The following is a 60,948-nucleotide window of genomic DNA, read 5'->3' on the forward strand; positions in this document are numbered from 1 at the left end:
TGAACTTCCAGGTTTTGGTAGGTGGCTTGAGAGCGAGGGGTGTAATGCATCCTCAGTTTGAGCAGCTATGGAAATTGTGTGCAGAGACTGACAGGTTGTGGCAACAGAGCTGGCTTTCCTTTTGTTTTGAAGAGCGAGTGTTTCCTAATGGAAGCAAGGTGGCAGGGAAATTACCATCGCAGCAGATGGACTCTTTCGTTGTCTTCAGGAGGTTCCAATTTCAAGAGTGAGGTTTGCCAACCAGTCTTAAAAAAAAAGAAAACAACCAAAAAAGAAAAAACAGAGGAGAGAAATTGCAGTTCCAGTCCGTGGCTTGGAACGGATGCTGTGTTTTGCTTCAGTGACGGTAGCGGCAATTTTTGAAGTATTATGTGGGCTGCTTGAGGTGCGATGCAGTCCCGTTCACTTCTCGATGACAGATGTACTTGGCACGTGGCTTAAGTGTTGCTATCAACTGCTTCCCTGCATGTCCATCATAAATAATACCAAGTGATTATCATCATTTTAATCAGAGAATTCCGCCTGCTGTGTTTCAAGAAAATACACTGTGCTTTGCTGTGTTACCCTGGAAGGTAATGGAGGGAAGCACTCACTGTGCAACTGTCTGTTTAATCGCAGAACATGATGTATTTCCGCACCTCTTCACTACTACCTACCTATAGCGTACTGTATTTAGGATACAGGTAATTCAGCTCTGAGGTCTCTTCACGTGAAGGTAGCTACTTAATTCTCCTGCAGAAATCCACACCAGCAAGGGAATCGTGTAGGGATGAAGCGCTGCTCAAGGATGCCTTGTGCAAACGTGAGGGTGTGGGGCCTGCAAGACGCGTGGTTGCAGGCCTAGGAGCCAGGCTGTCAGCAGGTATCGGCGCAGGCTCACGGTGCTGACTCGCGTGAGGCGAAACCGAAAGAGCCTGTGGTGTAAACGTCAGGGCAGCTGTATTCAGAGTCCATTTGATTCACATGGTTCAACACGTCACCGACACCATGTGCTCTTGCCAGGGGGAGCTTGCGGGTTGCTGCGGTGGTTTGGGACCCCGCTGACGTGCTGCTTGTCCTGAGCATTTGCTGTTGTTGGGTTTTCTGCAGCTCGGTGTCTTTCTCTGATCCCTGGCTCTAAAGATGGACACAGGTGCCTAGATGGGTCATGGCTGTGGTGTAGTGATGCTCGGTGCAGTAGCATTGCCCACTGGCAGGTGCAGCAGGCCTGCTGCAGACTGAAGGCAGCACAGTGGTAACCAGTGGATCTCAAGGCCTCCTCGGGGTGTCAGAATGCAGGTACCGCCTGCTTCGGAGCACGGGGTGTGGTGTTTATGGTGGCAGCGCTGAAAGGCCTCAGCGAGTCCCCTGCACAGCATTGTATTGCCTTCAAACTGTCCTTAGGTCACTGACAGCTTCGCTTGGGCCAGGCTCTGGCAACAGCAGAATCGGAGTGCTCGTAAAAAGCCCTTAGGAAGGGGAAGCGGGATGTTGCTCAGCTGTGTCCACACACACACATCGCAGCAGGATCCATCCAGCCTTTCTCAGCCCTTAGTCTAGAAGCAGCCAGGAACGTGCAGTGGAACACAGAGCCGTGAGCTCTGAGGGCCGCTCTGCTCACAGCGCCCGCTGCGCGCGCGGGCTTCCCATACACGGGTGGGGGGGAAGTGCATGCATGTTCTGCAGGTCCCCGTGTCTCCTGGGGGCAGAATGCCCCCGGCACGCCTTGGCCATCGGGTGGCTGGAAGGACAGTGGCTGGATTGTCTCTGGGGCTGGGGCCTTACTTTAGGCTTTCCAACCAGGGGCCGCACAGGCGCACTTCTGAAGCGGCTCGCTGGGTGAGAGTTGTGCCCATGATACGTTCCACGCGTGAGAGCCGTGAAAGCACTGCGGTATCCAAGGGTCGGCCTGAGGGAGGTAGTTTCACATCAGCGTACTCTGCTCATCTGCAGCTGGTTTAAAAAGCCTACACAGAAACTAGGTGTGTGCTGTTCCACCTTGGCAAAGTCATTTTGTAATTGCCAGCACAGATTTAAAAGCACCTTTGGTAATGAGATCAAAATGTATTCTTAAATAAAAATTTCTGGGCTTCTTGACAATTCCAAGTGCTTTGCAAGTCGAGTATTATTGTTTTTTACTGCTTTTGATTAACAGAACCACAAGTACAGTTAGTTTACTAATCTTCAAATAAACAGAAAATAGCAGGTGTCATTTTTAGATGCCAGGCATTGCTTCAGGCGAGCCCCTTGGCAGCGTTGGCCCATCACACTTGGCAGTGCTTCTGGGAGGATGTGGTGGCATGTCTGGAATGGGCAGCTGCCTTCCGCATCAAACCACCATCCCATAAATCTCAGCCATTGGAAATCCTTTGCCATTGCAGTAGAAGGGAAATAAACAGCATAAAGCCTGTTTACAAGTAGGAACTGGTTGGGTTTTGTCACTTTCATCAAATCAACTGTCCAACTGCAAATGCTTTTTGCTATTATTTTCTGCTTTTCTATTTGATGGAGACAAATCTCCTCGCTTTATGTTGCTGGAAGCTGGGAAAATCAAGCATGGCTTACAGATTTCCTACCTTCCTTTTCAGGCACCTTGCCTCTCTCCTCTTTCTCCTGAGAGGCTGAAAACTTGATGGACATCAGTAGCAAAATGCCCCACTGATTTCAGTCGGATGGGCAGTGTTCCACACCATCCCACGCTGCTACACAATGCTGAAAAACCCACCAAAAAAATTTTAATTAATGGTAATTTAACAATAATTTTCCCTAACTGTGGCTGAACATCAAAAGCAGCTTCTGGGTGGGATCCTCCAGCAAAGTGAGTAGAGCAGCAAAGCTGGAGTCGCTTCTCACGCTTCAGCATTCTGCAGGAAAGCCCAGGAAACACCAATGTTGGGACTGCAGCGGGCTTTTGAAACATGGTAAATGATTTCCTTCTCCTGACAGTTCATCACTGAGAATACTTTCATAGCTTATGAGGATTTGGCCTGTTCCCAGCGTGTGGCTTGATACAGCAACTAGTGGACCTTGAATTCACGTGCTATTTTTAAAAAAAACAACCAAGCCCCCCTTCAGCACTGCATATTAGACCTACACTCATACTAAGCCTCGACTTGCAAAGTCAGACTTACTGCATTTCTGAATTTATTTCCGAAAGGGAAGGAAAAAAGTCCCCACAGAATTAAATTTTCTTTCTCCGTAATTACTGAAGAAACTTCCAGATGGGCCCCTTCCAACTCAGGATATCCTATGATTCTAAATATACATTAATAGCAGCTTTTCCAGCTACCTTGGCCATAGAGCCTGGCCTAAGCCAGCAGGTATGTGTGGGCAAAGCCATTAGATGTCGTTTGAGTTGTGACAGCTGAAGATGTGATGCTGGCTGTAGCAGCATTGGATGCTCGCCCTTGTTGTCTCTGGCCATCTCCTTGACATGTGGTGGTGGTGGAGGTGGTGGTTGTTGTCTCAAGGCTCTGTGCACGTGGGTCTGTAGCTGATGCGAAGACATTTTTATCCTCGCGTTGTTGTTACTGGGCATTGATCTCCTCGAGAATCATGGGATTGGGAAGGGTGCCAGAGGCGTTCAGAGTTAAACGTGTCGCTAGGTGGAGGGCTGGGGGGAATAATTCAGGGTGCAGACAGGCCTTACAGGAAAGGCCAGCAGCTCCGCGGGTCGCGTTCCCTGTTCTCCGCTCGCGTGCCTGCGGTGAGGGCTGGTTGGCAAAGCTGCTAAAATGACTGTTCCCTGGAGAAACGGTGGACAGATGGATTCCCACGCCCGCCCGTAGGTGAGCGTGGCAGAGCAGTGCCACCCCCGTTTGTTTGTTCGCTTCCTTTCATTCCTCATCCGCGGACGGCTCTTAACGCCGTCGCATCCATTGCGCGCCGTAGGGCGGCTGATGGGGGCTCGGTACGTGAGGTCAGCCTGGGACGACTGTACCATGTCCCGCACGGTGTTGCAGACCGTCTTCGCTGTAGTGATGGTATTTCCTAGTGACACTTTGTCTTGGTGTTGGTGACCACCTGTGCAGCGGCCCAGGTTCCTAGCTTGGCTTTTTTCCGTCCCCCCCAGCCCATGCAAGCCAGCAGCAAGAGCCAGCAAAAATACTTCAAAGATTCCGTCGTTCCTGTCGGCGTGGGGTGTTCTTCCTCCTTCATCAGCCTGCCACAAGTTCAGCCAGCATTTTTCCAGGTGACACAAGGCTGAAAGAAGGCATTTTCCATGGCAGCTTATGGAAAGTTAGGGCGAGGTGCATCTCTGCATCCTTCTCAGTTTGGTGCTTCCTGGGGGGATGGGGGTGCATTCCAGGGGACTGTAAGAGTATAGAGGCCTCTGATGGTTTGTGAGGAAGATTGTGACTCTTAATAGGATGTCTGAAGAGCTTGTGTGTGTTCCTGGACAAACAGCAAGCAGAGGCAGAAAACCAAGCAGCCCGTCAGGGTGTTAACACATTCTGGGTGGTGGCAGGATGAGCTCTTGGGCAGTTTGCTTGGCACAGAGTCACGGGGCCAAAAGGGGCTCCGAGACCTTAGCTAGAGAGTTTCTCTGCCCTGAGGCAGGTTAAGCTGCGCTCAGCACATACCTGATGGTGGGTGTTGAACCTGCCTGCGAAGAGTGGAGCCTCAACCATTCCCCCAGGCTGCTTTTGGCAGTGCTGGACTATCTTTACTTTTTGAGGGTGGTCTATTCCCCCAGTGCCTAAGTACAAAGTTGTAGGGTATAGGAGAAAATGACAGTGAACTCAAAAGATGTTGGATAGAGAAGCTTTTAGCTGCTTTAATAAATGCAACCTTAGAAATAAAGATCAGATAAGATCTGGGACAAGATTTTCAAGGAGCCAACTCAACTTTACTGCTAGCCACAGGACTCTTCCCTGCCTTTGAAAATCTCTTCCTTCAAATGGTGTGTCAGGTTGACAGTCAATAGCCATACCAGAGAGGTTTCAAAGAGACCTTTCTCCTCATGCTGTGTTTTCTATCTAGCAGTTGCCTTTAATTTTTTTTTTTACAGAGTTCTGACAGTAAAAATATTAACAAACAAAACCAAACAGAAAACCAAGCCAAAAAACCCTAAAACAACCCAGCTTGCCAGCTTTTTCCTCAGTACCCTTTTCAGGCACTACAATTCCATCACTAAAGCCATATTGCAAGGAGGAAACCAAAGGAGAACACCATCCACTTCATAAGGCAGTGCCAGCCATGCCACGAGGCTGGTGAGACAGCGGGCCTGGAGCCTGTCCCCGTCCTCCAGCCATCCTCTCTCAGCTGCCTCTGGGCTTGGAGACGGGCATGTTCCTGGCAGTCCTCTGGTGGGATGCTGCTGGTGAAGCATCACCTGTGCTTGCAGCAAGGTCCCTGTCTGGTGTCCGATTCAGACTCTCACTGGGACTTGGGGGAAAAGCTGCCTGCAATGGCGTTGGCAGTGCAGGGACCGGGACATCCCTGGGTCTCCGCTTTGGGACGGGGACTTGTGACTGTACCTGCGATACTCTCTCTAGCTCCAGAAGTGGGACTGGTGGAATAATTTTGGAACACCTAGGAGACTAATGGAGTAAGTCCAGCAACTTAGTAAGAGCAGCACGCTCCCTTGCTGGCAGAGCACTGATTCACCTGGGGTGATGGCACAGTTTGCCGAGGAGTCTTGGCAGGACAGGCCGTGCTTTTCTCCATGCAGAAAACCCATTACTGAGAACAGGCATCCAGTGGGGAAGCAAAGGGGGAGCACATCCCTCAAGCAAGGGGTGGAATTGCCTTCGTTTTCTCTCTTTGCTGGGCTGTCAGGATGCTCCCTGCCTGCACTCCCGGTTGCAGTGCCTGGTGCCAGGTCAGGGTTTCATAGTGCTCAGGAGAAGTAGTCTTGCAAGAAATGGGTTGGCAAATCTGTTCCACGTTAACGCTCCAGGCACCAGACAGAGGTGACCCTGGCCACCCTGGCATGCTGCTGGGACCTAGCCCCGCACCCCACCAGCCCTGCTTTTCTTATACATGTTCCCACCCAGCTCAGAGGTGGGGAGAGGCAAGGGCGAAGTCCCCTGGTTCCAGCAGCATTACCACCTTCTGCAGCGTGTGGCACCCCCTTATCGGTGCCATGCTGCCATGGCACTGCCGAGGACTGCACAGGGGGACAGGGTGCCCCTGGGCACTGGCTGTGCTCGTCCGTGGCTTTGCAACCCCAACAAGAAGCAGCAGCAAGCGGCAGCAGAGGGGGCCCTGCAGCTGCTGTCAGGGGCGTGCAGGGCCCACCAGCTGCCGTTGTGGCCCCAAGGTCCCCTTTAAGCTGCTCCATGTAGCGGAGGCCCCAGGAAAGTTGGCCTTCTATAGCTGGCCCCTTTAGGGACATGGCTATGGCAAGGAACCTAGATGGGTGAGGGACCCAAGTCTCTTTATTTCCAGTAAGAGCCTTTGCCAAAACCCAGTGCACCTGCATTCCAACCAAAGGCTGACCTTGGAAGGGCCGTGTCAGCACAGGCAGCCTCTGGCAGTAGCTGCCAGTCTCAGGAGTCTTGAGAGAAAAAGCATTTAATGGCTGGAAAGGATACGGGTGCAACAGCACCGTTCAGAAGGTGCAATTTCCTCAACAACCTTTCGAGTGGCTAAAAACTGGCACTGTAAAATGGGAAGCAAAGTGTGTGGAAGGGATGAGCAAGGATGGCCTAGCAGTGGGAGATTTTGGGCTCCTGGTTTCACATGCAAGCTACGAAACATGGGGGATGCCTATCAAGTTGCACTTCGGTTGCAAATTAGCCAGTGTGTCCAGCAGGACCTGGCTTTCACAATCGATAACCATCTCCAGCAATGCCTGGAAAAGGGCAAGTGTTTTCTTCCGTGTTTCACAATTTCTCCCAGGCTCTGATAGACTCCTAATCCTTTCTGCTCCCCCCTGGTTTCCTTCTCCTGTTCAGCCCTGCAACCCTACCCCAGGGATAAGCAAATATAAGTTGCAATGGAGTCAAAAGTGACAAAATAAATAGGCTGCACTTTGCAGTGGATCAATCTGAGCCTGACTTCCAAAGTGCACCCTTTTCCTCAGTAGTCAAAAAGTCGCAAGAGCAGCTTGTGAAGGTGAATCTTGAGTTGGTCTTGTATCCAGGGCAAGCGCTTCTCTCTTAAAATTTGCCTTTCTTTTCTTCCTCCCCAGCCTAACAGGGTGCTTCTCGTGTTTTCCCTGCTGTTGAATATCAGCCTGTGCTTGGAGTCCCGTAGAGCTGAACAGGACTTGCTGACAGAATAGAAAAGTATCTCTGATTCTCTCACCCTTGCAGGCACAAAATTTTAACCAAGGTACAAAAAAAAAAAGGAGGGGTGGGGTGGGCAGCATTTCCCTTCTGTAGTGCTTTGCACATCCACCTCTGTAAACACCAAGGGTAAAGCAAGGTCCAGGTGCATAAATAAGGTGAAGTAAAACCCTGTGGCAATGCAAGGACTGAAGTGACTGAGATTTAACGAGCACCTGTGCACAGAGGCTTTCCCAATACAGGTGGAAGAATTTCCACCGTGCACCATACAGGTCAGCTTCTAGGTTTTGAGTGTCCCACCCTTCTTAGGGTACTTCACCTGTGCCCTCAGTGGGGGTACCTGGATGAGACAGAGAAGGATCTCCATTGCTTGGGCAGCTAAGATTGCTCCTGAGGTCCCTATGAATTACCAATGAGGAATTTTCTGGCTTTGCTGTTCTGTAAGGACGGATGTGGCGGGTAAGGCTGAACTCAGCAAGGACACACGTACCAGGTAGTGCTAGTGACAGGTGTGATTTTAAATGCAGCCCATCCGTCAGTCTCTGATACTGCAAATACATCCTGCTCTGTCAGGGCGTCTGCCTTTAAAAATGCCTGGTTTTAAGCTCCCCCCCAGCAAAATGCCAGGCCTGTTATGGCCAACAGTTTGTTCATTGCCACAAGGTTCTTGATTCGCTTCTCCTGCTGGACTCAAGAGACAGCTTCTGTTGGGGGTGCTGCATGCGTTGGTCAGATGCTGCTGCTCATACTGGAGGTCGCTTCTGCCCAGTGGCCAGTGCCAGGATGGGGGGCCTGGAGGAGCAGAGAGGCCTCTCGTGCTGGTGGGACCGTGCTGGGTCACACGGGCCAGATCCTGGCTTGGGGTGTCACAAGGAAACATTGCGGGCTGGGGTGGGGGGGTGAGTGGGATACCTGAGCACATTTGAAAACAGAGCCAAAGCCAGAAACATCCCTCCCACCCTCCCAGCTGTCTCTCATCGCTGGGTTTGCTGCTGCTGCTGTGTTTTGGGTCTTTCCTGGGTCCGAGACACTCACTTTGTGCAAACCCAGCTTCTCGCCACCAGAGAAGTGCCCGGAGTAGAGCGACTGTGTTATGAGTCTGGTCGCTGACTGGGCAAGAGGCTTCTAGAAACCGTTACAGCGAGGAACATGCTCAGTGACATCAGCGTCACGAACAAAAGTGATGTAGCACTTCAGGATCACCCAAAGCCTGGGGAAGGTTGGGTGGAGAGCAAAATTACGTCGTTTACGACAGAGGCCTTGTCCCTCAGTCCCTGTATTTAATAGAAAATCCTGTGGGAAGAGGTGCTGCCCCTCTGAGTGTGCATGCTCCTGCTTTTGCCTCTGCAAGTGGACCAAGCAGGGTGCAGGCTGGGAACAGGTGGCACAAAAGGCACCCTTGGTCTTGCCACGTCCTATCAGGGTTCCCAAGCAAGTATCTTTCCTTCCCCCATCTCCTGCTCAGTGGTTTGGGCTTGGCTCTTGGGCAGCAGCAGTGGGCAGCACTCTGTTGCCTGCTTGCCTGCTGTGGGGTCCATGAGGCTGAAATAGCCCAGCTGGAGATCTGGCCCAAAACGTGTTAAAAGCATTTCTTCAAGTAGTTGGTTTTCATTTTAAGAAGTCCTATTTAGTAGCCTTCGGGATGCTGGCTGTGGGAGAGGGAAGGGTTATGGCCTCAAAATAAAATTGGATGGATGGATGGATGGATGGATGGATGGATGGATGGATGGATGGATGGATGGATGGAGCGCAAAGGACTGCAGAGAGTTTGCTGTGGGGTGAGAGGCATCACATCTCCCTTAAAGAGAAGAGCCCTTGTGACATGGTTTGAACAATGGTGGGGGTGGGGGGCGGCAGGGGAAGCACTTTGACTGAGAGATGTTCTCTTAGATGCAACAACAAAACTCTGCATGCACATACAGACTAGATCTTCATAACGCAGCCAGGCTTTGACAGTGTACTGCAGCGTTATTGCTATTTATAATCAACAATTACTAACACTATACTCCGGTAAACTTAGTGGTAGCAATTCCAGCACCATAAATAGCAATCTAGGTGACTAAAGGCATTGCTGTCAGTGCGGGTGGCCGCTCTAGCAGGAGGGAAAAAACTCTGGAGGGACAATATCCGAAGTTGATCGGTGAGCTTGGGTCTGCTAGTCTTTTATATACTGTTTTTAATATACTTCCTGAAATGAAGCTTTGGAAAGGTACACTGCCTCTTTAAAATTAGTCTAGGAACTACAGGTAGTTCACGTTATTTTTAAAATAATAAATCTATATATATCTATATTAAAATATATATGTATACATAAGTTGGCTAGCCTACCTTGTGGAAAGGCTGCAGCTAAACTAAGTCTGAGCTAATATTGTATTACCATGGTCTTCTGGTTTGTAGATAGCCCTTCCTTATTAGATGAGGTTCTGTTCTTGCTCCACAGAAGGTGCCTGTGTATATAACTCCTTTGTATTGCTTTCTGCAGAGTCCCTTATATATTTCTTACTACTAATGCTGTGTAGAAAAGGAAATCCAGAGATTTTACTACTGATAATTAACCATATAATGGCCATTAGCGAAATAAAGATTTAGTTGTTTGGGAAACAGATTATTTATATTGTGTATGGTTTATTGCCTGATAACTTGTTTGGTGACTGGATATTCTTTTCCTTCTCCTGGTCCTTTTCTGCTTTTTCCAGCTATGGTGTTTACTCCTCACTTTGATTATCTAGCAGGCAATAAAGTATATTGTATGTTTTGAAGCCAAGTGGTGTGCTTCTTAATTGTCCGTTAAGGGGGAGCCAGCGGCGGTGGCGGCCGGGCGGTGGAGTTGTGGCTGCTCCCTGGCAGGACAGCAGCTCTCCAGCCGTGCTTGACACCTCTCCCACCACAGCTTTTGGACCAGACAGGGCCTGGGTGAGCACCCTAGACAAAAACTTGGTGGCTCCTACTGAAAAGGAAGGAGATGCAGCCATATCCCTGCTTCCTTGCCATTCCTAATGACAGGAGGAGGCAGCGGGGACACAGAAGAGTTACTGCCCAACTTCTAATTGCACACAACAACCCAGCACAGACAGCAGTTGGCAGTGGCAGGTACCACACTGTCCCTGGCAGCTTCCAGCTCTCTCAGCAGCCCAGTGCCCCAGTGGTGAAGGGTTTTTACCCTGAGGTGAGGAGCTGGGGCTCAGGTCCACAGCCTAGCCCAGGAGGGCAGAGGCACTCTGTGCTTTCCCACATAGGAGGCAATGCATCATCCATTCTCAGCAGCTACATGCACGGGGGGGTGCATGCCAAAACACTGCTCCCAGGAAGGTGCTCACCCACGTGTGAAACTGCCCAGACTTACCTGGTCTGCTCTCATTTGGGGTTTTTATGCTTTGTTTTAATGGGGACTCAAGTTCTGCATGGCAATTCCCCTCCCTCCTGACATCTGTGGTATTTTTTTCCCCACATTTCAAAAATCTCACTCCCAGAAGTGACGAGTTGGAGTGTGCCAGGCACACATCCTTGGCAGGATGTCTCCGCCTCTTTCTCAGCCCTTGCTGCTCACAGGTCACCTGTCACCTCCCGAAGGGATGCAGCATCACCCCATGCTTTGCCCTCCTCTCAGCAGAAGACAGCAGCCTTAGCACCTCACAAGGCGGGCTGCAGTTAGGTCACTCACCTGACAAAGCCGGTCCGTCTCCCAGAGTGGGACATGGGCGTGTGGTCCTGCTGCCATGCGGCAGCTTGGGTGACAGGTTGTAAGAGGGCAAAGCCACTTCCTGCAGAATCTGGTAAGAAACGAACAACTTTGGCATCCGGAGAGGTGAAGCTGCCAACAATTCGGCTTTCGTCAGTCACTGTGGTTTTCTGGTGTTTGTTTTTCCCTGAAGGAAAGGTTGACATGGTGTTGCTGTCTATGTGGCAAAGGCTCCCAAAAAGCAGTAAAACCCCACCTCATCTGTAAGTCAAATGGATTATTTTTTTTTTGCTTCAGCACTGAGAGTCACCTACTCTGCTGTTTCTGTGGGGGTGACCATGCTTATGGCATGCACATACGCCAGGAGGGACAGCTGACAAGGCCTAGTCTGTATGCCGGAGTGCTGCCGTGGTCCCTGTGCCACAAGGTAGGGGTTTTTTGGAGGGGGACAGACAGAGGCTACTGTACACACACACACCCCCAGCTCCAGAGCCAGGCCAAGCAGCTACCAAGTGTCCTTGGTGGGGATCCAAGGGTGTGGAGGGACATCTCTTAATTTTATAATAAAATAATAAATAAATAATAAAAACAATAATCTCCTGCTTGTTTTTGCACTGTCCCTTCCTCCTTTAGAAGAGGGAACGCAACACGGCCCCTTGAACAGCACCTTCAGTTTGGTTATGTACCAGCTGCGCTCCTCCTGCTGGGGAAAAAAAAACCCCAACCAAACCTTTTTTTTGGTGTTAATAACAGTATAGAGAGAGTGGTGTTCTAATTGTTTTGATGTCAACAGAGAAGACAAATGAGAGACTCGCATCTGGGAAATGCCCAGCTTGATCTTGCTGCGCTTGCTGCAGTGTGGGGAAAAAAACAGAGATAAAAGCTGGTTGTCCCTTCTAGGCAGTCGTCCTTCTCCCTCAGACCTAAAACGTGGCCTTTATGTCCTCAGGCACGTGTGCCAAGATCGGCCTTACTTGTGCATCCCACCGAGAGAAACGAGCTGGTGACAGCGGCAAAGCTGGCGGCCCTGCGTGGGTACAACAGCCCACAACATCTATATTCAGCAACGAGCTGGTGCTGGAATAAAAATCTCAATTACGAAGCACATTTTATATGCGTGTGTTTATATATATTTTTTTTCTTCCTTTTTAAAATTGCTTATTATGGCATATTTATAGCCGAGAGGATTTATTATTTTTTTTCCTTTCCATAGCACAAATTGGATCCAGCACAGCCTCTTATTGCCACTGCACGAATTAGATGTAAGAAAAGAAGGGTTGCTGCAGGTACTCGAGGAGGTTGACGCCTTCCTCTCCAGATGAATTCACCTGGCAGTGACACAGGGGCATTTGGGCAAATAAAATGAACCTCGTGTTAGTGCTGGGCCTTGTGTCCTCAGAGGAAACCCGGGTGGCAGATGCTTCCAGGTTTGTGGAGGGAAGGCCTGGGTGCACGCCAGGCTCCTCCAGACGCTGAGGGTTTGTCAGTCTCTGGGGGTTCAGCCACGGACTGCTGCATTGCTGTGATTTAAGTAAGTGTTTCACCTTTTGGTGAACACCTTGAACCGCCTCGCCAAAATGGAGGCCTCACAGCCCTGTCAACTAAGGAGCGTTCTCAAGCCGATGTGACGTCCGATGAAAGTCTGTGCAGACACGCTTGTTCCAGGTTAAATCAGAGTGGGTCAGAGTATGACCAGTCCCTCGGCTGTACCAACCCACTGGGTTTGGGTAGTAGCGTTGGTTATGGGTTAGCAGTTTCAGGACATGCACCTGGCAGGATTATTGGGTGGCATCTTTAATTAAACCGACTGGTTTAGGGCAAAAAACACTCACTGTTTCAGCCTGCAAGCCCTGGGGCTCAACTGTGTGAGCATCGTGGCAGCTCGTGGTTTTCCACCCCTCTGTACAGGGGGGCGGGGTTGGATAAGACCCTTGAGCCAGCTCCCTGCACCCAGGGCTTGTTCCAACCCGTGGCCATGCTGGCTGGGACACCTTCAAGCAACAAAGAGATCACTGGCAGTAGTTGGTGGTGAAACACCTGCACCATCAGCACCAGTAGCTCATTTTCTGGCACTTTCATGTTTGTGGAAACAGCTGCTGCTGGGATGGAAACACCAGCACCCAAGCTCCCAAGGCAAGTCCTTTAAGCTCCATTCCTCTTAGGAACTGTCCATTCCTCCCAGTTCCTGCCTCCATATGCTGCCCTGACTCCAGAAGGATTTTTGAAGGGATAGAATTGGGGAAGGGGAAGCTAAATGCAGGTTTTCTCAGTGCCAGCCATCTAAATTTACAGTCTCTAATCAAGCCAGCGCTGCAGGGCAGCAAAGCCACAACTTCCGTCATGATGTGGGTGCTCCAGTTTCGGGCTGCCAGTGCTGGCCGCACCAAGTCTGGAAGGAGGGGGTTTCTCTGAGAGTCTCCAGATCTTGGAAGGGAGGTGCCAGGTGCCATGCTGTGCCTTTGTTGCTTTTAGTTATGAAGTGGGATTTAACTGTGCCAACCTCCCAGGGCCTGTAAGGGAAACATAAGGCAAATATGGGGTGCAGAGCACAAGGGAAAACAAAATGACACGTGGGCCTCTGATGATATCCTTTATTTTCCATGCTGCAGAAGAAGCATGAAGTAGTTCAGTGTAAGCTGAGTTTCTTGGACTTGAAGCTGTGTGAAAATCTTCTGTTTCTGAACCATTTGTGGTAAGAAACATTTAATTCCTTCTCTCCAAAGTAGTGGTAAAGTGGTGGTCCAGAAGTGTTGCCACTAAAGACCCCAGTGGTTGGTTTTACAGAAGCAAGTGGGGCGGGCAGGCTCCTCCAGCACTGGCACGCAGCTGTAGGGCTGCACGGCCCAGGGAAGTGGCAAAAAGCTCAGATAGAGGAGTGTCACCAGGGCTGGAGGAAAAGGGAAGTGTGGGAGTCCCTCGGAAGTAGGGTATCCCAGAGTAAGACTTCTGAAAGGGCTGTAGGCTAGGAGGCAAAGCAAGGAGAGGTCCACAGTAACCCTCCAAAGCCTTTTCAATACTAGTGGTAAAGCATCACCTGTCAGAGACAGACCTTGTTTGGCATGGGACGTTCAGCTGTTGAGAGCAGAGTCTGAACTACCCCCCCTCTCCATAACTGCTCTTCTCTGGAGCTTGGTGAATGCAGAGGTTTGGTCTGTGTGTTTGCATTTTCCAGGGTCAGCGCTCCAAGCCAGCCCTCTCCCCACATCACACACACATGGCCACCCAGAGCCAGATACTGCTGCCCCAGCTCCCAGCAGCGATCCTGTCCCACTACTATCATGGCCCTGTGGCTTGGCACTTACAGATGTGCTCCCTCCTTTGCCAGCCTCCTCAGCCGGAGCCCCAAGCCATCTCACACCTTCCCTCAGTGGAGGTGGGTCTCTGTCTCAGGAGCTTCATTGCAGGGCTTCCTGGTGACTGCAAAGCTGAGGGTATCCCTCTTGTGGTGGCCATGCCAAGAAGTGTTGGACAGGTGCAAAGGGAACCGCACCTGAGTGGACCATGGCATACCCCATAGCTTGTTCCAGTGGAAGGGTAAGGTTGTCTCTACTAATTTTTTTTTATGGATCATTTTTACCAGAGGGAAATGCTGTCTGTTTGAAATGCTGTCTCTCAGCTCCTTCCCAGGAGCTGTTTGATTTGGCAGGCCACCAAGCTGCTGCACTTGTCCTTCCCAGGTTGGAGCTTGACTGGGCATTTTAGCAAACAGGCAGCCTCCTGTCACCTACTTTACCAGCTGTACTCAAGACCAGCAGCTGCTGCACCGAGCACCAGCATCTCAGCAGTCCCAGTAAAAAGAGTGTCACGGCACAGCAGCAACAGCACTCGAGTGCTCATCTTTCCTTTCAGCCTTTCTGGTTTCCCTGTTGCTCATAAGCCAGTTTTGGACCGTGTCATGTTTGCCATCATCCACCCCAGAGACGGTTGCCTTTGATCTGTGATTAGCACAGTTTCAGCTGCTTGAAAAGCTGGATATCTGAAGGTGACAGAAGTAATATGAAGAAAAAGCAAAGCATGAGACGAAAGAGATGACTTCTGTCCAAGACTGAATAGATATGCTTCACTTGACCATTGTCATCTCCGGAACTTGACAGCTGCTGAGGTCTTCAGTCCATCAGGTCTCCATGAAATCCATTGTTCCCTGCCTGTAGAAAACAGAAGAATCTTTCAGAATGGATTATCTGAGGTCAGCTTTAGTGAATGCAAATTCAGTTTGTCATTGATGGACCTTTTTATCAACATCTTCTCTGGAGTCGTGGTCTACATTGCTGCTCCTCTACCAAGCTGCTTCTTAGCAACATCAATCCAGGGCCTGTAAATCACTTTGCTGGAGAGGTCCGGAGTTGTCCCCCTCCCGCCCTCCCCCCAGCATGAAAGCAGAACTACAGTCTCTCAGACCTCTGCCAACAGCCCCTTATTTATCACCTGCACATTTCGTGGTCTGGAGATGTGTTGCTGGCCGCTCCACTGGCTGCCAGGTCTTCACCCACACCGACGATGGCAGGTCTGATGTAAGAGCTGCAGCCACCTGGCAGGAAGGCCGCGTGCCAGGCGGACATCGGGCCTCAGACGTTTAGTTTTCCCTGGCGTTTTCTCATCCCTTTGGTTGCTGGGAGGGACCCTTCTGCTGCACTGCCCCAAATGTGCTTGCAGCCAGTGGAGCTTCACCACGTGAGAAGTCGGCCTGGCCCCCAGTTTTGGTTTCTAAATCTCTGGGTTATTTGTGTAATTGAGTGACAGACAGTAAAAATCTGTTTAAAACCAGATCCTTTAAAGGCTAATGGAAAATATTTGGCTGTATTTATGTGTAATGCAGTTACTCCCTTGCTTTGCACGGTACTGAAAAAAGTGGTGCATTCATAACACATGGACTTTTAAGGCAAATTTTAGTTACTGGAAAGGTCTGGATTAGCGGTGTGCTTGATTCATCCTTTGGGGGCTGGAGTGTGACTGATGCGTCACCACAGCTTTAGCCAGGTGTTTAATGTCCCTTTTCTTTTTTTTCCCCTGGCTGGCTGGATGTCTGCTTCCTGTTGATTTTAATGGGAATTAGGCATGCTTAGTCCTCTGACATATTTGAAAAAATACCCTCAACTTTAATATTTCCCTCTAAATAGGCCTGCAGAGCACAGACATGCAAAGGCCCAGAGTCAGCAGCTGCCCCACCCCCCACGCACCTGAAGCCCCCTGGGACGCAGACACTGCTGCCCGCCCCCCCCCCCCCCCCCCCCCCCCCCCCCCCATTTCCAATGTGCTTTGCTTCCTCCTTCTGAAAGCACAGGGGCTTGGAGGGAGGGGGGCATTCCCTTCAGCACAATGGGGATGTCTGCATGGGGGCAAAACCAAACCAAACCAAACCAAAAAACAAAAAAGAAACCAAACACACACCACACACACCCCCAAAAGAAAAAAAAAAAAAAAAGCAAAAAACCCCTGGTGGGAATTGAGTAATCCTGCCAGAAGGTTTATGCCTTCAAAGTCCAGGACAGGAGAGCTGCGATGAGTGTGAATCCCCACCACCTCCTCCGCCCGCCATGTTCCCATTTCCTGGGTTCACCATCATCTAGATGAGGACAAATCTCCTGATTGAGCCCCTTAACAGAAGGATATGAAAGACAATGCTGCTTGCTTTCCCCTGATCCCTACCCGATGCCCTTTCCCCCCACAATTTTCTCCTCAGCCCGATCAAAAGAAGTTCTGTATTTTGGTGGAAAGCCCTTCTGCTGCTTTGCTGCACTACATGAGTTTAATGCGATTTGCGTGGGCTGAGGAATGACATCTGCCTTGTGGAGCAATAAGCATGTTCATCATCAGAGAGAGTGGTAAGGTGCTGGAACAGGCTGCCCAGAGAGGTGGTGGATGCCCCATCCCTGGAGGTGTTCAAGGCCAGGTTGGATGGGGCCCTGGGCAACCTTGTGTAGATCCAGGCCTGGAGGTTGGTGGCCCTGCCTGTGGCAGGGGGTTGGAAGTCTATGTTCCTTGGGGTCCCTTCCAACCCAGACCATTCTATGATTCTGTGATCATCTAGCTAAGCATTGCCTGTCTCACCACAACAGAAGCCAACAGGCTTTTACCATGTTAGGGAAATTCATAGTCCTTATCACCTAGTTACTGCCAATTCCCAGCACATCGTGCGCACAGATTCTTTGACTCCCCTTTCTCCAGTACTATTTTACCCTTGCCATGTGTTGGTATGGTACGTGCTCTACACCCCTGTTTCTTTGCTGGGAGAATGACATCAATGGCTGGAACTCTTTCTCCTTGGTCGAAAGCCATTTGAGGCTACTTTCTTACACCCCTTCCCATTATCCAGAGCGCTCGGGCAGAGGTGCACGCCTCCCACCTGACTCAGCAAACGTTCACTAGAGCCAGTTTAAATCACTGCAAGCCACAGGGGATGCTGGTTATTTCTCAGGTCTCACCAGTGCGGTTCCAGCTCTTGCGAGTCATTAAACTGGCCCTGTTCATTTTCATGTAAACCAGTTTATTTCACCCTCAACTCCATTCCCCTGACTCGTTTCATCTAGTGATGTGATCCAGGCTGAACCACTGCCCAAAATTTAAAAAAACTCTGGCTGCTGGTAAAGGCATCATAGTTCAGCCACAGCATCTGATGGTAATGCAAAGAATTACCAGCAGCCCTGTGGCAGGAGCTGTGGCGAGTGAATCCTCTCCCAAGTAAAGCACTCGAGGTGTAAGCATGGCATGAAGAGGTCAAGCTGTTGGGATCAGATGAAGTTTCATCATTTTTTGATGCTGTGGTCAAGATTTAAGGGTCATGCTTCTGAGTGGCATCATACATCAGGTATGACTCTCCTAGAGGTAGCCTGGAGTTACCGGGAGAGGAAAGTGCTGTTGAGCACCTTCCAGACAAGCCTAACGTCAGTGCAGAAGCATTACAAAGAATGCAGCTGGATACAAAGCTTTCTATCCATTTAGTTATTTAGCTAATTCAGTGGCTCTCTGACTCCCTGAAAGCTGTAGGTCATCAGTCTCCTGCAGACCCCGGTAAGCGCTGATGCTTTTTGAGCCGTACATACCTGTGTGAGTACACTCCTGCCGTGGTTTTAGAGCCACTTATGTCCCCACTGTTTATGCTGATCAGGTGCCATTTCAGGATAAGACACAACAAGGAACTGTTAAATCTATTTAGTATGAAGCTGAAACATGAATAAGTCAGGTCCTGATGGCCAGACTATTTTCAGCTTATCGCAGGCAAGCACAGTGGAACTGGCTCAAAACACCCACTAAGGGTGGGTTAATCCCACCCAAACCCAAGGGACCCTTGCAGCCACCAAATCTTGCCAGATTTGCTCTTGAGCTGATGCACTCTATAGCATTTCAGCTCAGTTTATCTTCTCCTGGCTCTCTTGGTCTGGAGGAGCTGTGTAATGTTGGATGAGCTCCTGTGGTGATCCCCCCACCCCCCGCCTCCACTGCACGGGGATGAGGACAGTGGTGCATGCGAATTCACTGGGTGACAAGACATTGCCAACAGAAACCCCATGTGCCACAGCTTCCTTAGCAGCTTTGGCCGAAACTGCTGCCAGGAGCCTGGGCATTGGCCTGGGACTGCAGCAAGTTTGGGGTCCTGGATCCCTGCAGGGCTGAAGCCACCCACCCTGTGCTGCCAGGTATGGAGCGATACCAGGAAGGTGTCCAGCCTGGTGGCACCAGTCTTGCTTGCAGCAGGACACAGGAGAAGATGCTGCCAACTGCAAGGGGAAGACACCCTCACATGTGCATTGTGAAGGTTGTTTCACTTGGGGTTTGATGAACTGGCAAAAAGGAGAAGGGGAAGAGAACACCACAGATAGTGAGTGGGAACCAGAGGAAGGAGTAGAGGCTGAAGCCACCCAAACCCTTTGCAAGGAACTTGGCATGCCATGGAAATGTTGTTTGTGAACCTTGATGATGTCTGAGTGCCACAGGAAGCAGGCCTGGGTGAATGTTTTGTGCAACCCTCACCTCCACATGACGTTTCTTCACCACAAGCAAACTGCAGGGAACTGAAGAGAAGGTGTTTGCAGCCGCCCAGGAAACCAACAATCTTTTAAAACTTTGATTCATCGTTCTAACTCAGCTTGAAAAATCTGTCCACAGACCATTTTAATATTTGCTGGTGATGAAGTTGGTTGAGGCATAGGGTTTAATGTCAGCAGGTGCCCATGGAGGAAGGGTGAGTGAGCCAGTGACATGCCACCCCCGTTGTAGGCTTTGGGATTTTTTTTTTTTTTGCATGTAATTGATCCTTACACAGGAGAATAAAGAAATTGTCTAATTATAGAAGAGAGATCATTCACTAAAATATTTGTCTGAAGCAGATGGCTCTGGTGACTCAGATAGAATGCTCCCCCTGCTACAAGCTAGCTGAAAAGCAGCTACGGTTTGCCATTTAGAGAAAAAGGACACTGTGGTGACGAGGCTCTCTAGGAAAAATGGAGGGGGAAAAAAGAGCTCTCATGGATCTCCCTTAAAAGGTAAAAAGGTTTATTTGGACCAAATCTGGGTTCTAGAACCAGCCTGGTGGTGCACATGTGCAAGGATGGGGTGTGGGACACGTCAGGAACTGGTTTGTTACTCATCATTTTTCAGAGCCGGGTTACATCACTTGCAAACTCCCAGGGCACAGGGAGTTCCATAAATACCTTCAGCTTCTCGGGTTTCGTCACTTCTGTGGCATCGTTGGGTTTTCCTTCATCTGGGGGAAATGACAGGATATGGCTATTTTTGCCACGGCTTTTACGCCTTAACTCCTCTTTTCTAGCACTGCCAACTGACCGAATTCTTCCCCTGCGTCGTTTCTGGCTGTAGGCCAGCCCCAAGCCTGCGCTTCTTCCCCCCGTCTGCCTTTAAAAATACCTGCTGCTCTGCCCTCTTCTTCTGAGACCTGATGCTTGGAAAAGCTTGTGTTATTCTGCAGCCTTCCCATTCTGCTGGGAACCTTCAAAGTGTCTGTGTACCTTCCCTGCAGCTTGCCAAACGATGCACAGCAGTTGCAATATTAGGTAGACTTTGACTCGAATAAAATACACACTTTTAATCTGCTTGCTCTTCACAGTGTTATTTTCACAGCTCTTCTGGGAGGAAAAACATAGTTTTGGCCTTTAAAGTATCTGGTTGGGCTGTCAAGTTTGCTTTCTTGGTTTCTGCTGAAGGTTTCTCTTTGGGACCCTGCATAATTGGCTTCCCAGCCTTTAGTGGAGTGGATGGAAGGGTTAGGCTTGTAATAAAGTTTGCGAGCTATTGGAGCCAAGCAAATGTACAGTGAAAAAAACTAGCAAACAAACAAACAAAATCTGATCAACAGTCTCCTTGCCTGATTTCCAAGCTGCTGTGCCACCTCTGGCTGCAAGATAAGGCTACCCCTGCCTGTATTCACAGAGTGCACTCACCGCTCCTGCATGGTGTAATGTACATGCTATTCTCATACATGTATTTATGTACTTATGTGTGCATGTGTATTTAATATCCTACCGTATATACTCCAACGCAGTGGTAAAAGTCCCTTTATCTCCTTATACGGGGTAACTACTGACTGCCATACAGGAAAATCAGGACTGGGTACTGGGCTCCTTGTGTCTGTCTAACCACAGCTGCAACAGGGGCCACAGCACCGCCAATGCACTGCTGAAGAAAAATAAAGCAGAAAATAAACCAGCTTCAAATCCTCCCAGCTTGAGTGAGTCCCACGCGGCTGGGATGGGAAAGGGCGGCCATGACATGCCACATCATCCACAAACAAGGGCAGAGCGTGCTGTCTGTCCATGGTGAACCGTGCCCACACCTGGCACGGTCAGTGCCAGTAACCCTGTTTCCTACGGTGTTTCGCTGCCCTGAGAAAAGCAGGGCATGGGGAAGGGGCTCGAGGCAGGGTTAACACGTACCCCATCTTCCTACCCTAACAGTGGCGCCACATAAAAGATGGCGCCGCATTTCACGCGCTCACTCAGGTGAGCAAACAGGACTTATTCTGGTGTGATACGCTGCTGGGTCTGGGAAAAATAATCTTCTGGTTGCATCAATTATTTTCTGATTTGTCAGTAGCACCCCAGCAGGCAAGATGCCGTGGCATCCCCTGCCCCCGGGGAACAAAGATTAAGGTTTTCCTAGACCGTGGCCCCTCGTTGTCTGGGAAAGGCACGTGTGGTGCCAAAAGGCTGTTGTGGTGCTCAGTCTTACCTGGCTTGTGCACAGTTGGGCCGAAGCAGCACCCAGGAGCCCTCAGCATCAATATTCTCTTGTGTGAGATTTTTAAAAATACACTTAAAGAATGGGGACATTTCCTTTTGGTAACCTTTGTATAGTCTTGCACCTGGGAAGGAACAACTGCTTGTATCAGTACAGGCTGGGGGATGACCTGCTGGAGAAGAGCTCTGTGGAGAGGGACCTGGGGGTCCTGGTAGATGACAGGTTGGCCATGAGCCAACAGGGTGCCCTGGTGGCTAAGAGACCCAATGGGATCCTGGGGTGCATCCGAAGGAGTGTGGCCAGCAGGTCAAAGGAGGTGATCCTCCCCCTCTACTCTGCCCTGGTCAGGCCCCACCTGGAGTACTGTGTCCAGTTCTGGACGCCCTGGTATAAAAAGGACAGGGATCTCCCAGAGAGAGTCCAGAGGAGGGCTACAAAGATGATCAAGGGCCTGGAGCATCTCCCTATGAGGAAAGGCTGAGTGAGCTGGGACTGTTCAGTCTTGAGAAGAGAAGACTAAGGGGGGACCTTATTAATGTTTATAAATACCTTAAGTATGGGATGCAGGGGGAAATGGCCAGCCCCTTTTCAGTGCTCTGTGGAGACAGGACAAGGGGCAATGGCTGCAAGTTGGAGCACAGGAAGTTCTGCACCAACATGCGGAAGAACTTTTTCACAGTGAGGGTGACAGAGCCCTGGGACAGGCTGCCCAGGGAGGTGGTGGAGTCTCCTTCTCTGGGGATATTCAAGACCCGTCTGGAGGCCTCCCTGTGCAATATGAGCTAGGGAGCTGCTTTGGCAGGGGGGTTGGACCCAATGATCTCTCGAGGTCCCTTCCAACCCCTATGATTCTATGATTCCCATCCCACCCCCCTGCCCAACCCCAAAGTCTGCATCTGGCAACCTTGCAAGGTTTCAAAGCCCCGCATATTTCAGTCCCTGTGTATTTCTTGAAACAGCCAGTCCAAAAGCTGTTTTCTTTTGCTTTAATAAATTGAGAGGTTAGGTATTTTTAAACTGCTTATTTTAATCAGCTGAATTTAAATTTTGGCTCTGTTTTTCTGCTTCCCTAAAGAAAAGTTGGTAATTCAAAAGCTCAGGGCTTCAGTTCAAGTGATTCACCCTGCTGTAGATACCATCTGAATCAAAACAAAGCTTGGATCCAACAACCACACTTGCTAAGGGAGAATTAAGCCATTAAAAACATATTTTTTTTAATTGGCCTTTATAAATAATCTTGACATATTTCCCCAATTGCTCTCTTTTAGCTTTGTTTTAGAAGATAAAATCCCCTGGATAAGAGAACCCTCACCAGTTTGAAGAGCACTATCCTCAGGGACAGCCTCTGGAGGCAAGATAGGCCCCGCGCTCCGAAATGCATGGACCCATCATTATAGTGGGATGCTGGCCATCCTCCTCGCCAGGATTCAAGTCTTTAGGAAAAGCACCATAGAAAAAGACTCACAAATAAATTAAGAGTCGCTGTTTCCCTTTTGGGACACTCAGCTACTGGCTGTCCTTGATGGTGGCAGTCACCTGACCTAGCCTTGTCCTTCCAGAAGGTAATCATTTACATCCCAGCTATTAACAGCAAAAGCAAACTTGCCTTAGGGCTCATTCCCCTCCTAAAACAGGTGATGTATCTTTTTTTTGGCTGCTGAGGGAGCCGAGGTGAGCGGCTGACGTTCAGCTGTTCAGATGCTAGATGGCCACTGTGGGATGAAGTAACAATCCTCTACCTCCCCAAGAGATGTAATCTGGAAGCAGAACAAGGACTTGCCTCTGTGCAATGCGAATGGGCATCACTCTGGGCATCGCACGTGCCATATGGTATCAGCAAGAGGTAGAAACTGAGTGGGGTTCAAATTTAGGACGAGGTCTAATAGTTGCACCATGTTCAGTTTTGACAATCATTTTCCTTTTGCAGAGAAGCAAGCTGGAGGAAATACAAAGAGTGTGCAACTCTCATCATCACAAGCTCTGAGTGTTCAAAAACATCTGAGATGGGAACAGAGGGAAGGGGAAAAAAAGAGAGAAAAGGTGTGGGTTATTTAATGTGTAGATTTTGCAGCATTTGACTGTCCCAGCCACGGCCATGGGGGCTGCAGACCAACCGCTGTTACTGTTGTTCTAGGAGGGAAGACTGGAATCCCCACCTGTACTGGTTTTGGCTGGGATGGAGTACATTTTCTTCATAGCAGATGGTATGGGGCTCTGGTTTGAATTTGTGACCAAAACAGCGCTGGTAACAGAGGGATGGTTTTGTTACTGCTGAGCAGCACTTGCACAGGGCTGAGACCTTTGCTGCCCTCACCCCACCCCACCCCACCAGTGAGCAGGCTGGGGGTTGTTGCTTTGCATACCCTATCTCCTGCAAGACCAGCAGTTCCTGGCCATTAATTTGAACAGCATCACTGCTGCCACTTTCCTCCTCCCTGTCCTCACCATCCCTTGCTTTCAGCCACTTCGTGCCCAGGTGGCCGCGGCAGCCAAGCGGCCCTGGGATGAGGGGGCAGCAGGGGCCAGAGGCCTCCACAGGCCATCGTTCCCACCCCATGGTGGTGCTGTGCCCAGTGCAGCAAGCCTGCAGAGGAGCCTGGCAGTGCTTGCTCCGTGTTGCAGTGGCTCCTGGTTGGGATGGCTGGGAAGGAACTGCCACACTGGAAAGTTTTCTTCTTGGTTGCTCTTTCCGAGCTGTTAAAACATAAACATCAGCGTTGGAGAAAGGTGGCCTTAAAATCATTTCCACCTCCGAGCAGTCAGCTTTTTGCCCTCTGCCACAGGTCTGGGGAATTGATTATTGCCCCTTTGTCCCTTCTGTTGTTATGCCTCACCACAGACCTTTTTTATTTTTCATAAAGTTAAACAAGTGCATAATTCCAATCCTTCCTCTAAGGCCAGGCTTTTCTACACCTAGGGTCATTTTTTTTACCCTGGGCTCCCCTGGATCTCCTCCAACAGAGCCACAGCTGAACTATGGCCCCCAACATCCAGCTGGGGGCCTGTCACCCCTGAACAGGAGGGAAGAGTGACAAGCCTCTTTTAGACCATCCTCTTCCTCCAGGCAGATGTGATGTGATGTTTCTCCACAGCAGCATGATGTGACTCAGCCGTCTTGTGATTCAATCAAGCCCTTCACCCGCTGCAGAGACACCTCTCTGTTTGCACTGTATGTGTTTTGGTGCGTGTTACCCTGCTGCAGCACATCCCTTTTTTCTCCTTGCCTTCCACATCCTCTGCCACAGCTGCAGATTGTAATTTCCAAGCAGTGGCACTTACACCTCTGTTTCCATCCCGTTGAAGTTGTCTGTGTGCCATCCCTCCTTCCCTCCCCTCCTCCTGATTGCAAATGCACAGAAAATACTTACATGGTTGCATAGGTACATGAACATGTACACATACGTAGATGTAGGCTCAGGTTAAATCTTTTAACACCTTCCCAGTTACTTATTTTATATCATTATTCTGACATGTTGCTCTTGGAGCAGCTTTCAACTTGATCTGCATTCTTTACTCATTGTTTGCATCCTCCTTCTCCCTTACCTAGGTACCACACAATTCCTTTGCAACATTAAAGTTCCTTTAAAAGCATTGACAGGCCCTAAAAGGGGACTGGGTTTAGGACCATAGCAATCCCAGGCAGACAACCTACATTTCTCACCATAGCCTTCAAAACATCCCAGGAAGCTCAAGCCTAAAAGCAGTTACAGTTTTTGTCCTTATTTGCCTTTACAGTAAAGCTGAAGAAACCTTTTGCTTCTGTTGACACAGGCCAGTTCTTTATGGGCAGTCTGAGTTTGCTCATGCAGTGCCAACAGCAGATGACCTATTAAATCAAAAGCAAATGAAACCTGGCACAGGTGCTGTGTTGTAGAGGTCTGGGATGCTTTAACTAGCATTTCAGAAGCTGCACCTTGCAGAATCTGGTCAGCTTGGCTGAGTGACTGGGACCAGCTCTGAGCTGTCAGCATCTGCCAGGTGAGCAGCCTGGGAGGACTTGAGGGCACCAGCAGCAGCTCCTCTGAGTCAGGGCTGAAAGCGATGGGACAAAATCTAAACCAGGAACTGCCAGCCACCCTCTGAAGGCTCACAAGCACGGAGTCTTGTGGAAGCAACCCCACTCGAGCTATTTCAGGCTAGAATGTGCGGAAGTCTGCTAAGGAGTACCCCTGTAGTAATGGCAAGAGGGATTGCCCTTTAGCTACGAGTGTTCTGCGCTGCGCAGCACTCGGAGCACTGTGTGAGTTTGTGTTGGTTTCATACCAACTGCATGAAACAGTGGCAGTGCCTTCAAAGCAGCTGCCTTCTTCCCCCACCTCCCCCAGTGACCTGATTTGGGTGACCTGATTACACATTAGAGCTGCAAGAAGGTCACTGTGGTATAATCAGACTCCCAGAACCGTACAGGAGGTAGGTTAGTAATGCTGTAGCAGAAAAGCCCCTTTGTACTGCATTGGGTAGGCCACCAGTTCACTTCCCTAAGACAACTGTTTTGGCAGGTGTGTAGGCATCAAGTGATCGCTACGGCTAAGGTGATGGAAGTGGAGCTCTGCTCATGCTGCATTCCCTCCCTCCTGTGCCACTTCGGTGACAAGACTCAGCCTTGCTCCCATCTTTGGTCCTTCACTGGCAAAATGCTTTTCCATTGTTACAGCAAACAGCAGCATCACAGTCCTGCTTTGACAGGTTTCTCAGTCTCTCAGAAAGGGACTTGGTTTCCCTACCTACATACCAGGTAAGGGAGGAGGGTGCAGGAAGGACATGGAAGGTTATCCTACAGTTGTACCTGTCTGCCTGTTCCGATGCCAGCCAAAACCTCACAAACTGCCTAGAACTGAAACCTTCTCACTCTGTTGAAGCCTGATAGACTTGATGGAACATTTCCACTCTTAGCTGTAACTCCAGCTACAGAGGGGTTGTGCTCTGGCAAATCTCACTACTGTGGAACAGCAGTGCAGGGTTCAGAGGCATCCATTTCCATGCTGGGTTCCTTTGGTTACAATTGTTGTAATTTTATAACAATCCTTAAATTGACAGAGTTTCTTGAAGCAGAGCATCCCAGTTCTGCCTAGCCTGATGCCCAGCACCTGCAGGTCTGCACACCACACAGCGCCTTTACTTCCACTTCACGTTTAATGTTGTGAATTTTCTCTTTTCCACAGAGCTCAACTTGTAAGAGATGTCAGAGCACCCTAACTCACCTTTTGCTTCAGTGGAACTCTACCTTGACTGGTCATGCTCAACTTGAAATTAATTGCAATGGAAAGATGTTAAGGACCCCCGTTCTTCTCACTGTTGTCTTTGAACTTTTCGTTGTGCTTGGATGAACCTTCTGGTCAACAGCAGAAGGATTTTCTGCTGGGGTTTTTTTGCATATACATCACTTATTAAAGAATATAACACTCAAAATACAGCCAAATACTCTTGCTCTGACTGCAATTCCTGCTGCATTTATGGAAGAGGGAAAAAAAAAACCCAAAAAAGAGGAAAGTTAAATGAATGTAACCAAAACCATTTTGGAAAACATTGTCATCCTTCATTTTTTCACAGGTCTGTTCATCATTCTAAGCTTAACCTGCACCCACCTATTGTGCAGTTTTATGTTGGGGAGGTAGACTAACTAGCTGGAGCAATCCATTTCAAACTCTTGCCCATCTGTGAGTACATAAACTGTGAGTGACAGGTGAGATTCAGTACTCCTAAAGAGTTTCCAATTCAAGTTGGGGATGTGCCAGGCCTTACTCTGGGCCAGTCCTAGCTACTATGTCTCAGTGACATCACTGAGGCGTGCAGGTAGCGTGCTGTGACTTCACAGGACTCCTTTCATCCCCAAACACTGACCTCTACCCAGTCAGCTGGTCAGCCACAAACCGAAGCTATCACTATGGAAATGGTCTCCAACTCCAGAAGGGCCCAAAAGTGCCATTGTTAGAGTCAGGCCAGAGAAACCATTCACACTCTCCCAGCAGATCTGCAGTTCCTAAGCTCTTTAAAGGACTTCTCAAATTTGCAATTCATGACTGAGCCCGTGCCCCCCTCACTGCACCCACTCTCCAGCCCAGCTACTTCCAAAGCCTCCTGTATAAAAACAAGCAAGGAAGCAAAATAGCAGAAGGAAACCAAAACTTGTTTCAATGCTGGGATTCTCCTCCCCCAAAGCAGATGATCCATGTCTCTGTGGTAGTTACAGTTACACATTAAAGCTTCTTGCCAATTCATCAATCCACTGAAATGGAGCTCTGCTGTTCCCTCAAACTTTAGGGCTACTCTTTCCCCTTACACCATACAGCAGCAAAGGAGACTTGTGCAGGGTTTGGAGGATTCCACCAGACCATGTCGTACCCTCGCCAGGTTTCAGGAGCACGCACAGGAGGCAACCAGGGAAAGAAGGGAGCCGATCCAGCTCACACGCTTTTCATCGCCGAAGTTCTGCAAGAGTCCTCGAGAATACAGAAGGCAGGACGCACACAGCTCCAGGAGAGCGCTGGCTGCAGCTGTGACAGAGGCACACAGCACAGAAGAATTTACTGGAGAGGGAAAAAAGATAATTAATTCTTCTGTGAAGTGGCAGGAAGCACAGGATGCCCACTTCTGCTACAGCAGTAGACGTTCAGCCGTGGGGCTAAAGCACTAAAGCTCTGTCCAATGGCTTCTGGGCAGTTGAGGCTTTTTGGGTTGGTTTTCCTGGCTCACCTGACAGTAACAGTGGGAACTGCAGGTACCAGATGTGCACTGAGATGTGCCGCAACCGCTTACATGTAGATTAGCATGACTTTCTCACCCCGCAGCTCCAGCACACAGTTTTCCTGAGCTTCAGGGCCAAGTGCCACTCTGAGCTCACAGTTCACCCTACAGAAAAATTCTGAGCCCCTTTAGTTTCACAGCTCTAACTAAGGTCTGCAGCTCTTCTTTGGAGAAGAAAGCGCTCACGTAGGGAAACCACTGAAGATCTCAGAAAAGATCCTGAACTAACAGCCGCGAACAAGCAGGACACTGCTAATAGTTGTAACTGTTCCTTCCCATCAGCCCAGCTCCGATGATGGGGGCGGGAGTGAGCAGAAATGCTTCCAGACAGGATTTGCAGCCTTCTCTCGTTTCTCTGCTCGAAGGAATGTCAGACACCACTTCAGAAAATCTGGGCCTTGCGCAGGAGTGCGTTAGCACTAGCACAAGCAATTACCTCCTCACAGAAATGTCACTTCATTGTCGCGAACACTGGCTGGAAGTACATGCTGCTCAGCTGCGCTTTTGGAGTTACACTCAGAGCTGCTTATTCCTCAGCCCATTCTTCCTCCCACAGAATATTTGGGTAACGTTCGATGGCTGAAGTGCCTTAACCCAATTAAAGCAACTAGAGGGAGATCTCCATACTTTCTTCACCAACTGGATGCCCTTTTTAAGGAGAAACACCAAGTTCTCCCAACCAAAGCCATCCGCAGCAGCCTACGTAACAGTGAGCTCGGATCCCAAATAAGAAAGCTGGGGGGAGAGAGGGTGTTGAGGCAGGGAGGAGGAGGGCTATGCCAGGAATTTATGGAGAGTCATGGAAGTTTAAGGGGATTAGCAGCAAGAAAAATCTCTCACAAAAACAACTTAAAATGACTTTATTTTTTTTAAGTATATTAGCACAATATTTACAAAATTTTTTCATGTTGCATAAATAAAAACATTTTCTGGGGTAAAGACTGTAGATCTATAGATATTTAAAATTTCTATATATTTATATACACACATACATACACACCCACACACAAATGGAAGCATACAGTTATGAACAACTTTGGTTTTCAATTACTGGTGGGAAAGGGCTGGGTTTATCAATGACTTTTTAAACACTCCGCTTGTGTCTTTGCACCCACAAGAAATCCAGAGCCAGAAAGTGGCGGGGGTTCTCCTGTTTCTGGGGCAAGCAATTTGGGATTCAGCAATGCCCAGTAACCACTTGGCCTCATCTCTCAGCAACACAAATGGGCTTTACCACAGTTTGCTTTGCAAAAGGTAACTCAAAGCTACTATACATCATGGTGTTTATAAGGCAGAATACCTCAGCAGAATTCCAAATAGTTTGGGGTGGTGTTTTTTCACTCCTCAACTGCTTAACTTTCAGCTTGCCAATCATCAGTTACGAACAGGGAGGTCTGCATGCTACTTCAGTGGGTAAATTCTTACACTCAATTGGTGATGGTGAGCAAGTAAGCTCCCATCTTTAGGCAGAGACTGCTACAATTACAGAATAATCTGTATCAGAAGATTCATATGCAAGGGCTCAAATCTTTTATGAAGGTATTAAACCTTCATGATACAGTAAACCATATGTGCTGCTTTACATGTTCTGCCACATGAACAACCCTCTCCGCTGTGGCCAGTTGCACTGGTTTTAGCTGGACCAGGGGTTGCTCTAAGGGGTTCAATCCTGCAGCCCTACCAAGAGGGGCACTTAGGAATAAATACTGTAAAACCAGCTACTGCCATTTCACTGTGTTGAATTCCTGATGCAAGGTATCTGCATCGAGACCTGGAGCTCGACACGCAGAGACGCGCGTCTCTGCAATGCGCACCCACAACATGGATATGGACCTTAGTTTATAACATCCAGCTCTGAAACGTGACAAATTACTCAAGATCTTTAAAAACACAGATTTTAAAACATGAATGTTTAGCAACAGCTTTCCAAACAAAGTTTTAAATTGTTAAAAGGAGAAAACCACGTGTGCCTGTGACAGGCATTGCCTTAGTACGAACAGGAAACAGCATCAAGATTCCTACAAAGTATACGTGAAGTCCAAAAGAAGCCAACTGTATTGGAACATCTCTAAAAATGGCTGTAAAACACAGTAAAATCTCATGGAATGTGCAAGTCCTAGAAAACTGATTTTTAACTGTACCACTTACATATATACAGAAACTGAGCTTCTGAGCTTCTCCTCCTCACCTCCTCCTACTTGCTTTCTATTTTATGTATTTGTGATGCAATGGGCAGCATCAGAAACTTGGGTCAGAAATTAAATAGCTCCTTTTTCCATTCAAGAAAACAGATTTGAAAAGCTCAAGAATACATTATATAGGACAGCTCCTATTTTTATGAAGCTTCCATGAGTTTTACAAATTCACTGAGTTAAGAAAGCCTAAAATTGCTTCCAGTACCATACACTGCACATGAACACACACAAGAACCACATTCAGCATGAAAATTACTAGCTGCTGTGCTCCAGAATTCCAGTGCTGAATTAGGCTCCAACAGCCGAGTGGTTTCTCACTGAGGAATACAGAAGAGGCACCGACAGCTCTCACCGGACTAAAACGTTGGCCAACAGAGTATATGTGACTACTACTGTCCACAGAGAGGAGTACTACTGTTTCATGGAATTAGGAGAACTCACGTTACCTTAAGGAGAGCTGGGAATAAACTTTGTACTTGTGCAACTTTGTGTGTGAGCATTTTGGTTGTCTTCACCGAAGTTCCGCTGAATCCCGTGGGGGAAGATGCGATCATACGATCTTCCCTTGCTCCTGCTGGGATCACAGATGCAGGTATGACCATACCTTGCCCATGCACACAGGTAAAGAGAACAATCGTCTAAATGGGATTGTGATCGTTGGGCTGAGCACGCCCACGATCAGAGCAGTGACTAATGATAGTTTTTCCAAAAGTGATACCACTAAGGATTACTGCAGGGAGACCCTGTAGTGGGCAAACAGCACTCTTCATATTCTCACCCTCAACTATATCACATATACAAGAACAAAAGAAAATAAAGATCACATGTGGGCAAACACGCATGTTCCTCGCTACGGCTGCTGTGACTATAAAATTACATCATGTATATCAAAAGCACTTTTGCCACACATGCAGAACAACAAGGTTCCTGAATTTCTTCTGAGTAGTGCATCTTCAAGGCCACGGTGTATCAACAACGGTATACTTTTCACATGTCACATGCGTCTTCAGTTCTGGGAATTAAAAAAAGAAAAGAAAAGTTTGCTTGGCAAGAGCAGCAATGTTTTGTGCTGCCTACCCAAGCTGCAGCTGAAAACAAGTTACTTCTTTTTATTTTAAACATTGAAAACATGCTCAGTGCTCACATAATGGAAAAGAGCAGTACTAACAGCGAGTGATGCTTCAGCCTCTCCACGCCGGAAAAGTAGACGCTGTCTTAGAGCTCAGACTCAAGCTGTAGCAGCTCCCAGACCTGACTGTCTCACCTGTGCTGTCTACTCCTAATGCTGGCTTACTTTCACAAGCCACCTTGTAAGCCAGTGTGCTTCAGCACCTGACTCATCCTCCCATCAGAGTGCATGTGTGAACATTCAAGGAAAGGTTAAGGTAGGAGGTAGAAAGCAGGTAGAGCTCAAAGTGTTCCTGCTTCCCGCTCGCGGGTCACAGTCCTGCCTTCTACCTTCAAAACCTTCTGTTAGTTTTAGGAGCCACCTTTCAGGGCAGAAAAAGCAGACAGACTTCAAACCCTACCCTACAAGCCAAAATGAAATGGGTAATTAGCAATTTCTATGCCTGTGGAAACTCTGCCTCAGCCCTAGAAGAGGCGGCAGATTTTTATAAGCCTAAATGAGGCCCAAGAAGAAACAGTCAACGTACTTAAAAATGGATCTCCAAGCAACGCTCTACCTTGCTCTTCAGCCACACGTGGTAACTGTACCGACCCCATCCTTACCTCCCTTCTGTCAGCTCTGAATGCAATAAACTGGCAAATAGCTATTTCCTTCCAGATCTCAAACCACTGCCTTGGGACAAAGAGCAACAGCCACTTCTGCAGCAACACCTACCCTTCCAGTCCTCCTACTTCAGCTTACACTCACTGACACACAATTTCTCGCTGAACCCAGGAGACACCAATGCAGCTGCCCTTTGTACAAAAGCGCTTGTATTCCTATTGGTTTAAAAATAATCCCATGGCATATCTGGATGAATCACACAGTAATCATAAGTAACAAAAGCCTAGCAGTGGACATGAAATTTGTAAGGGAGTTTGTTTCTAAAATCAACTGATGCTGCTTTCCCCAACTGAGGCTAACTAGTACCTCATTTATTGTCACACTGTCAGTTCATGCCTTCCGGAAGCAGCACAATATATCTCAAGCCAATTACCAGATTTCAAGTGACCTTACCCTTTATCCTAACTAGGAGAATGTTGTATTTTGATGCAAGAGTCCTAGGCTAAGGGTCTACTGATACCTCATTACATGCTCACTCAGTTTCCAGGAAGAAATTAACTCCTGACATCAACAAACTTTCTTCCATCCCACCCTCATGGATGGGAATTACAGCTTCCAAACAGAATCAATAAAGACTGTTTTCATTTTCAAATCTGAGCACCTCATCTAAAATTTAAGCTCTTCAATGAGAGCAATCTGGCCTGGGAAGCACTGTTACTCTTTTGCAGCTCATGGATATTGGATGCAAGAGCCAAGAGTCTTGGATACCCACTTTCTGTACTAGTTTGGGAATCTGGGGCCAAATTAATACAGTCCCTCTCATTTCATGGCTTATTACAAAATAGTATGAGTCTATTTACATGTAGTTAGTGTTGCAACCTTATAGGTTGCTATAAAATCAAAAAGGATCAATCCCAGCATTGAGGACCTTTCAAATCATAAGGAATCTTAAGTTAGGACAGGACTCAGCAACATACATTTTCCTTTACAGAATCCAGTAGGCCTATGAACATCAATCATAACCAATGGAGCAGAAACCCACAGTGCACTGTTAAGATCTGAAGTTCAAAATTAAGGTTTGTCAAAAATAAGTTGAAATTATATAAGCAGTTCCTAAATTTTATTAAGATGTTACAGTTCTGTTCATTTTTAAACACTACTACCTGACTATGAAAATAAATTGGGTGCAATTTGATGAATTGTGTGTGTGTGTGTGTGTGTGTTTACTTTTAAATCACTTTCCTGTGAACTTCCATGGGAGATCACCAATGAGAGAAGGCTTAGTTACATTAACACCCCACAAGCCAAATACAGAAATCCTCTACCACGGAAACAGTCCATGCACCTTACATATTATCTAAGCATAAAGAAAGTATACAAACTATTTGACTTTCCACACTTCATCAGAAACATGCTACTTAATAGTTGTCTACTGAAAAAATACTCATTCTTCCCCAGTGTGTGTTATAGAAAACACATATTCTTTCTTTTCAATGAAGTGTAATTTGAGTAAGGACAGTACCTGTATTGAAACCTGTCCAGCACTGGGTAACCCTAAACATCAAAATCCCCAAATACATGTCAATTAAATATCTGGAGATATATTTGGACTTACCATCATTCTAACATCACTCCTTTTGCATCTTTAAAAGCCAAGCAAATGGGTTAGTAGTGAGCCAAAAAGCAAAAAATACTACATAATTAACATTCAAATTAATTCTAAAATTTGGGTTTGAACTCTCTACTATTTGGCATGCAAACTGGTGAACAGATTAGGAAAAAAATAAATCATTTCAGAGTCATCCCTTTCTCACCGTAGATTTGTCATATCTTAAGCGCTACCAGAGTATCCCAACACCACAGTAGACTTTCCCCAACACTAAGAAGTATCAAAAGAATAGCATGACAAAGACAGATTTTGCTATAATTGTAGGTATACCACCAAGATAAATGCTCACAAGAATTAACATCCCTTCTTTTCCTCTTAGAAGTTGGACTTTTTGCAAAGCGAAGAGAGTGGCTACGGCAATGGCCTGAGATACCAGATTTGCCCTGAAGCGGTCAGATAACGCCCCTGGCTGGCAATCATAGTAGCACACAGTAAGAGGTTTGGAGCTGCAGGCATAATTTCATTGAGGGATCAAACTCTTACTGATTCACAGAACCACGTAAGTTGACATACCCATCTGCCATCCCAGTGGTCTTGTACTGAGAACTACAGTTTGGGTTTGGTTTTGTCTTTTTTTTACTTTTTTTCCATAATTAATCCCTTAATTAGAAGATAAGCCTTGAATATCACCTACCATTTAGTGGTTCTTCTACAGCTTTCTGCAAAACATTTAAAAATATATATATGTATAAAAAGCCTTCATGTTTACTTTTGGCTCGCCACAGTTAAATTACTCTAATTGACATATACAGTAAGTAGTGATTCTACAAAAACGAAGAAAGCTGAACGTTAATAAAATGAATTACTAGGGTTCTGAAAATTTTCATTCAGTAACTGCATTCTCCAGATTATCTTTCCCCTACTGCAAATGTTTCCACAGGTGAAACACCTCTAGGTGGCAGCAAAAGGCATGCAGACACTACTTTTAAGCTCTAAAACCTATCAATTACTTGTGTGATTTGATCAATGGTTAGTAATAAAGCAGCGTGACTAAAGAGGAAAAAAAAATAATAGCCAAGCAATCAAGTGTCATCTCCTCGAAAGGAAATACACCACAGCTGTGCATTTAGTCTGGCAGACAATCATCAGAAACAACACACACAATTCAAGAATCATTTAAAAAAAAAATAGTAATAATCAGTGTTTAAGATGGCAGTTTTCAAAATATACACCTTTTCCCCCTCAGACTCAAGAAAATATCAAGCATCATTTTGGAAGTGTGCCCCAGTGTCAAAATTAAGCACTTCACTATTAAGTGAAGTCTTTAGATTACACAGAATCAAGGTGTATTTTCAACACTACTTCACACCTATTTATTGCTTAAAAATACAGCAATTTATGCTGAACAGCCCTCGATAGAAACAAGCAACATCCTAACACTATTTTCCACTGCATCTTTCTGCAACTTCCTTAAGTTCATGGGCACCAATTGCTGTCATTTGCATCCCTCTCTCCACTAACTGTGGCTGCAAATCCTGCAATTTAGTGGCCAAGATCTCAAATGACCTCTAACTACTACAACTTTTTTTTTATTTTATTCCTGTCTCAAATTCAAGAGGGTCACATGGTGTTCACTACCATGCAATGGTTCTTTATTTGCCCAATCCAAGCCACAGTGTAAAACCATCTTGCCAAGACAATAGCTCATGAAGAGAACAGAGTTCCAAAAAGGGTGTTATTTAGTATGTTGGTTTCCATTTCAATGCTTATTTAAAACAAAAAACGAAGTTAAAAAAAGAAACTGCATCTCCTCTTGTCTGATTTGCCTCCATTTTACATGTAAACATGAGCATGTTATATAAAGGGAAGGCTCTGTTTTATCTGAAATATATTTCACCGGTGAATTTTATAACATAATGAATTTTGTGGTGTTCTCTATATTTTTTTAAACTGTGAACTTGCATTCTTTCCATAAGAGACCAAGCCTCTAAAATACTTTTCCTTAAAATGAAAATGGATGAGAAATAAAAAATGAAAGTAATTTTTAAATTCTGTTGTCCTAACTGCAGTCAGCTCTCCTGCTCCACTGTTCAAAGCCATCTTTCTTCAACAGCTGAAGCCCAGGCTGCAGGCTGAAGAGGAGATCTGGAAATGTGTCTCAAACGATGGCTGCCAGCCAAGAAGCAGGATGACTTTAGTATTTGCCATGCTCCCGTGCTCCAGGGAAATTTCACTGGTATTTTACAATTGTGACTCTTTACTTACTTCTGCAAAACTCCAGAAATTGGGATCACTAGAAAGCACTCGCTAAGTCTATGAAAATTACTGTTTCAGGAATGATTACTCTAGTATTAAACAAAGCAAACAAACAGAATCGACTGAAAATTAACCTCTAAAAAAAATCACAAAGTGTCTTTCCATTTATTCTGTGTGACCTAAAGACACATTCTGCTTTCAGACAGTCTCATCAAAGTAAGGGGCATTATAGGAAAATAAGAAAAAAGACCAAAGCTACATAGCTAAGAATTCAAGAGAGTATTAAAAGGGTCTGGTGTAAAAAATCATGGGGAAAAACCAATGATTCTTTGGTATAAGCCACCTAGATTAAAAAAGAAAATAATTCAAAGGTATTCTGCATTCACCTTAATGAAAAAGCACTTTTCATTAAGCTGAGCAAAAGATCTTTATAAACCCATGTGAAAGAGTACACTGTCAAAGAACACAAACTTCTCCTCACATCCACCAGCTTTTCGCGACAGCCCTTGAAACTCCATTGGGCACAACAGTCAGAGTAGCCCTTAGGTAAGGGTGGCAGTTACAGTACTATAGACACACTCAATAGGGACAATGAAGACCACCAACTCACTCAACATTAGACATCTGTTACACAGCCAGAACTTTTGCTTGCTACCAACCTGGTCTGAATTCGAACTAGTGAAGAAAGGTTCAGTATCTCACTACAATCCCCTGAGCCATCTAGTCACCCCAAATTTATTAATTTTAAGCTTACCCCTGGACGATGATGATCTTTCATTCTGGAACCTAAAATAATTACAAAAAAAAAGGTAACCGGGCAGATGAGCAAGTGTCAATATCAATCAAACAAAAAATATCTACTGATAAAACCTGGAACAGAGTAGCAACATACAAAATTGAAGCCTCCCCCCATCCAAAACTTCTTAACACAATGTTCAGCAAATTCTTAATGCCTCTATGCACACCTCTGCTTAGGAACTGAATTAATCAGTCTTGTGAATTGTCTCACTCATGCATTCAGCTCTAAAAATGAATTACACCACACACTATTCTTTGTGTTTATACTGTTATGCTGGAACCTATCCCAAGAGTCACATTTGACTTCTTCAGCCAGGATAATCAAACTACAAATTCAGTATTTATGCAGATGACTAGCACACAACATCAAAGCTGTATATACCAGTAGCCCAAATCACTAAAAATTACCTTTATCATTGTTAAAAGGTTTGCTTCACTTCCATCGTGATTTTTTTACTCGTCTTCATCTACCTCAGATATCAAATTATTAGGCATTCTGCCCTAATTTCTGCTTTAATGGAAATCTTCCTTGTCTCAGTGTCTATTACTTCTGACCTGGAAGACTGCAGTGCAGACTAGGGACTGGAAGCAATATATCCTCAACGGCATGGTTTAGCATCCAAACTAACCAACTGGCTGAAGAGCCTCTGTGCACAGCTCGAAACAAATTTAGTCACTCTGCTCTCAGACCTGAGCTGTGGAGTCCACATAGCTTTACACTGTGATGTGCCAGCATTCTGATCACACCACACTGCTTTTTTGCTTGTCTGGGGTTTGTTGGGTTTTTTTTAGCAGGCCTGACTGGCTTTTATACATTCAAATCTCTTATCATTTTGAAATCTGGTGAACAGATTGTTGGTGTTCCAAAACAAAAGTATTGCTATTCTTTGTACAGGGTTTTTAAAATCAAGTGGAAGAAAAAACAGGGTTTACTAAAATGAAAGGTGTGTATTCAAATTGTTTTTATTTTAAGCTACCTCTAACCAGGGGGAATCACTAGCCAGCTGTGCAGAATTAGTCTGGGATGTTTTGCTCTGCTTGTGTGTGTGGCTTTTGCTTCACCCATGAGTTCTCTCACTTTTACCTTTCCAATTCTCTCCCTCATCCCACACTGGGGGAGTGAGCAAATGGTTGTGCGATGCTTATTTGCCAGCTGGGGCTAAAGCACAAGAGCAGATTTTGCTTCTTTAGATTCCTATTTTGATAAGCTTTTGTCTGCACCATCCCATCATCTGTTTTATAGAATTCTTGGAATCCTTTTTTCTTCATTCTGAGCTTCAACCAGTCAACTCTGTAAATGTAGAGTTTGAACAGCAACATCCCTCCTACAGTTGAAACACTCTTACTTAAAAAAACCTGGATGTGTTGATCTCAAGACAGTTTATTATGTTAAGCTATACATTTCTTTACTCAAGATCCCCCACAGACTCTATGAAACAAAGCCAATATATATAGAATTTTCAGTAATTTTTTTTATCTATGTAATTGTGAAATCACACCTTATGTTCAAATAAGCTGTGTCTACCTCTGAAAAGCACAATAGAGAAAATTGCTCTTATGAATATTTAAGTGCTAAAAGAACCCAATGCAGAATATTAAGCACTACTTACCCATAAAAAACACGTAAGCCAGACTAAACAAATTTGCAATAGCCATAATAGCTAAGCCAGAAATCAGAACGGACCCATACATCGGAGGACAGGCTGTTCAAAAGATAAAATAAACCACTGTCTGACACAAGCAAAACCACAAACTTTTCTTTCTGAATATAACTTAATACTAAAATAAATAAGCCTGACAGACAGACATGATTAATGTATTTTTCAAAGCTATCCCAGTACTACTGCATCTTTCCTTTTCCGTATACATTCTTCAATGACACGAAGGCATTTACTGATTTATGCTGCTTACCTGCACTATTCTACTACAGCGTAGCTATTCTGCTGTCATTCACTGCAACTGACATTCCTTCATTAACTGCATTTGAAATTTAAACTTACATCTCCAATACCAATTATTGGAACTGTAATTGCACTGGATTACAGAATACAATAGTGTTATTGATAAAACAGGATAAAAAAAAAGGGAAGAAGGGAGATGAATATGAGGTACCACCACAGGTAACAGGAATTCTCCAAGCCCACTGGGCCATCACAGAGCACAGGAACTGGATCTAACTGTAGTTTACCACTGAAATGCCTTTTTCTCTGATCCTTGTATTGAAATCATTGAAACTACCTGTGAACTCCACCTATTTTTACTGACACTTAAGCTTAATTCCCAGAGATAGAGAGAACATCCACCCTCTATCACCTGTGGAAAGGTTACCCTGAGAAACTAGGGAGTTTCCATTTGAGAGGTAATAAAAATACCCTCCATTTTGCATTTATCTAGAGGATTAATGCTTTACCAGAACTCTCCCATCAGTTTATTTTGCTACTACATTTGACAACACTCAGCTTCCCCTTAGGAATGTTTCTGTAAATACTGAATGGTAAGCATATGACTCAAATCACAACTCTGCTGAAAGGTCTATTTCACCCAGATTAGACAAACCTTTAGAAACCACTTCAAGGAGAAAGAGTTTTTCTTAAATTCCCAATCAAATGATGAAAGTGAAGAATGCCTCTAACAAACAGTAAGTCAGGGGTACAAAGTACTTCAAGTGAACATGAGTATGTATTCTACTACTAGATATACTGCCAAGGATGCCTACTCCTAAATTCATCCTTTGCTGTGAGGTTTTTCTGGTGGTGGGAGAGAAGGCAGGCATGGGACAAAGGGAGGGTTAGTGGTAAGGATAAAGTGGTATTTAGTTGGTGTTCCTTTACCACAGCGACTGTTTTTCAGTGCTGAAACACAACACCAGCCACAGCCAGACTTAAACCAGTCCAAGAATGCTTCCGAGTTTACTGTCTCTGCACGTGCCTTCTTGGGCCGTTTCAACAGAATTAATTACCCAGCAACTGAGCTATCAGTCACATGTAAGCAGAGATTAATGAGGAACTTCGTATTTATTCACTGAACATGAAAAAATTATTATGACTCCAGTTTAGTTTCTGAACACCCCAGGCCTTGGTAAGGAAAACAGTAACAAAGGCAACTTTGGGACTCAGCAACTCTTTAAGAGCTCCAACTGCTGCAAAATCAAAACAATTAACTTTTTCTTTTTTAAAGCAACTGCTCACAGAATGCAGTCGTGCTGGACAGTATCATACTATTCTTCTTTCCCCAGATAAAATAACAGTAACACAGCACTCCCGAAGGACATCTACAGAAGATATTTGCATGCATTCCATCCAGGGAAGCCGCTTTCGCAACACTTTAGTGTTACAAATACACAAACATGAGGTATAGACAAAAGTAAGGCGACACTTCTACAGAAGATGAATTGCTTACCTGGGACAGACAGTGCAAAACCAACTAGAGCAATTATATAACCAAGAACGTGTAGACTTATCAGACCAAGCACTGCTTGTGACAGAGATTCAAAAACTGTGAGAGACAGAAAAAGAAACAAAAATGTAATTTTTAAAGAATAACTAACAAGATACAAAAGGTAGAGATCGTCCACATAAAGCTAAAAATCGGGTTCTCCTGAATTCCAGGCTCGGCCAGCCAGTGTGATAACAAAACAACTACTCAAGTCACTCAGGGCTCCTGTATGTATGCGCACAGAGATATAGATTTATATAGAATTACAAATAAACCGTAAGTAGAAAAAAAATAACACATTCTGAGACATATTCATCCCAGTTTCAAGACTCAGGAAACAAGAACAGGCAATCACTCAAGATGTCCTATCCTATGTCTCATTTTTAAAACAGAGAAATTATATTTCTTCCCTGAAGCAACTTAGCCAAGCAAACACAGGTAAACATTTTGTTTCAAGATACAAGGTCAGGACCCCAGCATGCTATGGTAGCACCTATTTATAAAAAAAGAAAACAATGTGTAGACTGGGGGGGACAGGAAGGGAGGGGACTTTACACATCTGGGTTTTTCTATTAGTATGTTCTTGAGCTAGTGAATAAACAAATACTCACCCAAACTAAATATAAAGTACTGAAGCAGTATATAAAACAGAGCAGGGACTACAACTAGGCCAAGACCAGCTTGATTCTTTGCAGAATAACCACCTGCAAACATTTGTATAGAAATTAGTAAAACAGAAATCCTATCTGGAATAAAGCACCAAGCAACAACAGTAAAACATTAGTATCATAAAGTTATTAGGGTCCCAAAAAAACCCCACTGAAGCACCAGAGGTCACTCTCTATCCCCTAATACTCACCCAAGGCAGCAAGAAAGAAAATAGAAACCTAGAGTCTGTATCTCCCTACAATCATTTGAGGGCCTGACAGCCATAGTGTTGTATTCTATAAATTACATTCTATTTTACAATTAGTAGATGACAATTAACAGGTGGTACTAAATTCCCTACTACTGCATGGAAGAGATTTATTGGTGCTCTTTACTCCCTTAAACTAGTCAGGCAATTTTAATACACTTACCTTCAACAAAAAGAACGGTGCCTACGACAGCAATAATTAATAAGCTGATACATCCTGCAGCAACTCCCACTGGCTTTGGAGGTATAATTTCATATTTCAACGCTGAAGGACAAACCAAAGAGATAAAGAGAGGAAAACAATCAGACATACAAATCCTCTCACTAAAATACACAGATTTTTATTGTAAGAATTGTTGTCCTAAACAAACTCCTAAAAAAATAATCTTACCAATATTTATGAACGATGAATATTACCTAGATTTCTTTTTTTTTTTTTCATTGTAAGATACGGTTAACATGGTTTACTCACATAAATGGTGTTTCAATCGAATTCTTAACTGGACCTTCTATACAATTCAGGTGAAACTTTATCAAAATAACTTTGGGACATGGTATAGATTAATTCAAGTAGCTACACTACTGACATTTCAGTAATGTTACAGTGCGTTTGTACTCAAGTCAGACAGGGATTTAGAAATTCCAGGTTTATTTCTCTTCTAGCAAGAGGGTACATGTGACAAAATCGTTCATAGTACCTTACTTATGGGAGGGTTACAGACTACTCTCCATCATAATTAAAACACCCATCTTTTACCATCATCTTGTCCCTTAGACAGGAAGGACTCCAGCCATACTGTACTACTATAATTTAGAACAGTAGTAACAATAAAAATGTCCTGTAAATCTATACTAGAAATTAACTTTTTTTTCATATCCTAAATATACTAAGGAAAGCATGACACAAGGAATGGAAATGCTACACTTAAATCCTAAAAGCCAATCTTGTAAGCAAAAAAACCCCTAAAATGCCAAAACAACCAACAAAAAAAAAAAAAAAAAAAAAAAAAAAGACAAAAAAATCCTTAAGGAGAGAGCACCATCTTCTGCAATATTGATTTAATATGAAACATGCTTCTGTATCGAATGATTCAATCATGTCACAGTGAACCAACAGGGAAGGAAACCTTCCTTGTTCTAACCAACCACATTATCGTTATACCCCACAAAAATTACACACACGTGAAAAAGCTCGTCACTTGGAACAGCACTGGCAGCAGAAACCACCACGTATGTGGCAGACTAACCACAGACCCTTAAGGCTGCACATCTCACCTTTCTCCATGAAGACATACAGAGGCTATAATCTTAAACCTGGAAATAAAACCTGGCCTCTAAGCCCAGAGTGGACTGGCCCAGATCCTACTGCTTTCAGCTAGACCCACTACAAGGGTGCCTGCATTTCGGTAACTGGGGCACCATGTGGCACGCTGAAGTCCCAAAACACACTTTTTTTTATGAGGTCATGGGGGTTTTTTCAGTTCAAAGTTCCCAAACTCTGCAAATACTATGCTAGATCGGTGTTTTCATAACTTGATGCCAAAAATGTATGTTTTATGTCTCGAAAGAGTGCATGGCTTGCTGAAAAGGTAAGACTATGCATTGCAGAAGAGTGTAGCTTTGAGTGATCTTCTTATTGACTGAGCCTTTTAAGTAACACTACTGATGAGGAACTATCTTGAAAACTCTGTATGAGTTAACTCTCTTGTGGCATTAGCTGATTCATGCCAAAACAAAACCCAGAATAGAATGTAACGCTGTACTGATGATCAGGGGATGATTCCAATGCAAACCAAGGCAATCACCAAGTTATTGGACAAAGCAGATGTACCTCTGTATCATCTGCATCAGTTGTACGAGACATTTTTAAGGTGTAAGTACTGACTTTCATCTTACAGACAAGCAAGTGATTTTAGGACAAACCGGTATTTGCCAAGAAGTAAAAGAATTGATACTTACCAATAACAACGAACTGAGTCCAACAGAAACCAATAACTGAGAAGAGCAACACTAGGATGACAGCCCTTTCCACTACAGAAAACCATAACCCTAGAGTATAACAAAAGAAAAGTGGTAGGAAGAAAACAAAAACTGAGGTTATGAGCTTTACATTTATTACTCCTTTTAGGCCGTGCTCTAGATTGCTCAACACAATAGCTAGCAGTAAGAGTTGTAATAGGCTAAGCAAGCTATGACTTCTGGCTATGTATTTTTCACTCAGATCTTGTGTGTGACAACCTATTTTTTTTCTAGTATTTCTAGTTACCCCAGCAATTTTCAAACTGGAGGTCTTAACCTCCACTGCAGCAGAGGGTATGTTTAAGCTATTGTTTGGTGGCACAAGCTACTTAGCTTGTGGAACCACAAACAGCATGCTAGATCAGAAAAACAGTGTACTTAGGTTACGCAGGGAAGCCAGGCAAGATCTGAAGAGTCCGGTTTGATGCTTCCCCAGCTATGCTATGCTACCTTTGCTTGCTGCAATTCTTGAAGAAATTCAGATATGTAATAAGGAACACAGAAGCTAACACAAATGAGAAGGAAACACTGCTTAATTAATTTTAGAAATCACATTTTCCTTTGTATCTTCCCACCATCATCCATTTAGCTTTATTCCCCTCCCTGCATCTTGCATGCCTTAGGCTGCTCAGTCATTCGTGCTGTAAGACTGTGTGAGCCACCTTCCAACATAAAATTCTGAAAATATCTCCAGTGAACTAGAAAATGCAGTTGATACTTGCATCTCTGCTTATTACTTCATTTAGACTCAGTCAGTGGAACCCAATGTCTCCATTGCTTCCATTATAATTGCCACTGTTTCTCTGCCTAGACATTTACTTCTAAAGAAATTCCTCTAATCTTCATTTAGATGCATATTCCTTGCACTTGCTCTCTGTATTTAAAAGCTGTATCTGCAGCTCCAGAAACATGGAATTAAGTAGTAATATCTCACAACCTTCAATGCTAGCTAAATACCTTGAAGAGTTTTCAATTCACAAATTGCCTTCCTACCCTTTCCCCCCTCCCTAATGTGTCACAGAAGAAGAAACTCTAGTTACAATATAAATACATGGCAATCAAGAGAGGCAGAGAAATGGAAGGAGGAAAGTGTGCCTGGCCAGAACCAGGACAACTTCCTACATGAATGCAGGATTTTTGTGAAGCGAGAAAGAGAACAGTTGGGTCTTAGAAGACTATCTTTCTAAAAGCATCAATTGCAGCATATTAAGTAGTAACAGCATGAATTAATTGCTCAGAAATGACAAGAGTGAAGACTGGTGAAGGAATGCCATTATTCACCAACTCTTTTAAAAACTCACTTGCTAAACTTTCTTCTATTAACTTATTATTTAAAGAGTCTCTCTAGAACACTGAGGAACAAATGGTAAAAATTTATGCAAGAGAACTTAAGGAGAGAACAACTGACTATTTTACCTTCAACTAAACCCTCAAACATAAGACTAAGTTTTACATTTTCTAGCATATACTCTCAAACCTAATGTAACCTCTCAACTAAAAATTCTTCACCAACCACATTTTTCCTCGGGTGGGGTATTTTCCTCGCCGCAACTGACAACTAGAAAATGAAATTAGAAAAATTACATCAGTTTCCCGCTTTGTAGTCTTTATACTGCTTTCAAATTCTCAACACAGAAAAAGTAAAAATAAAACAATATAACTTGTAAATGGAACTTGATTCTCCTACATCCTCAAACCCTGTTTCTTCTTTTTCTAGAGCTTAACACTAAGTGGCAAAACCAGTCCAAAATGGTTAAGGAAGAAGCTCTAAGTTGAGGAAACTACCTGTACTTCTTCCCTTGTTTCTGCAGCGTTCTAAGAACGAAATGTTTTTGGTGCATTCTCAGTCTTTCAGTAGCTGTGCTCCTCCTGACCTACTTCAGAAGCACATTTGTTTTGCAGTTAACATGGTTAACTCGGTAATTAGACCTGGCTGAATTAAACAGGTGTTTATAGCAGGACACAAGTAACATCTGTTTGAGCTCCCTAAATACTTTAATGACAAATGCAAAAAGAAAATAAGAGGACAATTCTACAGTATGACCCCATGTGATACTCTATATGTAACATATAGAGTGCTTCTGAAAAGCTTTCCAGAAGCAAGAAGGAAACCTCCCGTGCTGAGCAGAAAAACAATACACACGTGTGTTCAGTGAAACTGTCACTTCTGTGCACATACGGCAGGTCCCAGTATCCAATAGCTAAGGTGCTACAGCACGTGGCCTCTGTCTGACAAGACGCAGCAAAATGGCTCTCTCAATGAGAAATTCATCACTTAGTCATCAGTATTCTAGTTTCACATCGTCTTCTGAAGACAATGCTTAACACTAGAGAACTCTAACAAGATATCATCCAGTACTAGCATCTTCAACCTCAATGGAAAACTACATACCTTCAGATCAAGATTTAGAGCTCTCACACTGAACTTCCATTCCTTCTATCTGTAGTTTTTCCAGCATAGCTAAAGATTGCAAGATGCATTTTTTTCAAATAAAAGACCTCTGCAGCCACTGTGATGAATGCATACATCCCAGTATGACAAAAATACTTGGAATATGTTTCATTACATAATGCGATAACAAGAGGCTGCTGAAAATGTCATCAACTATATAACCTAAAAGATGTGGGGAAACATCTACTTTATCAGGGAAGTGATCTTCAGAAATTATAGAATAAAAAAGCCATATTCAGATCTTTCCCACAGAAGCACTTCCCAGTAACTTAACCCAAAATAACTCACTGCCGTTAAAGTTAGGAGGACTGGGTACTGTCTGTATTTTCAATTTAAAGTAATACATTGTCATATTTATTATTTTTCTCTCTCCCTTAAGATTCTCTTTTCTCTTCCAAAAGGCTCTGAAACAATGGTAAGGCAACTCACCTGAGTGGCTTATGAGTTTCATTTTTGTTTCTCCTTCTCTGTTTGATTCTGTTACTTCACAACTGTAATTTCCAACCTCTGCTTGTGCACTGCTGAGCATGAGAGAGGCATCACCCTTGGGTAAATTCGCCTGAGATACTAAGCTGGCTGATGAAAATGCTGAAACATTGGTAGACTCCAGTTTTGATCCATCAAAAGAAAAAATCCTGTCTCCTTCTTTTTTCCATGTAACAAACATGACATTTATATTGTTCTCTTTTAGATTAGTCACATGGCAAGGTAAAATGACAGTTTTATTACAGTTAGTTTTTTCAACAACATCTATCGTGTTAAATGTCAGCTGGGCAGAACCTATAAAGAAAAATGAAAATTGACACATTCAGAATTATTTCTCAATATACAAAAGAAAGAAAAATAATTACATGTGACTTGGGAAAACAAAACAAACCCTCCCACAAAGCCACCAACATAACCATGCTTGAAGGGAGTAACAGAAGAAGGAAAAAAGGCAGTATTGTAACACAACCATAAAAGTAATAGAACCCTGGGCTGTGACTTACTTGGACACTTTACCTAAAATGCCCTACACAGAAACACAGCACACTAAGGCCTCATTTCTGCAAAGCACACATAGAATATTAACTGCAGGTTCTCCGACTGATGTTCAAATTTTTGCTGCTGATGACACAATCGGAGGTCCAGGTATCAGCTCCACACAAGGATCCTTTACACTTCCTTAAAGGACATGCTACTTTCAGACTTCTGAGAAGGCCAGTACTTAGTCAAAGAAGGTCTGTCATTTGTTCCTTCTTATCTCTGAAGGTGAAGCCACATGCCCATAGGCATGTCACATGCCCATAGATCGTTTTGTACAACTTCCCTCTTTATACCTTTCACAGGTAAGCAGTGCATACACAATACCATGTAATAAATAAGACTTTTACTCACTAAATATTTGAGTGCACACACAATAGAACTGAAAACGGAGCATTTGAAACAAATGTCCTGTATTATAAACCACTGTGATTAATGCTATTAACAACAGCACTCAATGTAGGTAGTGAATAACCACCACCACACGGGATTACGCTATCTTTGCTGGGTTCCACCATCTCTGGGTTCTACCCACGTTGCACCACAGTTCTAAGACAGTGGTACTGACAAAACACTGTTTCATGAAAGACCTAGATCCTATGTCGAGATTATATCCGAAACGAAAACCCATTAATCAGTTCTGGAAAATACCAACAATTATAATACCAGTATTTAAATTACACTAGGAACCAGAAGAAAGGATTTAACTAATTTGACTGCAAAACATGAAGGTTTTGAATCCTGTATTATCTGTACTTTGTCCTCATTTCTATGAAACTGTAACTTAGTTTAATAGCTGTTCTAACAGTCATTACTCCCCAAAGTGCCAGTAGCATTAGTCATTCAACATGCTTGACTATGTCCACCAACAAAATATGGGAAAAGATATGTACCATAAAACATGACGACAACCCCTAATACTGTAAGCACAGAGACTTACAAACTGGAGTAGCTCCAATGACTTTAGAGGAACTACTGGTATTCACATGTCTGAAAGAGCTCAGAAGTATAGTACGTATTCAGTGACAAAATTTAATTAGGGGAAAGGGAGGAGAAAAAGAAAATGGAAAATAAAACAATCAATAACAGTTGTGTCACTATTTGCAGCAGCTCCATTTTTTCAAAGCAAGTCTCAGACCAAATTTAAAAAGCACTCATCCTTGAAACACTGATTTAATATTCTCATGCAAGTCACTGGATTACTACTGAATATCAAAAGCTTATTATAAACTGACTAAATATGCATTATGCATGACAGCACTTAACAATGAAGAAGGAGCTATTCTCTGGTTTACTCATTGCATTTTTTAAACTGTACCTCAAAAAAATAAAAGTAACAAAAGCAGAACAAAGAGAAACTGTTCCCAAACCACGTACTAATGTAAAATGAAAGCACACAACTAAAAAGCTATAGTGCTTCAGTGGCTGTTCTTGAAATAAATGTCACATGCTGTTTTATTTTAATACTGCTTAACGATGAAGGGTTTCTGGGTGTGGGGTTGTAGGGTTTAGCTTTTTGTTGTTTGGGTTTTTCCTCCTTCAGAGCCAGCACATTTACACTCTGCAGAAAGAAGTTATTCCCTGCTGGCTCGATCACAGAGAAAGGCGATTCTCAACTTAAGGAAGCAACTGCACTTCCACACGTTTACCCAAAGCAATTGCATGCAACCACCCCGGCGGAATTAAAGTACAGCGATCTCTACTTCCTCTCTGGCATTGGCACTGAATGGCAGAGAGATCCAAGTTACCAGTTCCACCGTTTCGCTGCCGATGCCAATTCGGAAGTACTCCCGGGATCTGCTTCCCCAGCAGCGCGCTGGGGAAGGAATGAGCAGGCTGGGCTGCGTGTCAGGCACGGACAGCAGCCACAGACCAAATACTTGTGGGGTCCCCTGCGAATGGCACCGCTGTAGCAGAGGAGGCTGTAACAGAGGAGGCTGCGCGGCTGCTCTCTCACTAAAGGGAACCCGACTGCTCGCTACAGTCGATTATCTTCCCCGCTATCAACTTCCAACGTTCTTGCAGTTATGAGGAAATCGGCGGAACCCGTCGGCACTTTTTCCCAAATCCTGCAGGCAGCTGAGTACCCACCCAGTGGGCTCCTAGCCTCAAGCTTTCTCAAGGATTGTTATGCCCTTAGAAGTGTTACAAAAGTGGCAATTTTAGAGCCCTATATTAAGCTGGGGGAGGGGGGGGGAGGCGGGCATGCTCCTGAAGGATATGCAGGGGGGAAGCTGCCACAGGAAGGTTGTTTCAAATCTAGACAGTGCAAATTCAGGAATACCGCACACAATGGGAATTCGGGAATACCGCACACGGTGGGAACACTGGCCGGGCTCGGTGGCTGCACACCCACTTCTCACTGGCAACAGAACGTGCTGGGGCACTCAGCGTTTAAGCCATCCCACGGCTAACTCGGCAGCCCAGGCATGAGTTCAGGTACTGGCTTTGAACAGCAGGTTCAGATGCGCTGGTTACTGACAGATGCACAACCCAGCGCTTGTGCCCCGGCGAGAGGGGTAATTCTCTCAACTCGCCCTCCCCCCGCCGAGTTTCTCCTCGAGGCACCGAAATATAAGGAAGTTAGATTGCGAGACGTCATTTACACAGCAGTGTCACACGAACTTGCCCAGAAATGTCATCAGCCCCAGAAACCGTACCGCAGGCGACCCGGTCAGCCCTCGTTATTCCCTAAAAAACGCACATTAAGCCAAGCCGCCCCGACGCTACCAGGCAGGAGACGACGAGGAGCTTCGCGTTGGTCACAGCGTCTTTTTTCTCCCCCGCAACTTCTGCAACAAGCAGCCCACCCCCGAACCCGGGGAGGGTGCGAGAAGCTCCAAGGCGTAGGGGCTGGAAGAAGCCTCCCCCCTCAACGGATGACGAGCTACAGCTAAGCAGCCCGCAGTCCCACACACGCCTGCTGTCGCCACCAGTTACAGCCGGGGGCTCCGGGCTGGGGCGATGAAACCCTTCAAGCCGTGCGGGTGGGGGGGGGGGATGGGGAGGAGGAGCCGCTCCCCCCCTCCGCCGCCGTGGCTGCAGGGCGGGTGCCGCTCCGCTCGCCCCGCGGGACCGGCCGCCTCCCGTCGTGCCCCGCTCCGGCTAGCCGCCAGGGCGACGCCCGCCCTTCTCTTACCCGCGCCCCTTACAGCTACGCTGGCCGAGGCAGGCGGCTCTGCCCTCCGGCCCTCACACCCGCACATTCACACACACACACACGCTCCCCAACCCCGCTCCTCGGAGACTCGCCCAGGCCGCTTCCGGAGCTGGCGGGGCGCCTGCACCACAACCCGCTGGGTGGATGGAAGGAAGGTCTCTCGGGCCCGGCTGCCGCGGGCCCAGCCGCCGGGATCGGGAAGACGAAAGGGAGAAGGAAAACGGCAAGAACTCACCGGCGCCCAGGGCGGTAAACAACCAGCAAGTGGCCAGCAGCCACATGGCGGAACGGCGGCGGAGAGCGCAGCCAGGCAGCCCAACGGCCTCTGGAGCTGGTCGCCGCAACGGGCGGCTCCGCGCAGAGGGCGGAGCGCCTGGGGGGGGGAGGGGGGGGAGGACTTTCCGCCACTGATTGGTTGTAGCCGCTTGCGCGGGGAGGGTGGTTGGAAGCGGGCGGCGAAGGGGGCGGGGCGCGTCAGTTCTTCCTGCGCCGCCGCGCACGGAGAGAGGAAGCCGGTTGCTGGTGGCCGTTGGCGTCTCGATCCCTGCTGCTTTCCCCCCCCCCCCCTACTTCTCACTTCCCGGCGGCGCGGGGCGTTCCTCCCCCGGCGACAGGCTCGGCGCCGCGGACGAGGAGTTGGGAGCGCGTCCTTCCCCCTCGCGGGGAAACCAGCTAGCTCGCGGGAGTAATTCCAACACAGCCGGGGGTTTGTCTTTTTAGCTCATCCTCAGGGATGGGTTTGGGTTGCTTTGGCTTTTTTCTCCTCCCCTTGACCACTTGAGCTTCGGGGTCACGACGTTCCGCTTCGCTTTCCAAACACGCACGAACCCAGCCGGAGGCCGGGCGCTGAGTTGAGTAACGGCTGACCGAAATGGCTGACTTAACAGGGCCAGGGCTACGGGGGAGCGGGGGGGTGGAAGGTGCTGAGTCGTCCGTGTGTGTCCGTCTTCGCCCCAAAAAAAGGGAAGCGCTGACAGGACAGCTCCGCACCCCTGCCCGATTCGCTTGGCCGATTTTGCGTTCCTCTCCCGCCAGCAACGCTGACCCCTTCGCCCCTTTTCTGCCGGAGGTGCCTGAAAGGGGAGCGGCGAGGGCGCCGGGCGCTTTCGGTTTCCGCCTCCCTTTCTCGGTAATCACCTGATGCCGCGTCCGTAAGCACGCCGGAGGAAGGAGGCGGCCGGGCTCTCCGGGCGTGGGCGGGAAGCCCTGGGGCAAGCCTGCCTGTGGCAGGAGTTGAAAAGCCGTGCCAGCCCGCTGCCCTCCCCGGCTTGTACCGCCGAAATGCAGAGTTTTCACAAACAGCACAAATCGCGGCAGAATTTGTGAGCGACCTGTTGTCCTCCGTCGATGAAAAGGGAGGATAAATGCTCCCGACACCTGCGGTAATACGCATTTGCCTGTTTCACCAGTGTTTCAGGGTTTCTTGTCTCACAAGTAGCCCTTTTTAGCACTCTTTTTTTCCTTAATCGTCTCAAAATTGTGGATCTCTACTTGCACCCTAAAACAATATTTTGTTCTCAAGTGCTGGTGAAGCATTAAATAAAGGACTTGTAAGTATATTTGGGGAGCACACACACACGTGTGTATATATATGTATATATATGTTTTTACAAGTCCCAGAGTTCAACCGAGGAAGAAAACCAGGGCAAGACCAAAGCTGTGTGAGAAACCGAGTTTCCTTAAATTTTGTGTCACGTGTAGTTTAACTACATTTTTTTTTAATTTTGTTTTTAGCTGCAACAGTGATCCTAGCTTGGGTAGTTCTTCCCTCCCCCAACACACTTCCTGAGTGTTTTCTTAAATTCCTCCCCAGCTCTCCTTAAGCACCTAATGGATACCAATGCATTGACTACTGCATTTGCTTTCTCCAGATCCTAATAAAGCCATCCGATATCCTCTGGCATTCAAATTCAATAAAAAGCCTTGAGCAGCAGGAGCCATCTGACTCTGAGATGATGGAGGGGGCTGGCATGAAGCAGCTGATCCTGCTCCTGCCAGACTGATTCAGATGATGTTCTCTGGAGGCCAGAAGAAACGGGCTGGAGCGGAGGGGAGCAAGGAAGACATGTCTGCTTCAGTTGTAGCTCATGCATCTGTGCCCAGACTGAGTGCCAGCGTGCTGAGAGCCGCAGGCAGGCGTTGGGGGACAGGGATGGATCTGTGGAGAGCTGCTGCGCAGCGTGTTGTCTGTAGGAAGAGCGGGGATGCTTTTCTCCTGCTTGCAGAGAGGAGAAGGCTGCAGCTGCAGAACGCGTTTGTTGCTAAGGCAGCACGTTAATACACCCACACCAGCCTAAAAGCAAAACAGAGCGGATGGGAAATTTCCCACAGCCAGAAATCCTGTGTGAGAGCACGTTGCTCCGCGTCAGGTGCTGCCTCCTGTAGTACTGAACCAGGTTCCATAAATCCCCAAAAGATGCAGCTGTCCGTGCCTCTGCGAGGTCTGCGATGCTGCTGCTTGCTGACGATGTTGGGAAGCACGATGGTGCAGCACAAGGCAGTTCTGATGCTTCTGATTCCTACCGAGGGAAAGGTTAGGCAGTTCTGCTTTCCTTCCTGAGCCAGGTACACAAAGCGATTCCTGCTCTAATAGAAGAGCTGTGTGCTACTAACCACTTTTTCTAACCTAACAGTGACTATTTCCCTCTCTGCTCTAGAGACACACAGTCCTGAGACCAGCCAGCCACCTAGCGCAGGCATGCTCTAGCAGCTTGCACAGAAACACATCATGGAAGCTGTGAAAAGGGGGACACACTTTTGTTCTTTAAATGAGTCAACTATTTTATTACCGCAAGTAGGCACTGATGTGCCTTTTTATACTGATTTACTCTTTGAAGTGCCATTGATCACTGTCTGGGGTCAGCAAGTAACCCTGCGACAGGCATGAATCACATACACAGACCAAAGCACAGGAGGCAGACTGCCATGGCTGGCAGGAAAATGCAGAAGAGTGACATAAAAGCCTCTGTGCCTAAAGCAAAGGGTGCTGTAGCTGGGATTTGTCAAACTGACTGTGAGAGCTGTCTCCCTCAGCAAGAAATGCAGTGGCCAGGCCTCCATCTGTGTTCCCCTACTACATGTACATACTGTAACGCGTGCAGAGGTCACAGTGCAGCAGCAGCACGATGGGTAACACTTTTGTTCTCCTTCAAGCACTGCAAAGCATTGACAAAAGAGCTTGCTATCCCTTTATTTTTCCTCTGGAAACTGAGGCATGCCAAGGTTGAATGAGCTGACTAAGGTTGCATAATTAGCCAGTGGCAAGCTGAGAATAGACTCCATGTCCATTTCACCAGGCTTAAGATAAACTCTCAGACCCATCCCAGGGGCACAGCCAGGCTACCAGAACTCTGTATCACAGATCTATAGAGTATGACATTTTTAGAACAGTTTCAACCCTGTATAGTATAGTTCTTAAAAAAAAAAAAAAAAAAAAACAACCAAAAAAACCCCCAACAAACCCAAAGCAAAACAAGGCAAAAAAAAAAGCAACAGCAATCTTTTCTTATTATGAGAGATCTTGCCTGGGTAAGATGGTAAAAATGGGGTTCAAGTGGCATTTGTAAGTATTAATGACCTAAGCACTAGTACATTAAAAAAGACTCCCAAAACCAAGGCTTGAATTAACTGAGTAATATTTCCTGGAGACCCAGTAAAAAATAAAGCAATGCTGTGAAAAAGTGCTAACTTTTCACAATTGCGTGATGGAGGTCAAATGCAGGCATTTTCCCCATGTTTCAAAATGAACTATTTTAGGGAAATAGTGTTTCCTTCATGGTCCTCTCCCCCTTCCTCCCTCACTCTGTTTCTAGTCCTATTGTGTATCTGAATGCATGTTTTTTTGCATTTCCATTTTTATTTTGCATCCTCTGTTCTCCTGCTGCTGTGGCTGCTGGGGATCATCACGGTATTTAGGCTTTTGGTGACTTAGTGGCACTGAACACCCAGTCTGCGAAACACTCTCCTGCCGTGACGGCTCCTGAACTCAGTGAGAACATTCGCAGTTGAGGACACCGAACACCAACATGTGGGTCACTGCCTGAGACAGAGAGGTAGAGCAACTGTCTTGGGTGTACCTGCAGCTGCCCTCCACCTAGATGAGACTGCTGGAGAACTGGATCAGATTATCAATGATCTTAAAGAAATTACATGTTACAGTATTTAGGTGGTGAAGATGGTGATCCACTCTCACCCTAGGCGTTTTGCAACTTCCAAGAAAGTTCTGCAATGGTGAAGCAGTATGTAGCATTCCAGGGAATGGTTCAGTTAAGTAAAACCTACAATTTTCTACTCGGTTCTCAGGGGCAGTTCCAGAAACCTCATTTCAGTCAAGATGCACTCAGAGAGAGGGTCAGTTCTACAATATGAAAAAGAAAGCTTCACAGCTTCAAAGACGTTTGAAGACTTCCTATGCAGTGTAGGTCAGAGTCCCTTTTGATGTTAGAGACAAATAAGTGCTACCTGACCTTGGCTTAGTCACTTAAATGCATTAACAAACCTGGCCTTAGCAGTTTTCATGAGCGCACTGGCAGGCCTCAGTGCAGAGAACACTCTGCCCACCCCCATTACAAGAATTTGTTAGCAATGTACCTGCTAATGATCAGTCAGTTACCACGTGGAGCACAGTGTAACGATGCCTCGCGCATCGCCGGTCTGTCCTCCCTGCATGCACCTACCAGCCCAGCCCAGCCCAGCTGCCATCCATGTTGGGCAGCCCGAAGGTACAGGCCCATTTGGCAGCCCGCAGGTACAGGCCCAGGGCAAAATGGTGCCACTGCCTGCATCCAACCAACAAGATCTTTTCCCTTCATCGCAGCTGGCAGAAAGACAGCCTGTGCCTGCTCCCCCTCTGCACCGCAGCAGCTGCAGCCTCTGTGATGTCCCCTAAGAAATAACACCCATGGGCAAGAGGCAGTGCATCTCATGAGCCATTTGGAGAGGCACCCGTGCTGACGGACTGTGCCTGCGAACTGCCTGGATGCCTGCCTTCGGCCAGGACAGGCTGAGGATCAGCTGAGCCCCCCAGATTGCCTTGACATGGCACACTTTCAGTGTGCTCTTGTGCTCTGTCTTCTCCCTCCTCTTCCCTAGCCCCAACCCAGTCTGCTGCTGTCTTTCACAAAATCCATAGAAATATAATTATCATGGAGATGTCTGCCTCTAGCGATTTTTTTCTTTGGAAATAATTGTAATTGGCTGTGGCAGTTAAAAACTTATCGTCACAGACAGATGACAGACAGCACAATCGCATAAGCTTCCCTCGGAGAAAATAAAGTTAAAACCCATTTATCATCCTAGCTGAGAACAAAGGGCCTTCCTCTGAAGAGCCAGGCTGTGCAAACACAGAGAGAAGACTGTTTTATGCTCATGGTAACCCAGCAGAAACAGCCCGTTTGCAGCAGGATGGTACTGTGGTAATTGTAATACCACTTCTTTTATCTGAGGAATACCTAGCTAGGGATGTATTGCCCCATTCAGAGGCGGTGGCTGAGGTCCCAAAAGGTTAATGAAGTGTTTCTGATAGCATGTGAGTTGGGGGTGGTTGGGGACGTGAGTGGGAGGGCTTCTCTTGGTGCTAATTTAAAATGTTTAAACAACTTAATCATTCCTGAGGTATCTTTAAGAAAAGGAAAGCTGGGTGAGGAGAATGGTTGTCTCGTGGAAGCTGTTGACTACCCAGTACATGCAAACAGATGAAGGACTCAAATTCCATGAGATATGTGTGGACCTAATGGTATTTGCATAGGCACAAAGAGAAAAATTGTTATCATGCAACCAGTTGCTGTATGGGGGAGGACTGAGAAGGGGATAGAGAGGGGGGAGGGAGGGAGGGAGAAATGAGGACAGAGGAATACCAGAAACAGAACTGAACAACATTTTCTCTAGCTCTAGTTCCCAGGACTACGAACAAATTCAATAACTGACATGCCTCATGTGCAGCCACATTAATGTCACAACTATTTCACTTGGCCCAGTGTATGTATTTCACTGACAAACTCTTCTGCCTTTGGATGAAATTGTGGATGGTTTCTTTTTTTTTTTTTTAAATAGTCTTCTTGGCTCCCAACAGCTTTGCCTGGTTAGATTTCCCCTTCTAGCTAAAAAAAGAAATTAGACTGATCTCTTTTGGCAGCTGTGAAATGGTTGCATATTGTGTATGTTTTCTTGATGAGCTTGCATGAAATGGAATTTGGTTTTCTTTTGATGGATACACCACTTTTAGCACAATGTCCCCACCAGATTAGCAAGTGTTTCATTTTTTAAGGGAATTTTTATGTGCATGCAATGTCATGTATTGCCATTTCCGTACAGCATTATGAACAGTGCATAAAGCTGCTCAAACAGGGAACTGGAAGGGGTGGAGGAATGGCTCCCCAGCCAACGTGCATGATTTGTGATGGTGTGTGGTTTGCTAATCGCATAGCTCCAGTCGAGGGCAAACATTCCCTGTGGTTCAGGTTCTCATTCTTAGCGCTGCCCAGAGCCAAATTCAGGTGCTGTATAAAAATGAAGCTGGCTGCGTGGGGTCTGCCCAAAGAACGAGTTAGCTCCACGTCCTGTAATCACAGTGACCAGATGCCTGGGGAAGAGGACAGAGGTACATGGTACTTCTTATTCACTTTGCTTCCTCAGCCTCCAGTCCTTTTTAGCTCAGACTCCCAGAGCTCCCAGTTTCTGTGTATTTTAGAGCCCACACTGGAGAGAGAGAGAGAGAGAGAGAGAGAGAGAGAGAGAGAGAGAGAGAGTGAGAGAGAGAGAGAGAGGAGGTGCAGCTGCTGCTGAAGACAACAGATACTACACAGAAAAGCACTGCGGGTGAACATGATTGCTCTGTCTTCTTGTATGGCTGTGTGCATCAGCCTCAGTCTCGCCTGTGTTTCAGGGTAATGCTGTTATTAAGGCTAAAATCAATGAGTGACAGGGGAGATGTTCTGAGACAACAGGGAAAATGCCAAAAGGAGTATAAAAGGGTAATAATATTATATGAGATCTTTATTATTATAATATTGTGAGATGAAGTGGCCAGCATTCTGCTGTTCTCTTGCCCAATGTTTAATTTATCCATGAAGGTCTTTTTTGAAATTATATTCAAGAGAGTCTGGAGGGAGGCGGAGGGCAAGGAATCTATTCTCTCTTGAAATTAAAAGCTTTTGTGAGGTGGAGGTGGGATCATTTAATTGTTTTCTCTGACAGGACTTCTCAAGATCCAATTCAAACATAAGAAACAGTACAGTACTGGAATAATTAGCAGAGCATTTTGATATTAGTTACTAGGTACTGCTAGCCTGCCTGCTTGGTGAAACTCTTCTGCACTGGTAGGAGCCACCAGTGGCTAATGGGGAATCACAGACTCTGGCCCTGTAAGGGGCAGCTGGTGTGTAACTGGATTGCCAACACAAATCTCCCCCTGCATGCCTTCTTTTCCTCTTTCCCCTTCTGTGTCTTCCCAGGGGGTTGCTGAGGTGGCTGGGGCAGGGGGGCAGAGGGGCTTTCTACAGTGTTAGTTTACAGGCTGATCTGAGAGCTGTTCCAGCTCGTAGCACTGCTGTATGTTGGCAACTGGTGTGGGGGAAGTGATGGAAAGGTACAGATGAAGAAACGAAATGGGCAACTGAACCTACCCACAGCAGCTTCCTGTTAAATCAGTTTTAAGCCAAGAGTAAAGTGGAAGTCCCAGGGCGGTATGCCTGCTTTTTCCTACTGTGGCTGCTGGCAGTGCACCACATCTCTCTGGTCAGGCTTCATCCCAGCGCCTACCTGTGCAACCGAGCAGCTCTTAAACCTGGGATTACAAGGCTTTCAGAGCCAGCATAGACTGCCCACGAGGCAGGCATTGCCTTCTCCAGCTTGGTGGATCTCTGTGGAGCCAAGAGTCTTGCCGGGCAGATTGGCCCAGGGCACGGAGACATACGGTTGGTCTGTGGCTCTGGGGCAGGATGCCAGAGATGCAGGCAGCGCTCCAGCTGAACCCTAGCTTGAACTCTGAAACTGGCTTGTTTCAAGTAAAGAATTTTGACCTCATCAGTGGGCGTTTCTCCACCTGAATCTGCTTACAAGGGAGTATTTACAATCAGCTTGTCATCAGAAGTCTGCAGTTTGGAGTAAGGATAAAGAGGAAGTTATTTTCTGAGTAATACGAGGTGACTATAAATTTACCTTAGGGCTCTCCCAAAGGAGCAGGTCTCCAATTGCTGTTTTTCCAACCTAGTTTTCTTAAAATCTAACTGCTTTTAAACATGCCTGAAGTGATAATTGTGAGTTTTGCTCTTTGACATCAAATTTGAACTTGAAAACAGGAAGAAGGAAGTGTTCAATAGGAACTCCACTGGAGTTACCACTGGTGAACTGGAAAAAAACCCTGTAAACTGGCTCCAGTTTGGTTTGAAATTTCCCAATTGCTTGTAAAAACTACACTGGGAGTGCAACATTCAAGGATGAAATCCTGTTTATCTACCAGGTAACAGCAGATAAATGCAGTTCAGAGTGGGAATGGAACAAACAAAGCACGTGGGAAAGCAGTGGTGCCCTGGAAAGGGTTACTGTAATAATTTTTGTACCCTTTCCCCTCCAGGTAGTAGTTAAACAATGACAGTTCTATCAGCTTGTAGCTGTAACAAGTAGGGTTTTACTTACACTCTTGCAGCAGTTTACACTGCATTTAACTGCCTCTTTGTGGTTGCAGCAGATCGTGTAATATCTCCCTGCATAACAGCTGGAACGGCTCCAGCTATTCAGAGCCCCAAACTGGAAGAAGAGCTGTTAACAAAGGAGGTCTATGAGAAAACCAGCATTATTGCAGCATATTCAGCATACTGGGCTTTGCCTTCCTCCTCTTCCCCTCCTCCTCTTCTTCCGTTTATAATTTCCTTTGCTTGTGCATCTGTTTCTGGAGTCGCCTAGCCTCTGTCCTCTCCTAACCTTTTGGCTTCCCCCCCGGTTTTTCAGCTCTCTTTGTCTCCTTTTCCACCTTGTGACTTCTGGACAGCAAAGGTAGAACGGTAAACACGAGGCTGGGTTGGCTGTTTGCTTGGTTGGTTGGTTGAGGAGTTTGTGTGGGCGCACATGCTGGGGGTGGGGGGTGGTGCTGTGATTTCTGTTAGTTTATGTTAAGGCCGTAGTGAACTCCAATTTCATACCAGCCTGTTCTCCCCATCCTCAATGCCTCTTTTTCTTGCTTCTTTTAAGCAAGCTGGTCCCTTTTCTCATCAACTGGCTTCCTCCACAGCTGCAGCCACCTTCTTCCCCTTTATATCACAGAAACAGCCTCGTCCAGCTACTGACCCCTTTTCCCAAGCTGCAGCCTCCCCGTTGCTTTTCTGGCATCGTTCCTCTGCATGTCCAATTGTTCCTTTGTGTTCACCAGTTTTTGTCCTCCGAGTCCATCCCCTCCATGGGAGCGATCCCCACTACCATACCCTTAACATCGCCTTTCTTCACCCTGCATGCTGGCACTGTTGCAGGTGCCCATAGGATCTGGGTTGCATTTTCAGCTCTCTCCAAGGCTGAGGCATGGGGTATGCAGGGCAGTGCATACCCATCTTCAGGTTGGGCACTGAGAACAGAGCCCTTTGCTGTCAGAAGCAACCTCTCATAGAAGCCTGCAGCCCTTCCTCCTGCCGAGGTGAACGCCCAGGGAGGGATATGCTTTCTGGGTAGGATGCGGCTCAGCCATAGGAGTGACACAGCTGCCCAAGCCGGTCATGTGGCAGGAACGGAGGTCAGCAGGAAACACCATTGTTTCCCAGGCTGTCCTGGGGTAACGCAAAACAGTCTCTCAAAATAGCAATCGCCACTTGAGAAATATGATTAATTCTTACATTCCCGGCTGTCTTGTCTGTATAAACCATTTGGTAGGCTCTAATGACTCAGTGTGAATTGTGAAAGGCGAGGTCAGTGCTACATTTAGCCCCAAACCGAATCCACCACGACACTTGTAGGGAGGTGGCTGTGAATGAAAGGAGACCCCAGGCGCTGGCAGCTGTATTCCAACACCGGGTGAAAAGCACCAAGAAGTGACTTCCAGTACTGACCTGACCAGCCACTGAAAACACATGCCTTTTTGTCTGCCTTTTGTTGTCAGATGGCCAATAAGAACAGACCAGCACTGGCACCATTGTCTAGAATAAATGTGTTTTCACCCAGTAGAAGACTGTGGCGTGTTGTAAACAATTATAGCACTGAGTAAAGCATAATCAATGACAGAAGTGCCACAAAGGATACATTTGCCAAAGCATGGTTTAAAGAGCAGGATCTGCATAATGGAGCTAGCACACTTCAGACAGTGTGGCACTTTAAGGTCCCTTCCAACCCAACCCGTTCTGTGATTCTATGAAAAAGAGGTATCAGCATTCTCTGGGATGAAGTGTAAAATGAAGAGTCATAAGAAGACTTCATAGCCCTTTAGTGTTGTTGCGTTTCTGGGCAGCACAGCAAAGTTCTATCTTTGGCATGTCAGAAGGTCCCTCACTTTGATAAACTGGTGCTTTGTATTCTGAGTAAAAGATAAATGATGGGTTTCTTCTCAGATGCAGACTTAAGTTTACTGTTACTTTCTGCATGCTAAGGGTACTGTTCATCACTATATTCTTGAAGCTTTATGTTGTGGTCACTCTGCTAAAACCAGGAATGGCAAATTTGGATGCTCAGAGACACCCCCCACCCCGCCCCCAGCAATGTGTGACCACAGGATAAAAATCTGGGTCAGACAGGGACTGTTACAGCTTTCTAAAGGCTACATCCTATGGCTATATCTTCTCACATTTCACCTTTTCTTCTAATCCCTGGACATAACTTTTTTCCAGAACTGGAAGGTTTCCTCCCACTGGCCAAACCTTGTGCCAATAAAGGTCAAGTTAAACTGCTTTGAAACTTAAGGTATTTCCACACCTCTTCCAGATGCAGATAAGAAGGAATCTTCTTTGCAGAAGCAGGTGCTTGAAATATATGGAGTTTTGAAAGCTGCAACACAAAGATGTCTCTCCTCCAGAAAGAGAGATAAGCAGGTCTGTACAGAGCTCTGAGGCATTAGGCATAAAGGTTACAGTGTATGGAGAGAGAGGTGGTGAAGATCTGAAAAAAAAAACCCAACGTTGAGGTAGGAAAGCTAATCCTGACTCTGAAGAACATTTAGCTTGATCCCAAGAACAAGCCAAGAAGCTACCAGAAGAAGACTTGAATTTGTGAGCAGCTTGTGTGTTTTGTTTTCTGCTTTTTCTCCAACTTATTCCGGGCATAGAAGTTACCACCTGGCTCCATCACCACCACTTTCTCACCCCCCTCATGAGAACAATCAAAGACACGCTGAGTTTGGATTAGCTGCTTTTAGCAGAAGGGTGGTAAGCACCGTGGTGTTCACCTTCCTCCTGTATGTATCTGTAATAGCAAATTTAGTCTGCCTGGCCTTCTGCAGTCTCCTACAGGATTTCTTTAAATACTCCATAGGGAAGTTGAGGCTTAAATGACAGGATGGGCAAGGCCAGCTTCCTGCTTCCAGCCTCCTCCTGCCACCCACACCTGTCAGTGCC

The 60,948-nt window shown here is 46.2% G+C and overlaps 1 protein-coding gene across 1 annotated transcript; it reads right to left on the reverse strand.

Moving 5' to 3' along the window:
* Nucleotides 1-28,671: 28,671 nt before the first annotated feature.
* CD47 (CD47 molecule) lies at nucleotides 28,672-50,816 on the reverse strand (the record flags this gene model as incomplete). Its single annotated transcript, XM_084277195.1, is given in 11 exon segments — nucleotides 28,672-31,035; nucleotides 34,059-34,083; nucleotides 36,375-36,406; nucleotides 38,029-38,121; nucleotides 39,818-39,913; nucleotides 40,465-40,557; nucleotides 40,933-40,968; nucleotides 45,529-46,020; nucleotides 49,659-49,806; nucleotides 49,809-49,942; nucleotides 50,414-50,816. Coding segments are annotated over 11 exon segments (1,611 nt in total). The 3' UTR covers nucleotides 28,672-30,976.
* Nucleotides 50,817-60,948: the final 10,132 nt, after the last annotated feature.

Source organism: Gallinula chloropus (assembly GCF_964237585.1).
Source record: "Gallinula chloropus genome assembly, chromosome: 1".
NCBI lineage: Eukaryota > Metazoa > Chordata > Aves > Gruiformes > Rallidae > Gallinula > Gallinula chloropus.